The sequence below is a fragment of the Accipiter gentilis genome, chromosome 21 (genome assembly GCF_929443795.1).
Source record: "Accipiter gentilis chromosome 21, bAccGen1.1, whole genome shotgun sequence".
NCBI lineage: Eukaryota > Metazoa > Chordata > Aves > Accipitriformes > Accipitridae > Astur > Astur gentilis.
This window is the reverse complement of record NC_064900.1, coordinates 1,284,359-1,347,336: the sequence shown is the minus strand read 5'-3', so window position 1 is coordinate 1,347,336 and position 62,978 is coordinate 1,284,359. Positions and strand designations below refer to the sequence as shown.

The following is a 62,978-nucleotide window of genomic DNA, read 5'->3' as shown; positions in this document are numbered from 1 at the left end:
TTTGCATTTGGTTTGGCAAAGGGGTGCAAGAAACAGGAATTATTTCTTCTCATTCCTCCTGCCTTAGCAGGAATATTACAAGGAAGATTTTTCATTTGCCTTTACCTCTTAAAACGAATCAACTTGCCCTAGAGGAAATGGCTGCCTAGGGACGTGTCGGAGGCCAGTGTTACCATGGTGGTAGCTAGTCTTAATTCTGGCTTAATTCTGGGCGGAAGGAGGGGCAGTTGCAGTTAAGCTCCTGAGCAGCAAATCTCTGCAAGGTGAGTGTCAGCCCTCTGCCAGGGACTGTCACCTCCTCCTGGAAGCACAAATGCTGCTGGGCAGGGGCTGAGCCTTCCGAAGGTAGATAAGCGATGCACTGCATAAAATTGCGTGGCCCTCCATTTTTAGCAGCTCATTTACTGTCTCGGGTGCTTTGTCAGTCTCTCCCTAGCAGGCAGGGTTGGAGCTGTTGTCTGGACCCCAACTGCTTTAGACCCTGATCTGGAGCAAGGACTTAAGCTGGAGGATTTAAGCTCCCAGGATCAAGGTATGTTGGACACAGTTTCCTGGAGCTGCTTATCTCCAGCAGTTGGGCTGCATAAAAATTAAATGTTTACTGGACTAGAGGGCAATGACTGAAAGTTGCTTTGCGAAGAGAAAAAGGTTGAACAACCTGCTTCTGGATAGGAGCTGGGACTGTGAGCAGCTTGTTAGCCCTGGGACAGCAGCAATACCTGGCTTACCCCACAAACGGCCCTGCGGGAGCTTTAGGTAACTCTGGAGTTAAATGGGAGCTGCCTGATACTGGAGCTAACTGGAGGCAGCCCTCCTGTGGCGTTGGGTTTCTGCTGGGGAGAAGTGTTGCCTGCAGGCCTGTCAGGCTTACAAATGAATCTTGGGTTGATCCCATCCTGTCCTCGATTGCTGTGCTTGGGTGCTTTGAATGGCTGTCCTGTGTGCCGCTGCCCGAGTATTTATGTATGGGCCAGCGATCGCCTTGATAATCTGGAAATGTAGAGAGGCTACTGAAACACCGTGTTTGGGGCGGAGGATGCTTCTTTTCCCATGTAAAACAGAGATATTTTGAACTGGGTTTAAAGTAGGACTATTTCAGTGAGTTAGCTTTTTCTTCCAAAAAGCCGTAAATTTCCTGAGCGAGATAAGGCTGCCTGAAAATTCACCTAGAGCAAAGCGCTCTTGTTATTTAACAAGAGCGAGCCCTATCCGACCTGAGATCAAATTGCTGTGGGAATGAGCAAATTCATACAACCTGGGAGGTGGGGTGGAGGAAGAGTATGTGCTCTCAGACCAACAATTGCTGGGAATGTCCGAGATAAAAGTTCACCGTGTTTTGAAATAATATTTCAACTGGTTTACAATCTGGCTTGAAATTCTTGGAAAAATGATATGGCATGCAGGCGATGAGGCAAGCCAGGAATCACAGAATTTAAAACATGGTTGCTCTTGTACAGAAAACAGGGAGGGCGAGTGTGGCAAACAAGTTATGCAGCCTTTGGACCGCCTGGAGGGCTTGGTTTCCTCTCTCGTAAAAGCTCCCAAAAAAGCACAGCTCTTCTAAATCCTCATTTTATATCCAGACGCTGTGCCTGCAGATGGCACCACAGCAAGGCCCCTCTGGACAGATGGAAAAGCTAGCTCAGTGGCCAGCCTGTCCAAGAACTGCAACCCTGTCCTAAAACCTTCCTTTTTTTTTTTTGTCATTTTCAAAAATTGACATATACAACTGTGGATGGCATTGGGATAAAGATGGGAGATCTGCTGTTGCAGCTGCTTTTCTCTCTGGAGAAGAGTTTTTCCCTTAAGTAGGGCAGCTCTAGGTTTGCTCTTGAAGCATTTCTAAGGAAAACTGATAGAAATGCGTGGTGAGGGAAGGCAGGCGCTCAGACGGACATAAAGAGGCTCTTGTTCAGCAAAAGCGATCGTGCCACTCTGCCGGGACAAACCGGCTCTAAGAGCAGCTGCAATAAACCAGAATCCGCCCTGCTTTATGAACGCTTTGCAAGGGGAAGGTATAGAAAGACACGGATCCTGGCCAAAGGTTTGATTCTGCCTTTCTCGACCAGCCAGGCACCAGGGCTCGCTGCGCTGGGCCATCGCGAGAGGGACGCACCCGAGATAGATGCGGATTCACTCCTTTGCAGGGCTGTGCCGAGGCGAAGCTCTCCGGCCGACCCAAGGGACAACTTCTCTGATGGGCAGCCAACCGTTTCTAGGGGTGGTAAGCTGCACCTTTTTTCTTTTTTTAAGATGAAGGAAATGTAAGTGATGCTGCAGTATGGTAATTAGCAGTGGTGTTTGTTACAGGAAAATTCCCTTTTATGGCAACTCTGAATGTTTAGAGAAATTATTTAATACTTCATCGGCATTTGCACACACCTGCCACCTATGCATTACTCCACCAAGAAATGGCTAGTTGTCCTCAGACCACCTTCTTCTCAAGATGCCAGCACGAAACTTCAGCATCGAGGAGGATGCCATATAGTAAAACCCTCTTGAGCAGATGTGGAAACTAATTAAGCTCGCTTGAAAAATCACACCAAAATGTAACAAACAAAATGGTGGCTGTATAAGCATTGGACATATAAAACATAACTCTGTCCGCTTCTGAAGTAAATGAGTCTTTGAGCAAAGCAGTTGCCAAGATCTGTGCAAGGAAGAGGAGATACAGGTCTCTGATAGGAAAGACTACGACCCAAGGCATGGATTGGATGGTTGTGCAAGACGAGCATCTTAAACGATAACGTTCCAAAGTCCTTTGTCATAGATGCCATTCACAAAAAGCAGGTTCACGACTGACTTAAACTCAGGGTACGCAAATACCCCCGTGGGCTCCGGCAGTAGTCACAGAAAGCGGGTGTTTCATCAAAACCAAGCTGCCTGCCTTTGGGCAGTTGTACTATATACACACTGCAAAACCAAATAATTTGTTACTTCTCTGAGCTGAATGTAATTTCTTACTACAGGACAGCTAACTTACCTCTGTATTTTATCTTACTATAGAAGCGTCATCTTCTTGTGGGAGTTATTCTCAATTAAATGGTCATAGAAGGAACAGTAGTACTGGGGTATACTTTACTGTGTAAGATTTGAAAAGGCAGCTGTCAAAAAGCTGAAGCTGTAGTCAAACGAAAATAGAAGAAAAACTCATAACTACTAGCCAATTAAACTTAAGAGCCTAAAAAGGGGTAGAGTTTTAGGCAACTCTGTGACAAATAGAAAAAGTAGTATGAAAACCTTTTTCAAATGCATCTTGGAGAAAAGAAAGCTGCCAAAAAGCCATACGATGGTGTGGGAGCCATTAGGGAAGCTAAGGCCGTGGCAGAAAAGTAAAATGGATGTTTTGCCATCAGAGGAGCTTTGGGGTATTCCCAGACAAGAGCTTTTCCTCAGCAGCGATGACACAAAGCCACTTGCGAAACATTTTTCTCCAGCCTGGAATCTCGGTTAGGAGGAGTCTTTGCTCCAGCTACTCCAACTTGTGATGCAAAGCAGGACACAGCACACCGATGTCACACGGGGCTAAAAGCTCTTTAAAGACGGCATCAGCTTCAGCGCCTGGCTGAGAGCTCACACGGAGCTGCTTGTGAGCCCTGCTCCCTAAGTCTTTCCAGCCCTCCTGTTGTCCTGGGGATGGTTAGTCATAGAATTTCTTGCTCTTAGACGTATCTAGGCATAGCGTAAAAATTGGCTATGTATGTATGACAATAGACCTATCTTTTGACCCTATTAAAAAACATATTTTAGTGTCTCTTGGCATTTTTGACTGAGCTATTTTCTCCTTTTGAAAGTCTGTATCATTTCTATGTATCAAAAAAAGGTACCAGTTTTGTCTGTCAATTCTCTATTCCTCCATAACTCTGTGCAGATTTTTTTCCATTCCTTTGCGATTTCTACCCTCCTCCCCTCTCTGCTGGTTTCTCATTGGTTTTCATCTGTGGCCTGTCAGACTAATCACTGACGTCATTTGTTCACCCATCCACCCAGTCTTTTTTAAATGTCTCCCCCAATGCGTTTAAAAACTGACATCAGCAACCCATGGCTTTCAGCAGCCAACGCTTTTTCATCACCACAGAGGTTGAAGTGCTTTGCAAAACACCGTTTGCAGGAACGCAGCCACAGTGCTGTCTTTTTTTTTTTTTTTTTTTTTAACAGCATCACTTATTCCATCTCCCCAAGCAGCCTCAGGCTTTGTGCAGTGGCTTGTTCTGTGCACCTTCCTGTATTAGTGTGCTCTAGGTCATCTGTGCCTGGAAATGTAGAAGTGTTTATTCTGAGAAGATCCTGTCAAGGATCCTCCTTAATTGCTAATGGCCTCCAAAGTGCTTCATCATTCCCCTCTGACCACATTCTGCTCTTTCCAAATAGAGAACAGACATATCTGGTGAGTACTTCTCTTTTTTTGCACCCCCCCCCCCCTTTTTTTTTTTTTCTTCTCCACAATTTATTTCAGCTAAGAAAAAAGGTTTGTATTACTGCCAGGATTGATTTTTCTTTAAATATAACCAGAACAACTTGTTAGTGTCCTTAGACATCCAGCTATTGTTATTTATATGAGTAGCTGAAGACCTTTTTTATACAGCTGAATTATTTTGTTGTCCCTCTATTCCTTTTCCCCACCCACAGTTGCTGTGGTTGTTACAAGGTTTATTTTCATTAATTAAGGTCAGGCTTTATTATTATTTTTATTAGTTATTCTTATTTCTAAGTACTATAGTCACATGGCCACTTATTCAAGGAAGTAGTTTACTGAAAGCTATCTTCTCATGCGTACTGAATCACAGCTTTTTGAATAACTGGAAAAACTCTTCTTTCCAAAGATCTCCCACTTAATCAGACTTTTTTAATACTTCCCCTAAACGATTTCACTGTAAGAAAAGGCTACGTAACACCATGCAGTTCTCTGTTATGGCATTTTTGTCCTGGGTGTTGTCTTGATTTGTTTCTCAGTTGATCCCTTGTCTTTAGGCAACCACCACTCCTAACCCAGTCTTCATCTGTCATAAGGACATCTAAAATCATTGCCTTACTTGGGCATGCCACCATCTGTAAGTTGATGAGAAACTCTCCACAGCACAGCATATTCTTTGGTATCCCCAGCCAAAGTCTCCCATGACAACGTAATTTTGTTTTTCACATAAGGCAGAGAGGTACTTGCAGAATAAATCACCATGTTTTGTTTGGGGATTCAGGAGCATACAAAAGACCCTTCAATGCCTTGATCAAATTGTGTGTTAGAGCATGTTGTCTGGCTGTTAGCTCTAGAGTGAACATGATTTTTACCACACTTGCGCCCCCAATTCACAATTGCTCTTGCCTATTCCACCTTTACCCAACGGGTTAGACTGGTGAGCTAGCAGTTCTACGATGCAGCTGTGAACATGAAAAATATCAATTAACCATATTTCTTCCTACCCTGAGAGCTGTTATTTCCTCTTGCACCTTGCCCACATGCAGTCTGCTATCGAAGCTGAAAATGCTCCTTCTTCCCGTCTGTTGTGATGCTGGTTCAGTTTGATCAGGATGCCTGTTGGTGGCTGCTGGAGCTCCTTTTCCATAGCGTTACCTTGGTACCTTCCCAGCTCTTACAGCTGTTCTCCAAGCTACGAAATCTATACCCCCCCCTCTGCCAGAAGACCTAGAGCATCCTCTCCTTGTTCCCATCCCAAGAGAAAGTAGCCCAAGCATTTCGAAAATTCACAGCTAAAACACCTCTCGCAATCTCATACCTCCGCTGGAAGATTTTCAGTGGTGACTGGGCTTCCCTAAAGCTGGCTGTAGCCCATCCAGGTCTCCATGCTGTCTCACTATTGCTCCCAGCATTAATCACCAAGGGTAGGAGCTTGCCAGATGTTTTCAGGAGCCTGTCCATGCACCATCCACGTGCACCTCCAAGGAGACAGCACTCCCCTGTTCTGCATTAATTCTGACCTCTCCTCTTGAAAGGAGGTTTCTCACTAGTAACCAGAGTATTATTTGACATACTTGATCAGCAGGTATGGACACTCTGGGACACAGGTACCTGAGATAGCAACAACCATAACCATACAAAGAGTATAGCCTTTTCGAGAACAAGCAAAGCTTTTGTAGCAGAGGTACAAGGCTTAGGAAAGCCAATCTCCCAGCTCACATTTACAAACAAGACCGACTTTTTCTGCAGCTTTGATCTCTCCTACCTCTCGGCTAAGAAACCAGATAAACAGAATAATAGACAGGTTACCAGAGAATCAGAAGTTGCTCCAGTGAAGGCTGTCAGCATCACATTTAGGTCCATCTAAGGCATCCCGAGACAGGGAAAAGCTAACATACACAAAGCCAAGTCGTGTGGGACAGGTGACAAAGCGCCTTCAGCAGAAAGGTGCTGGGTGGAATACACAGGACCTTAACTGAACGGACGGACAAGTCGGACTCTTTCAGTTTTGAGATATGACGTAAAACAGATGGGATCCAGAAATGAGTGAAGGGAGGGAGCAGGCTTGCTTAACACAGGGAAGAGGAACTGGGCTACTTAGTGCTTAGGTTGACTGAACCCTCTCTAGAGCCAGCAAGAACATCCCACATCCGCGTGCAAGGAGGGCGATGCTCCCCATCCTCTCTGCGGGAAAAATCTGGTAGACTTCATCAACAAACTCAGTGAGCCTGGTTTCAGAGCTACCTTGCCAGGCAGGGTCTCTGAGGATGAGAGCTCCCCTTTCAGACAAGTCCTAGGGAATTTCACTAGGGAAGGGGCTGGGGAGGCCACTCTCTGCATGCTACAGCGTCAGAAATGCGTTCAGCGGGGAGCCAGGGCTCACTTCTGCAAAATGCCTGGCACCGTCTGTTGAAGTCCCTTGCCAAGAGGCTGATCTCAGCCCAGGGAGCGTGGAGCACAGCAGCCACGGCAGAGAACTGCATCTCTCACCCCGCTCAAAGGCTGATCGTGTCCCTCAGCGCCCCATGGAAGCGGGATGCTCACAAGTGGGTCCGTCCCAGCCCAGGGAGAGCTCTTGCCGCAAGGGAAGGGTTTTGTGCCATTCCCACTGCTGATATGAAAGTTGTGCCTGTCCTCACCTAGACACAACAGTCCAAACATTGGAGAGGGAGAAGCCAGAGCAATCGCTCGCACGTTTCCAGACTGCCCGAGTAAGTCTCTGCCAACACGGATTTCTGTAAGGTGAGGAAGCTGAACCAGCCTGCCTAAATATTCAATGGGAGGACCTCACTGCCAACCCAGAGAGACATGATCCTAAAAGGATGGTCTTGGACAAATGTTCATGGAGGTCACCAGACAGCGGCCACAGTCCTGAGATGGATGCGGACAGAGGGACTGCCCGGATGCATCCTGCCATGGAACCCCATTCAGTCGGACGCATCTGTGCTCCGACTGTACTTGGGCAATAAACATTCACATTAATGCACGGACACTGAGACAGGACCTTGTCCCCTGCATGCCAAAGTCTCCTCTAGTGCACTAAGGACCGTACTAGTCTCAGCTGCAACAGGCTCATGGACGAGCACGGTCAGCTGGAAAGAGTAACTAACCTGCTCCTCCAAAGATCATTTCATCAGTTCTTCATCTTGGTCGAGAGTAGGAAAAAGCCCACTCCGGCCATGGCCAAGCTGCCCCTGCAACCAAGTCTTTCAGAAAATTTAGGCCAAACTAAGATTTTTGAATGGGCTGGGGTCTAAGGGTAAAGGGGGTACGATTATTCCCCGTGAGATGCATACAGACCAGCAAGTGTTCAGAAGGATCAAGCAGCCAAGACCTGGGTCTTCACTAGACACTTTCTTCTGACACTGCTTCCTGAGCAGGCACTGCCGAGAGGTGTCCTGGAAAAGGGATGAGGTTAGGGACACGAGAAGCGACACAGCGCTGAGCAGTTCCTAGGTACCACAGTTCCCAGCAAGGCTCATGGCGGAGACAAGCAGGCTAGATATTCCTCAAAGGAGCCCACAGAGAAGAGTTAAACAGATGGGAGGTCCATATCTCCTCATATCCAGCATCAAAGATGTAGGGTCACCACTGATGGACAGGTAGATGCGGGGGAGATGGTCCGGCTAACACTGGAGCTGGGGCTGTGCTTCCCATGCTGAGAAATTGCCGAGGCCAAGGATCAGCGTTGCCTGTCCTGCCAGTGAGATCTCAGGGGCTGTCAAACTGGTAGGAGAACGGAGCCTATTGCTGGTGACACGACTCACCAGAGAAGAGCATCTTGCACACGCGGGCAGGGGAGATCTCAGTTTCACTGCAAACGAGGTCCCGAGAAGCAGCGCGGGACTGGGGTCCCCACGTGTCCTGGCACACCAATGTCTGGCAGCACCAGCTGCTCCTGTGGGCAACGACTGCTCGAGGCAGAGATGTCGGTCCTTGCGTGCTTCATGCTTGAAATCTCTCGGGCTACGTGCTCTACAGTCCTGTGGGTTTCTTAAGCAGTACTGAGAAGCCGAGGTACACATGTCATGGGTTATGCACAGGGGGAGCCAGACTTAGCCGGCCGCTCACAGAGATCTCCGCAGCAGAGAAAGAGCAGAAAACTCTGCAAAGAGACATACGGGAAAGGGGATTTGCATGAACCAGAAGAGCCCGTGGGCAGGACAGAAAGCGATCCCTGATCTGCCGCGCGTAAGGCATCTATCACTTGAAAGAAAAAGCCCAGGGCCTCGCCTCCCCGCCGGCTCTAACCGGCCAGCTTAGCCCACGCTGAAACACCAACAACGTGCCTTACCGTGTCTCGCAGGGGCAGGCAGAGGACCTCGCCCTGCCCAAACGCCGGGTGACGCATCGATGCTCGCAGCCCAAGCCCACAGCGGCGTTAGATACGGAGATAAACCGTTGCATCACTCGGCCCCCATTTTATCTGCCTTACCTAATCACTGGGGAAGCTCGTGCAATGGCCACCCAGGCAAATGCTACAAGAGACGGGGGGGGACGGGGAACCCCCCCACCGTGGTTAGGTTGAGGTTGGACACGGGGCTGAGTGCAGGCAAGAAAATGCTCTGGGATGCCTTGGCGTGGCAGAGGAGACCAGGCGTGGGGAGAGGAAGGTCCACAAGTCACGTTCGGCTTCGTTTCCAACCCCTTGGCCTCGGCACTGAGGATGCTCCGGGTTAAGAACAAGGCACCGGTGCTACGCGCGGCCCGTCGAGGGCCAGCGGCTCCCAGAACAGCGACCTTGCCGCCGTCCCGTCCCTGGCACACCCAAGGGACGGCAGCATCCCATGGGAGACCCCCACTGACGTGAGCTCGGGGGTCCGACGGAGGACAGTCCCCCCGACTTCAATCCGCGCGGCAGCACAGGGAGAGCCCGTACCCATCGACGCCGTAGAAAAGGAAACCGTCCCGTTTAATGAGCCCTCGCCCCCGTAACACAGACGCGAGCGCACCGACAACGTGCGGCAAAGCAAAGTGCACGGTGAGCGGGACTTGGCCCCCGCCCCAGACGAGGCAGAGGGGTTTTTTTTTGGGGGGGACACACGACTTGGGGTGCCCGGCGCAGGGACCGGCCGGAGCAACCCGGCCAGCAGCAAGGATAGAGAACGGCCCGGGCTCGGTCCAGTTGGCACCAGCGTGAGGTCCAGTTTGCAGGGAGGTACGGCTCTCGTTCGGCTCCGCGTGGTGCGGGGAGGGCAGGGGGCAGGTCAAGCGTACCTGGACGGAGGGAGAGGAGAGGGGTCTGGGGGGGGGAGAGGGGGCCTGGGGTCAGGTCCCGGGGAACTCCGCCGTGGCGGGTTTGGAGCCTCCCTGCCCAAACCGCGGTTTAACCAAAGCAGGGGAAGGGAATAGAGAAGGGGCTGGAGGCTGAGCGGCCCAGGCGCGGGCGCTCAGGTCTATCTAGCTATTCCCATTTGCGAGATATCCGGTGGCGGGAGGGTGCGGGATCTGCCAAGCACCCCAAAAACGGGAGTGAGCCTGGGTGACAGACTTTTACCAGCGGCTCCACGTCCCTGACAGTCTCTCCCAGGCGTGCCAGGAAGGGGGTCCGAGGGAGCAGGGCCTCCCCTCATTATCTGATGGAAGCGTCGCTGGGTGGGTCGCGGTCGGACTCCTCGCTCTCCTCGTTCGGGGCCGACTCGCTGTTGGAGGCCGGGGTGAAGGCAGGAGACTTTCTGCGGAGAAGAGCGAAGGGCAGCGGTCACAGCACTGCCCAGGGGGAGGGAAAGGACCCAGTTCGGCGTGGGCAGGGGGCACGGAGCGAGGGGGAGAGAAGCTGAAGTGGGTACGCTCCCCTGGGGCATCCACGGGAATCCTTGGGTGCCGGGGAGGGCGTCCCCGAGGACACCAGCCGAGAGGTCCAGAGCACGAAGCAAGGGCTGGGGGAGATGCTGGAGGACCCTGCCAAGACATGCGAGGCTAGGGGTCAGTGAAAGCCCACCACGGAGGTCCCCAGCCTGCAGCCACCCCGGCTCCACACGCCCGTGGGGACCCAGGCGATGCCCCAGCGCAAGGGCAGCTCCTCTCTCCATCGGGGGTGTCCGGCTTCACCAGTCAAAACCGACTCCTGCAGAGGTGGGACCACGACCCGCGTGCAGGCTGGCCACCAGGCATCCAACAGCCCCTGGGAACTGCCCTGTCTCCGTGCCGCACCGGGGCAGGGCAGGAATACCACCCCGTGCTCCAGCTCCCGCTCACCACCACCCTCGGCTGCGGTCCTTGCGGAGAAGCACGGGTATCCCGGCTCTCCCGCTGAAGCTCACCTGTCCCCAGACTGGGTGATGAGTCGCCGGCAAGTCTCCATCTGCACGTCCAAGCCTCGCTTCATGCTGCACATCTCCATGTACTCGTGCAGGTGCCGGTTCATGTCGTTCTTGGCCGTGGCCAGCTCCAGCTGCGCGAGGGAAACGGTGCGGAGATGAGCCCGGGGCACGGCGCGGAGCAGGGCAAGGGGGGCACAGCCAGACCTGCGGCTGCTGCCCCCCCCCCCCTCCCCCCCCGTTACCAACGACCTGCTCCAGCACGGTGTGTCCCTCCCCCAGGGACCCGCTCCCCCATTTCGCCCCCTTCTGTGCCATGTCCTCCCCACTCCTCCTCCTCCTACCTCTATTTGGTCGATGGTTTCCTGGTACTCCTTCTCACGGCTCTTGAACAGCGACTCTGTGTCCTTGATCACCTTCTCCAGGCTGTCGTCCTGCTGTTGGGGAGAGCAGGAGGCACGTTTAGAGGCAGGGAGGCATCCAGCATGAGGAACCGAAGGCAAGAGAGAGAGACATCAGAGAAAGAACTGGCAGCACCGCGAAAAGAGGAAGAAACGTAAGCGGTGTGGTATAAATAAGGCACGAGTCAGTCCTGCCAACACGGGGTAGAGACACCCAGGACTCGCCACGCTGGGCAGTGAGCACATCGGCCCAGAACAAGCCCAGCAACGCACAAAAGCTTTGGAGAGCACAGACCGCCCCCCAGCACGACACGTCCCCAGGGGACTGCCGAGGGCTGAAAATACGGGACGGCGAGGGCTTCGGCCAGACATCGAGGCTGCTGCTTGGGCAGTGCTGCTGCACGGCAGGCAGGTAGGCTGGAGAGCCCCAGCAAGGGACCACCAGAGACCAGACCAGACCAGAGAAGGTCTTCTCCCAGCCAGAGAAGGTCTTCTCTTCTGGGAGGGCTGTGGCTTTCCCCACGCATGTGGACCATGCCCTCAGCATATCTTTCAGGCTACAGGTCCCCGGTCTGTGTAACAGGGAGACCTTCACAAGGATGCGGTAATGTATTCACGTGGAGAAGATGGGAAGGATCTGTACAGGCTTGCAAGGGATGGAGGGGCTGAAGTCTGGTCTTTGAGGGAGCGTCTTCCCAGGCTCAGACAGGACCAAGTGTCCCAACCCAGGGCTGGACCCCCGAAGACCACCGTTACCTCCCCCTGCGCCTCTGCGGCTGCAATGGCGTATCCGGAGAAGTCCTCCCAGAGGAGCAGCGTTTCTTCCGTCTCCTCCCACGTGAGGCTGTCGCAGTCATCCTCAAAGTCATATTCCCTCCTGGGGGTAAGGGAACAGCACGTCAGCACCCAGCAGGAAAACTCCAAGAGGCAGGGCAGGCAGGGGCCACGTCGGTGCCGAAAGCCTCGTCCCCGCTCACAAGCAGGGCTGCAGCTCTCGGGGGTCTGGCCAGGGTGAGCTCAAGCATGCCCAGACCCAAGAGGCGATGGGGAAAGGGCTGGCTTTATGGTCAGGAGCCCCGGCAAATCCAGGCAAGGACCCCCAAAAGGTGGGAAGAGGGGCAAGAGGAGTGGAGCCGGACCAGCTCCCACCCACGGCACGGGTGGGCTCAGGTCTCCCAGGGGGGTCCGACCACCACGCCGCAGAGCACGGGGCGTACGTACCCCGTGGCAGCGCCTCCCTTCTCGCCCACCCCTGCCCTCCCCATCCCGGGCACCGGCGGGGAGCCCGGCGCCGAAGCTTCGCTCGACTCCGTCAGCAGAGAGTGCGGAGCAGCCGCACTCACAGCTGGTTCAGCATCCTTTGCATTTCCTCATTGATACTCATGGCCGTGGTCTCGTCCTCCTCTTCCTCTTCAGGTTTTCGGGAGGCATCGCTCTCCGACAGGGAGGTGTCTTCGTCGCTCACCTGCTTGCGCTCCCGCTTCCGCCCCACCGAGGCTGGGACCTTAACGGGAGACAAGTGCAGAGACTACAGAAACGAGGCCGGGTCCGAGGTGGGGAGCAGGTAGTTGGGAGGAAGATGGAGGGGAAAGGAACGGCGGAGGGACAGAAAGGCAGGGAGAGAGAGAGAGAGAGAAAGACAGAAAGAAAGGAAGGAAGAAAAGCGAGAGAGAAAGAGAGAGACGGGCTCATTATGATCAGGTTAAAGATGGTGCAATGGATAAAACATGGCTTTAGCATTTTCTGAAATTAAAACTAAGCAACTAAAGATGGAATCTATGAATCTGATGAGAAAAAACAACGTGGCTTTACTGCAGAAAAACTCAAATTGCCCACCACCCCAGTCCAGAGACAGGAAAACACAGCGACAGAAACAGGAAAAAAGAGACAGAGTCTGAAAAAGGTGAAATATGTCAATATTTACAGTCCGACCTTACTTATAGAAAGTTTAAAATTTGTACACTTTCCCAACCGAATGGAACTAACCAGTTGCTTCTGTAGGGACAAAGAGAGCGAGACAGAAAGGCAGCAACATCCAGAAGGAGAAAAAGAGACAGAGACAGAGAAGAGAGACAGAGAGAAGATGACGGAGAGGGGAAGGGGAAGGAGAGAGATGGAGTTAGAGACAGACACTCGAGCAACTCGTCTCCCTCCTGCAGCTGCTCCCCTACCACTGCGGGGTCCCCGGGCCCAACGCAACAGGTCAGCCAGAGGTTGAGGGGACTCTCGATGGCCAAAGCAACATCTGGAGCTTTCCACCTCCTCTCCGTGCCCTTCCGCCTGGTCCTCCCGAGAGAGACGGAGAACGAGGGACCGCAAGGAGCGAGGGTGAGGGTGACCAAGCGTCTCCCCTAGCAGGGGGCTGGCGTTGTCTCTTCTACCTCCTTCGGGAACTCTCCTCCCCAGAGCCGACGGCTGAGCCTGGAGCAGCAGCAGGCGCTTCTCACCTGAAACATCTTGATCATGTCCTCGCAGTTCCGCTGCTGCGCCACGTCGCACAGCTTGGCAGTGATGTCGATGCGCCGGCAGATGTCCATGTCCACCTTCATGGCCTTCTCCTGGATCTTGGTGTCCAGCTCCGTGATGTTCTGAACCCACGGCGCCGCAGGAGGGGGGAGAGGACAAAGGAGGAAGATTGGGCAAGGCAAACGGCAATCAAAACCCCCACGTTCCCCCCCCCCCCCCCACGCTGCAGGACCCCGTCCGCATCCCCGCTCTGCTCACCGCACCCTGGACCAACCCTGCAACACCCCCTTTGTGCTGGACATGCCCCACCAAGAGATCCACTCTTCTAACACAGCCCCACCGCTCGGGTAGGACGCTGCTGCTGGGTCGGAGAGGGGTGAGGGACTCACGTTGCTCATCAGTCCCTTGAAGACGACGAGCTCTGCCTTGAGCTGCTCCACCTTCATGGCCAGCTCCTCCTGGCAAGCTTCAGCCTCCTGGGCTTCCTGCGCCGGGGAAGACGGAGACGCGCAAATCGGCGTCAGCGCGGGGCAGCCGGGATGCGGGGGAATGGGGTGGGGGGACCCGGACAGCGATGCTCACCTCCTGCAGCTCAGTCACCCGATCCTGAAGCTGGACACGCACCGTGTACTCCTCTTCCCATCTAGGGAGACAAACGCGTCGGTCAGATCCCGCCGGCATCGGTCAGATCCCGCCGGCATCGTCGGCTGCCAAAGAGAGCGGAGGGAGCGGCAGCTGCTCACCCCAAAGCCACCCGAGAGGGGGTGATGACGGCACCGGGGCGGGAAGGAAAACGTGCCCAGGAACGCATCCCCGCTTGTTTCCAGACCGACGGCAGCTGCCAAATGCCCGTCGGCCCCCCACCCCGGCCACAAACCCTGCCCCGCCGCGTCCTCCGCTGTCTCCGCCACGGGCTGGCCCGCTCCGTGACGGGGGGAGCTGGGGACACCAACCGCGGGCTCCGCGCAGCCCACCGGCCTCTCCGTCCACCCCCCCGAGCTCTCGGCCTTGGGTCACGTTAGGTTCGGCTCCGACGCTCAATAACGTGCTTGCAGATATCGCAGGGTTGCTGCCACCTGCATCGCGTTCGTGACCGCGTTGGCGCGCCTGCAGCGTTGCGGTTCAGGCTGTACCGATGCGGAGGGCTGCCCTGCGCCAGGCCACCCTGCCCGGGCAGGGGCACAAATCTCCTCGGCTGTACTGCTGCGTAACAGGTTGGATTAAAGAACGTTGTTTCATCCTACAGTGAAGCAGGATGAATGGTCGTAATTCAACGCCAAGTTGGCCGGCGGGTACTGTATTAGGCTCTGCAGCTTTGCAAAAGGCTGAGCTGCAAGGTGCCCGGCCTTCCTATACAAAGACACATCGCCTAGCAATTATTATATGCTATTTTGCTGCATGAGATCATCATTTTGGGCCACGCTGCGGTGTTGGCCCAGTCCACGGTCTGTTGGGAGGCCACCAGGCTGTACTGCTCTTTGCTAAATGACTATCCCATAGAGCGGACGGGTTGGCACGCGCCGCGGTGCGGCACGGGGCAGGGCTGCTGCATTCTTACTCGGCTTCTGGCTCTTCTGGGAGAGCCACATTTCTCTGAGAAAGCGTGATTTCTCTGGGAAAGCAACCAGAGCTGGGCCCTGCCTGGTGCTGTGGTCTCCGGTTTCTATTTAGTGCTTGCAAGCACCGACACGAGCACTGCGACCCTGCACGAGGACGGGAAAAATCTCTCCTCTCGCTTACTCGCACCAAGTCTGAAAAATAAATGCAAGGGTCTAGGAGACCAGAAAGGGTATGAAAATCCCTCACGCTTGTTATCTCGGGGCGTCGGGACAATCTGACGATGTGGGAGAGTCCTGCCTTGTGAATTTCTAAGCTCTTAAGGCTGGCAACGCTGCTCCTCACTCAAACAAGGACAAAGCCTGCAGTCCTCGCGTTGGTGTTGGCTCCACACCGCAGCTACAGAAGGGGAGTCACGGGGGGTTCCCATCCCTTTGGGGGAAGAGGGAGACAGAGAGAGAGGGAAGGGGAAAGTTAAAAGGTCGAATTGCCCTTATATGGGAACCGTTCAAACAAGGCCTCCCTCCCCAGGGAGAAAAAAACGCTTTCCACCATAAGAAAAAATTTTCAGCATCTTTCTCGGCGTGGCGCTTCCTCTCTTTTTTGGTCCCCGCCTCCTTCCGGGTCTCTATATAGCCCGGACTTACTGGGGAAAGTAAAGCACAGCTGCAAATCCCTGAAAGAATTCATTTCACACCAGCGCTAGGGAAGACGAGCGCCAATCAGAGATAAACGCCGCTTTAAAGGCAGGCGGCAACGGGGATTCGCCCCGCCGGCGGCGAATCTGCACGCCCACCCGTTACGAACCTCTCTCCCGCTCACCTCCTGCCTGGCTCCTTCTTATTCTCCTGCAATGCACCACTCCTAATAATAACCTGCCTGCAGCGCTGCACACGCAGCCCAGCGCGCCCGGCGGCCGCTGCCAGCTCGAAGCAAGGCTGACCCACGGCAACCCCACGGCCACCGGCGCACGCCAAGGGGAGACGGGCATTTTTTTTTTTTTTTTTCCCCGACGCCGCGGCCAAGGCGGCGACCTGCCCAAAGGGCTGAAATACAGAAGGGTCCCAGCAGCAGCAGACGGACCCGGCCACCTCCTTGCCGGCTACGTGCCAGTCGTCCCAAAGCTGGGGAACGTGACAAGATGCAGCGCTGTCCCTACGGCCCTCCCCAGGTGCGTCCCCTCGAGAAGTTCACTTAGCAAAATAAACACACACCCATCTTTAAAAATCCCGTTCACTGCAAAAGGTGCTGGGGTGCCTTACCCGACGGTGCACGGTTAACGCACGCCGGTGCTGCGGGGCACCCTGCGGGCTGCTCGGGGCTTGAGGCTGCACGTTTCCCTCTCTTGCCACGTTCGAACTACGTTTGAGCTTCACTTCATCAACACGTTCATAACGCAGGGAATGCTCTGCAGCCTGGCGCGCCTCCTTGGGGGGCGGTTACAACGACAACAGACCTTCTTGCGGCCTTTCAATATATAAAGGGGGCTTATAAGAAAGACGGAGAGAGACTTTATACCAGTGCCTGTAGTGACAGGATGAGGGGTGACTGTTTTAAACTGGAAGAGGGTAGGTTTAGACGGGACACAGAGAAGAATTTTTTTACGACGAGGGCGGTGAGATACTGGAGCAGGTTGCCCAGAGAAGTTGTGGGTGCCCCATCCCTGGCAGTGTTCAAGGTCAGGTTGGATGGGGCTTGGAGCAACCTGGTCTGGTGGAACCCTACGGCAGAGGGGTCGGACTAGATGATCCTTAAAGGTCCCTTCCAACCCAAACCATCCTGTGACTCTAACACACTGTGCCATCACACTACTCACCCCACACCTCCAGCGTGTCCTCGCAGCATCCAAGATAAAAGCCGCTTGGGAATACAGGCGTAGCAGAGAGCACAAACCTGAGGAGACCCGCAGATCCCCAGCTCTTGCCGGGTCTGTAGGATACTCGCAGGCACGCTCTGCCCCTCTCCTGCCCGTCCCAAGCGCGGCTCCTGTGAGCCTCTCTCCCGCTGCTGCGTCTCTTCTCATCCCTCCCTAATTGCCCCCGCACCCTTCCTAGATCCCAGACTTGAATTTCAGGCCCTGCACATCCAGAGAGAAGCTCCTCCTGCTGCTGCACCGCTCCGAGTGCCGCGGGGTGCACGGCGGCAACGCTGCCCCGAAGAAAGCGGCAAGCTCAAGCACCCGCGCCGTGGGTCAGAGAACCGGGAATTCCCGCGTTCAGACCGTCTCTTCCCTCTGTCCCCAGGCAGGTGGCAAAGGGACGACGCCGGCCGCGCTGTCCCCGTGGCAGATGAGAGCCCGCCACGGCAGGGAGGTCTCTGCTCCCGGGGGATGTCAGCCCTCACTGTGGGGAAGGGTGTGGAAACGGGATCCTCCTGTCCCATTCCCCTGTTTGGGACCTTGCTGCACCCGTCAGAAAATTCCCTGGTGCTGGAAAGGGAAAGCGTCTGCTTTCCCCCAGCTCCTGGTAACACAGTCCAAAAATAGATCCCACCAACAACATTGGCCCGCAGCGGCTCGTGGTGCCCCCCTGCCTGCCCCCGGCATCCCCTCTCCCTCCGTCACTGCCCCCCCCCCCCCCCCGCCCCAGAGCCCGCTTGCCGGAGCGGGACAACCCCGGAAAGCTCTCCTTTCTCCCAAAGTTTCAACAGCACCGACAAACTCAACTCGGTCCCCTCTGGCTGACCCATTTTGAATGGGTGAGGCTCGAGCCCTCCGGGCCAAAAAGGTGGTTCCATCTCCCCGCTGTCTGACCTGAAAACGCAAGGCGAGCTGCCCACCCCTGGAGAAGGAGCCCGGCCCCTGGCTTGATAATAAAAGGCCTCAGGTGGGAAAGAAGGGATGCCACCTCTTCCTTTCCCTGTTGGCCAAAGCCTTATAAAGCCAAAAACGTAAGGCGTCATCTCGGATCCCCAGCCTCGATCTTGGCAGCAGAGCCCGCGGCTGTGAAGCGCGGGTCGGCGGCACGGCTCCCGTGGGCAGAGCACACCGTTTCGCTCCTCTGGGTACGTAACCAGTTACTTTCCAATTGCTTCTAAAGCATCCGAAAGTGACTTTTCTCCCAGCAAACAAACGCGTCAGTTGCCAGCGATGGTCTCGGCCGGCCCCGCGCCCTGACCCAGCGACGCCAGCCGCCTGCCTGACCTCATCCTACGTGCGGATCTGGGAGCAGCCTCGGAAACCGGCCCGAAACAAAAGCGCCGCCGGCGCGACGCGAGAGCGGCGGCCGCCCCGCACGGGAAAGAAGAACCGGCCAAGAGATTAGCTTCGCATTCTGCTTCGCCCTTCTCCGAGGCGCATGCCAGGCCGCAGCTATTTTGGGTCGGGAGGAAAGCCCCGGAGGAGCGGGGTGCTCCCGCACGGCTCGCTGCCGCTGAGGCGCCGGCTGGGAGAGCCCTGGGGAGGGAAAGGGCCCGGGGGGGGGGGGGGGGGGCCAGCCGCCCTGCCGAGGGGCTTCTCTCTCCGCACCTTCCTACGTATCCCGAGCGGCCTCCTCCTCCTCCCGGCAGCCTGTTCCAACCCAAACACCTTCACCTTCCTCACCTACCTTCTGGCTGCTCCTCCTTCCCTGAGCGTTTCCAGATCCCCTCCCCTTTAAACCGCCAGCTCCCGGAGTCCCGTTATTTTCTCCCCCAGCTTCGCAGAAGCGTTCCTAGCCCCTCGCGCCGGGTTGACGAGACGGAAAAAGGCGCCGCGAGCATCCCGAGGGTGTCCAAACACCGCGAGGCAAGCGAGGAGACCCGGGCGTCGGCGAACGCTTGCGGGGCGGGGGGGTGTCTGCGTTTTTGCCTTCCGACCTCACCTCACGCCGCCCCGGAGCCCGAGCTCCCGGGGAAGTCAGGCCGGGGCTGCCTCTCCCCGCTTGTCCCCTCACCGGGTGAAGCCCTGCGTGATGGATGCGGACCCCCGGGGTGGGGTGGGGGTCCCGCCGTCCCCTTCTCACCTGCGCTTGTACTCGTCGCGCTCCCTCTTCACCTTGGCCAAGACGTTGTAGAGGGCCCGGATCTCCGGGGTGATGGTGTCGATCTGGACGCCCACCCCGTCCGGGTGGACCCAGGAGACCCCCGGTCCTTGCACCAGGGTGGTCTCGGGCCCCGGCCCCAAGCGTCGGGCTTGCGAGAAGGACCAGATGGTGCCGGGCATGAAGCGGGAGGCGGCCGGGAAGGGGGGAGGCGGCTGGCCGGGGGTAGCCGGGCGGCAAGCGGGAGAACCCAGCGCCCGGGCCGGGCTCAGCCCCAAGCCCAGCCCCAGCCCCAAGCCCAGGCTCCGGATGGGCCCGACGAAACCGGTCTGCACCGCCTGGTCGCGGCGGGGGGGTCCGCGGCCCCGGTTCCCCCCGTCCTCCAGCGCCTGCTGCAGCTGCTTCTCCAGCTGCCGGTTCCGCCGCTCCAGTTCGTGGACCTTGGCCAGGAAGCAGCGGAACCGCAGGTTGAGCGTCTTCAGGACGCTGATGTTGGAGCCCAGGTCGTTGCGGAGGGCCATGGCGGCGGGGGGAGCGGGGAAGGGGCCGGCGGGGGGCGAAGCGGCCAGCTCCCCCCCGAGGGGCTCGGCGGGCCGAGGGGCCGCCGGCGGCGATGCGAGCTCCGGGCCCGGGAGCCCCTGCTGCTCCTGCGGCAGGAGGAAGAGGTTGGGGCCGAACAGCGGGTTCATGGCGGCCGGGACGGGGAACGGAGCGGAGCTGGGGGTGGGCGGGGGGGGGGGGGTGGGGGGGGTCGGCAGCCGGCCCCGGCGGCGGGGGGTGCGGCTTCCGCTGCGGCGGGGATGCGGCGGGGCCGGAGAGCCGCCCCCCCCCGGCCTTAACCCGGCCCCGCCGACCGGAGCGAGCAGAGGAGGGGACAAGGCAGGAACGGGAGGGGACAGGGCGGAATCCTGCCTTTGCTCCTCCGGCCCCGGGGAGGGGGCGGTTCGGCTTTTGCCGCCTCCCGTTCCGGTGGGTTTACGGACACCACCCCCCCCCCCCCCCACCGGGGGACCCCCTCCCCAGCCCCGCAAGCCGAAGGTTCCCGTTCCCCTCATCAGCCCAGCGCCGACCCCGCGGGTGCCTGTGCCGCCTTTTCGTGGTTTTTTTTAACGATTCTTCTTTTTATTTTTTTTTGCAGAGCCTTTAGGATCTTTCTTCTTTTGGTTTTCTTTTTGCAGAGCCTTTAGGATTCTTCTTCTTTTGTTTTTTTTGTTTGTTTGTTTGGGTTTTTTTGTTTGTTTTTGTTTGTTTGTTTGTTTTCAGAGCCTCTAGCGCTTGCCCCCTGCCCCTTTACAAACGGCATCGCTTTCCCTCTGCGCCCCCGAAGCCCCCCTCGTTATCCTCACCGAGCCCCCCCCCCAAAGGCAGCCCTGTCCCCCTCCATCAGCTCCGGCCCACCAGAGCTGCCGCCGGACAGCGGCGAGCCAGAGGGCAGAGGAGGGTGCGTGGGGGCCGCCAGCCTCTCAAAGATCACGCGTGGCTCGCGACTGGCTTTCGCCGTCCTCGTTCACAAAGCGGCCTCAGCTCTTCTTTCCTGCCCCCTATTTTAAGCCTTCCGTACGTCTTTTCCCACCGTCTTTCCCCAATCCCCGACCTCAACCCCGGGTCAACGTTGCAAAAAGCACTGGCGCGGTCCCTCGCCCCGTTACCCGGCGGGAGGAGGCTGCGCACAAATCCCCCCGTACCTCAACGCTCACGGATGCGGACACCCGTGTTACCTTGCCGCCTGCGCCCTCGTGGCCCGTTCCCCCAGGACCTTCCGGCGCTCGGCTGAGCGCGGCGTTTGCGCAAACCGGCCTCCGAGATCTCAGCTGAGCCGTCGGCAAAGGGCGAGCGAGCGAGCGAGCGATGGGTCTGAATTAAAGGAGATGCCCAGCGCTGCGCTACACCGAACTCCGTGGCAGGAGCTGGGCAGGCTCCGGTGGGGCGACGTGCTGCAGCCCTTCCCTTGGGATCTGAGGTACGGCTGGGTCCACGCTTCCAGAAACTTCCCGGACCCACCGAGGATGGCCAGCTTTGCTAGTCTTGGCCGGGAATCTGCCTATTGCATTTTCCCCGCTGCTCCCCCTCCAGGCCTACAGGGCTCCCCCGTCCCTCCACTACTCTTCTGCCTTCCTTGCCGGGGAGCAGACCGAACCAAATTTGTTGCCCTCTCCTGCCTCGCCGTGTCCAGCATCAGTTTTGTCCTGTGACCTGCCCGTCTCTCCTGTCCTGCCCTCGATGCTGGGCTCCCCGCAGCGGCCCCCGTTTGCGTTTATAACACCTCCTCTCCCACCAGTAACCCGCCTGCATCCTCCCTGGCACACCCGTGACCGCTGGAAGTCCGAACTGGATTTCAGTCCCTCCCAAACTGGCTAAGGGTGGGAAGCGAAGGCAGCTTTCCTTCTCCTTCCGTCACCTCCTTTTTAACGGTTTTCCTCTTCTTAAGCAGCTGTTCCCTTGCTCTGCCTCTGACCCAAAAGGCTGCGCCGTGTCGAGCAGCGCTTCTGTCAAGAGAGAGGAGGGCAGGAGATCCCCGTCTTCCAAAAACCCTCGCTGCAACAGCAGCCTGCAGGGAGCCACGCACCCAGCAGCAATACCACCAAATAAACAGCCAGGGAAAAGGGAAGGACAGACGGGCAAGAGGGATCCCGGTCAAAAAGCTTGTTTTGAAGCTCAGAGACCTCCCACCATGTGCCCTGGAAACCTTCGCTGACTCCCTCCTGCCTGCTCCCACCTTCCTTCACCCACCCTCCCCGCCGCTGCCGCAGCCGGCACGCACGGCAAACCGTGTTTTTTTCTGCCTGCATCCTCCCCCCTTGCTCCCCCCCCCCCCCCCCCCCCCAATTTTAGCCCCCGTACCCGCCAGCCTGTTCGCAATCCCCTCCTGTCGCAGGCGAGCAGGACCCGGCAGCGGGGGGATCTGCTGCTGCGTGCAACCGGGGGGAGCACGGGCAAGAGCAACCCCACAAACCCTGGAGCAAGTGCTCTCCCAAGCTCTGCTTCGCCTGCTTCTGTCCTGCCGGGGAAACCCGGCGAGCAGAGCTGATTAATGACACGCCAGCGGAGGAAGGCATCACCATCCATCAGGAGAAGCTCCTTCGCCGGGAGGCCAGCACGGCGCCGGAGCAGGTGGCGGGATCTCCGTCCTCGGCGGTCCTCAGGGCTCAGTACGCAAAGCCGCAGCGATGCGACCCTGTGCCGGGCAGTCCTGCTTGCAGCTACGGACCTCCAGAGCCTCTTCCCGTCTCCTGGAGAGGACGGGGCAGCCTGGAGCCTCCTTTTTTTCCTAGCTTCCCTTCCTCGGGATACTTGCTGGGATAAAGGATTCCTCCTGCGATGGAAGATGCCTGGGGCAAAGGGCCAACCTCTTCTAGTTACTCCTGAGGAAGCCCAGAGCCTAGAGACAATCCTGCTACCCGGGGGACCACAACACTCCTCCACCTCACCCCAGCACAACAACTCCTCCTCCTCTTCCTCATCTTCCCTTCTTGGTTCACCAAAACCCCTCGCACTTCTCCAGACCCTCCCACAGCTCCTGCCCAGAGTTTATGAGCTCGGGCTCAGCAGCGGCACTGCCGGACCCCACCTGCTGACATCCAGAGCTGCAGCTCTTACGATTGTACCCGTAGCCAACGTCAAAACAGACGCTTATTCGCAAACTTGCTGATAGTTATCTTGCTTCCACAGATTTTAAGGCCGAGAAAGAAGCACTGCGTTTTTCTGACCCCGTGCAAAACACACGGTGCAAATTTCTGTAGCTCAAGTCAGATACTCGTGCGGGACTGCGTCTCTAGCTGCTGACAGCACGGGAAAAAGTGACTGAGCCTCTACCATTATCCTTCGTAGGCAACTCAAGGTAGATTCCCCAGGTGGCTAACCACCTATTAAAATGGCAGGCCTTGCCTCTCATTTGAATTTGCCTGGCTTTAACATCCATTGCCAGTTTGAGATGCTCCCCCTCTCCCCAGTCACGGAACCTCTGACTAGCCAACGTGCTCTCCTTGCAGAGGTGCTTCACAGGTGAAACCTGTTTGAATTAGCTCCACAGCTTTCCTCGAGGGTCTTTTTTTAAAGCATAAATCACAGTAGTAACCCCACCTCCCTGCTCTCCTTCGCTCCGAGTATCCCAGCGCTACCTTCTCCCTTGTACCGCACTGCTGGAACATTTCAGCGTAAACTCTCTCCCGGTCTTCCAACTTCCAGGATGCTTCACTAAAACCGGCCCCTAAAATTGCTTCTATCCCCAACCAGAGGCAGGTGCTGCAATGAACATGCGACTTTTGGGCACCTTGCTGCCTAGCAAAGCCGGCAGCCCAGAGTTAGCTGCCTAGATTTGGGTGCAAATGGGGAGAAACTGGCACAGAAGCTGGGCAATCACCCCACTAATACACACAGAGAAACGTCCCTGCCTAACAGCAAAGGAGGGAATGGGATTTTCTCTTAAAAAAACCCAAACGCCAGTCCAGGAGGGAGTTTTGTAAGCCAGGTCTTGCATGTGAAGCCTGTTTTAGGTAGTACAGCCAAAAGCCAGGGACCTAACTGACCTTACTCTTCTCAGCAATTCCCCGTTGACTACATCAGGCAGGCACGACTCGCAGGCATCCTCTTCGGGGGCTCTCCGCGTCCCAGCAGGGACGGACAGCTCGGGGGAGCAAAACCTACTGACGTGAGCTTGGGCATTTGTGGGTTCAGCCCCTACAAAAGCGTATATATCTATGGGGTTACGTGCAACGGGGCGTGCGCTCGAGGATCTGAATTTTATACCCAAGTGCCTGAAATGTGCAGTGCAGGATTTCAGTCCCTTCCTCTAGATAGAGCCGGACGCGAGACGCGGAACAGACATTACAGCGTATGACATCACTGGAATTAGCGACCGACCCGCATTGCTGCTGCGGAGTCTCTTCTCGTTCCATTACGCACTCTTGTCCCCAGAAGCCTCCGGTTTCTTTCCTCCGCCGTGCCGAGGGTGCAGCAGCGCAGTGCCCGACGTCTCCCTCCCGCTTTGCAGAGGTGAGCTGGCAGCGCTCCAGAGCCCGGCAGGCAGGAACGGCCAGCTGGCCGTCCTAATTGTACCCTGATAAAGCTCCTCTGGTAGACTCGTTCCTCTCCGTTTTGGGCAGAAGGGTGTGCAGAATCCCCACCGAATTCAAGATCTTACAACGCGCCTGGTATTTCTCCCACCGCGCTGGCTGTCGTTAACGCAGGACCTCACCTCTTCCGTGCACCACGTTTGTTTTGCACGGTTCTGGCCTTGTTTGGCCTAAATAACTTTACAGCACGTGGCAGCTCTATCACAGAACTGCTTACCCTTTTTTTTTTTTCCTCCAAGACATTAAATGCCACCCCAGTCGCATTTGCGCCCAGCACGGTGGAACGGATTTCATGACACGTTACACTGACTTCTCTCAACCAGCTTTTAATTTACGACTGCATTTTTACTCCTCAGATCTGCTTTCGACCCTTGCTTTGCCTCAGTTCTTGCTTTGCTCTGCCTCAGCTCTCGCAAGCCACGTTATCGGCAGCTTTCAGATATTCAAATACGTTAAAGGAAGGTGCTGAAAGATGATCCAGTAGTCACGTTTTCCAAAAATCTCAGCTTTCAGCTAACAAAAAGAGTCCCAGAGTAAGAAGGCAGCTGCAAGTGCTGGTGTGACCAGCAGCCTCGTACCAGAACGCCGAGGGAAGCCACCAACCTTCGTCCCCAGCTGCTGCGTCCCCAGCACTGCCTCCGAAGCTCGATGGCAGCAGCGTTTCAACGTCACGCTCAACACTCTCTCCCTGAGCAGTGGTAACCGCAATGGCCGAAATAAAGAGCAGAAGGGGAGCGAACCACCGAAGAGAGCTGAAGGTTTCCTTTGTCTCTCCCCAGCTGTAGCGCAAGGTTTGCAGGCAAGCAAAGCGAGTGGAACGATGCTCGGTAAGAGAGAGGAGTTTTATTGACGTGGTTAAAGCAGCATCTATTCCCACCTTTCGGAGGGGACTGACGTAATTTGGAGATCCGCTAGAAACCAGACGGTTAAGTTGGGATCCCAACCAAGAACTTTCTATCCCTGCTGCCGGGGTTATCAAGATAAACGGGTTATCAAGCCGAGACTATGCGCTAGCATAGGAACCTCAATAGGCAGCAGCAGCAAAGCGGGACAGGTTAGCATCGCTCCTGAACGGGCAGGCTCACGGCTTGCCGGAGGTAAAAGCCCTTTTAGGTACAAGTCACCCGACAGCTGGAAGATTGCCATACGGCTGCAGTTTTGAGTTGTACGCTTAAAATGCTGTCTTTTGTCACTCCTGGGGAAATCTGCTAGAACTGGAAAAGAAAGAAGGCTGGAAGATATATATATATATATATATATATATGTATATAAAATACAGCTGGGTTTTCAAGCTGTGTAAGCTTCTGGCATCCACCGTACCCTGCAGAAAGGAGTTTCACAGCTACCTACACCTTTGGTGCATTTGGTGGGTCCTACGGTTTTGGGGTTTTGTGTTTCCTGGAAAAGAACAAGCAGTTGTTCCTCATTCATCTTCTCCAAGCCACTAACAATTTTACACATTGTTATATCGCTTCTTTCCCCATGGTCACTTTTTCCAAGCTTAAAGAGGCCTAGATGCCAGCTCTTCCTCTCACAGAAACCATCCCATAGCTCAGGATGTATTTGTCCTCCCCGAACATTTCCCAGTTTTACAATCCCTCCTCAGGTGGAGGGCATTAGAAACCCAGTATTGAAGTGCACACACAGGGAAGTAATTTTATACAGGGAGGCAATCATTTTCTCCATTTTGCTATCTAATAATTCCTTTCCTAATAGCACCTAGCATTTATTTAATTTTTCTGAAAGACCCTGGAAAACTTCCCTTGGGTCCAGGCAATCCAGAGCCCCCACCACACAAGCCTGGAGTGAGACGGTCGCGTTCAGAGGCTCCTCCCTGCCCTAATTCACTGGGAAGCGTGGGGAAAAAGTAATTTTCAACTACAAGGATACTTGGTTAATGGCTATTGAACGCAAAAAGACAAAGTCAACCCCCCCAAAACCAGAGTCATAATAAGTTAAACACACAGATACATAAGCCCTAAAAAGCAGAAGATAACACGGGCTGTAACAAAGACCGGGACTCCTGAGACACTGACAGATTGAACCATTACAGAAACCACTCAAGTGCAACCCTGAAGAGCTTCAGCCAGAAACTTCACGACTGATAAGAAAGCAAAATTACCGTGGGCTTCATGGGAAGGAGGAAATTGATTATGGGATGTTTGAGGGGAATTGTGGGACTGCGTAAAGTTCATCATGCAATGTTTCAGGGAAGATTATGGGAGCAAAACTTACTATGGGATGTTTAGGGGAAGGATGGAAGGAGGGGAAAGAGAAGCACGAAGCTAGATCAGGGAGAAGCGAGCATAGGAAATGGAGAGGAGGAATAGAAGGGGCCAGTCACACAGAGACCGGCTGGTGGTCCGTGTGCCTGTCTGGCTAAGCCCTGCACCCCATTACCACCACCTGTCCTGGCCCCGTATGAAACCAATCCTAGCCGTTTCCTCTCCAGGCACACGCATTTGTGATCTGCTAGCAAACGGTGAGCTGAACTAGCCCCGAAATAGGGTAAGAGGTCCACAAGGCAGATACTGGACAGGCCACAAGTCTGAGGACCAGCTACCAGCGATCCACAAAAGTGTGTGTGCACGATCCACTAGCATGCTCTAGGCTGGATGGGCCGGGGAGCAAGAACAGGATTAGGCCTTTTTTGCCATTCACGTTTTGCGAGTGCTGTTTGTGTTTTCCCGGGCACCCGCCACAGCACTTTTCTTCAGTTTCTGCTAATCAAGTCTGCGGCTGGTTGCATCTAGAGTATGTGTGCATGTGTCTGAGGGAGTTGCTGGAGTTCGCACTCGGCCTCACCACTTGCTGAACCTGGTAATATGGGAAAGCAGCAGCCTCACACGTAGCAGACCAGGACAGAAAGGATTCCCCGGATCCTACAGCCCACTGCGCTCAGCTGTCCTTAACACCAAACACCGGAATAGCGCATCAAGTTCTCCCATGAACCCAAAGCTTGGTGAGGAAAACAAATCAAGGCAAAGCCTCACGTCAGCTAAGCCAGCAAGACGATTACAGAAACAAGAGTTATGGCTCAGGTCTGTTACACCCCGAACTCCACGCACACTGTGGTGGAACAGAAGCTGGAGAGCACACTTAGTAGAAAGCTTATTAATGAACGGTCTCTAGAAAAATATTTATTCACTGGAGAGCAGAACCAAAGAAGAGACTATCGACTCACTCTGACAAGGGAAAAGGACCTGGGCTGACGTTTAAACAGAAACAGCCCACACCACTGCTTGTTACGTCTAGAGGAGAAGCAACCGCATCTAGGTGAACAAAAAGGCAAAACGAAAGAACGTGATTGTGCAGCTCCAGGACCAGCCGCAATCCCGGCTGCAGCCCGGGAGGCCAAGAACCAAGAGACTGCTGGGGACCAGCACAGGGGTGAAACGGGGACGATCGCAACAGTGACCTGGATTAGCACACAGTGACAACAGGGAACTAGGGACCAGCACGGGACCGCTGGCCTATGAGCTCCAGCCCTGCCCTGACGAACCACTCCGCTGACAGGCACCACACAATACACCCTTCATCCAGGCAGCTAGGATTTCAGCTCCCGCTGCTTCTTCACAAACATCCATGTTGCAGAGCGTAAGAACAGACACCAGAAATGCCAGAGCATCAGACGGGAACGGACGGGGTTTCTGTTGCAGAGGAGTAAGGGGACATGGCAGAATTCTGTATTCTGTGTTCAAGGGAAGAGGACAAGACCCGAGCGAGAGTATAAAACTTTTAATGGGTCTGTGCGTCAGTCCTTGATGCAGAAAAAAAAGGAGCAAATGGGGCTATAGCTGTACCAGGCGCTCAGTGCTGCAGAAATTATCCGCACAGAGCGGGAAAGACAAGGTGGTAGACAGATAGCTGCAGCAGCCTCCCACCTTTACTCTCCAAGGGGACCAACACCCAGAAAAGCAGTTCCTCTCACTGTCCATTCAGTTTCACTCTATGCTTCTTCCTGGTAGGGGCTTGAGGACGCATCATTTTGGGAGAAGGACGGCCAGCCTTCAATGGTTTCCTCTGTGCCTGCAGTGAACGTCTCTTCTTCAAAGCAGGCTGTGGCGGCTTCTGCTCTTTGTCAACTTTTGATCCCTCAAGTTTCCTCTTTTTTGTCTGAGGCTCCCTGACGGTATCAGGGACAGCAGACGGAGTTGCTGCTTTCACAGCAGGTTCTTCATCTGAAACGAGAGAGAAAGGTGCTGTAAGAAGAACTTGCATGGCTTCTGCAGGGGAAGCAGCCTGTGAGAAGAGGCCCAGGTAGCTCGGCTGAGCGCCAGCACTAGGTTACCTTTTTGTGCCTGGGGGATGGCATTAGAGAATTTCTTGAACTTGGCAACGAAGAACCCATCCATATTGTGCGTGTGGGGATAGAAACGCCGCGTAGACTTGAGGGAGGGGTGGAAGCGACGGTCCTTGAACCTGGAGGAGGAAGTGGGGTGAGAAGCGACGGAACGCCTTTGCTCAAACCTGGCCACTAAAGGAACAGTCACCCATGCAGGTGTGACCTGGCACGCACCTGGTGAAGCCTTCCTTGCCAAAGTCCAGGCCTGTGGCCACCAAACGAACGTTGCGTTTCTTCAGGGCATAATCCACAACCCACTCATTCTCCTCTACCTGCCAGAGACTAAGCATTAGGATCCAAAGCTCACCAGTCCCCTGAGGAGCAGATGATCGCAGCAGAGCGTGGAGGGGACTTACCATGATGGAGCAAGTGCAGTAGACAATGTAGCCCCCCGTCTCTGAGGCAGCATTGACCGAATCTATAGCACTAAGAATCAGCTCCTTCTGCAGGTGAGCACAGCGCAGGATGTCTTTCTCATCCTGAAAGAGAAAGATAGGTTAGGATGCCAGAGGCACAGGGAAGCACCCCAGACCTCTGTTGTGGATGGGGGGATGACAGGAGAGCAAAGCACATATGATATAGAAGGTTCTGGAGTCTTCTGCAGAGCTAACCTTAAAAAACCTAGCCCTGGTACAACATGCAGAATAAAAAAAGAGAAAGAAAAAAAGCGTGTCTCTATTGCAGGCATCTCTCAAGAACAAAGCTGCCCTGAGGTTCCTCCTCTCGTGACATATACTTGAGTCCCCATCTTGTATCCCCACTGGTCACTTACCTTGTTGGTTTTGACAGCAGGATCCTTGGAAATGACGCCTGTTCCACTACAAGGAGCATCAAGCAAGACACGGTCAAACCCTCCAAGCACCTACAAGCAGATGTACATTTGGAATTATGCTCACAGGTGAGAACTCAGAACAAAACCAACACTAGAAGGGGAACCAGAAGACCAGGAAGGCAGGAAAGATCTCTCACTCCTCCCTGTCCACCTTCCTGTCTCCATATCAAATAACAAATACACTCCCCAGCAGCTCTGCTCATCCTCCTGTGACAAATGGCTTTGGAGAACACAGCTTTACTAAAGGGATAGCACAGCAACTCTAGGTAAGCACGGTAAGGACACCCTAAAGCAAGCTGGAACATACCTTGGGGAACTGGCGTCCATCGCAGTTACTCACTACAGCATTGGTGACTCCCAGCCGATGCAAGTTCCCTACCACGCTACGTAACCGCTCAGCGTTGCTGTCGTTGGCCAAGATCATACCTGTGTTCTTCATAAGCTGAGCTGCCGGAGAGCAAAACACATCAGCAAGGAGCTGAAAATCTCCTGCGCTTTTGCCCGTAGGGACAGCCACCCCGCTCCTTTCCCCGAGTTCAGTCCCCCTCTGTTCCCCTTTTCTGTATAGACCAGTGGAAACCCATCACTTCACAGAACGTCCGTCCCTCCCAAGGCTTCAGGACGGTACCTATGTAGCTGGTCTTTCCTCCCGGGGCACAGCACATATCCAGGATGCGTTCGTTCTCCTGTGGAGCCAGAGCCATGACAGGGAGGAGACTGGAGGCTCCTTGCAGCATGTAGTGCCCAGCCAGGTACTCAGGGGTGGCACCTGGGCAGGAAAGGCAGAACAAAAGAAGATGACACGTGAAAGAAAGGGAGACAAGAGTGGGTCAGCTCAGCCCTACGACAGGAAAGGTGATCTCACCAATGGGCACAGAGGAGTCATAAATAACAAGTCCCGTTTTCGACCACTTCCCCAAGGGGTCGAGATTTACGCCACGGTTGATTAGAGCCTGCAAGACAAGGAGATGGGACTGAGATGCGGCCCGTGAGACAGGCGGCGCAGGAGATAACCATGGGTTCCTGCTCACCTGCGCCAGGTCCCGTCGCCGCGTCTTGAGTGTGTTGGTGCGAATGGTCACAGGGCGGGGAACCTCATTGGCTTCCAGAAAGTTTATCAGCTGGATGAAAGAAGGGACAGAGAATAGAGATAAAAATTAAGACCAGGGAGGCAGCCAAATCCTCGTCAGTCAGCAAAGACACGGGCAGAGCAGGATCCTACCTCAGGGAGCGCGAAGATGTCCATGAGCTTCATGAGCAAGAAGTCACTGTAGGAATAGTAGGCAGCCATGTCCCGGCGCAACAACGCGAGGTACTCCTGTCGCGTGCGTCCTTCCTCCCGCTTTACCACAAAGTCCTGCAGCACCTCCATGTTGCCCTTGATGCGTTGGTGAATGATGTGCAGGTCAGGTGGCTCCGCAGGTAGAAAGACCATTAAGGAATCATCAAGAGCCAAGACACTCGCACACAGGCTCTTTACAAGCACAATCAGTCATGCAGGACTCCTGCATCACAACAGCACCCGCAGCAGAAAGGCCTTGTTGGAATATGCTTTCATCAGGGCTCAGCAGAGGGGGGATTCAAAAGGTGGAACCGGACAAAAAAGTTTACAAGGCAGGAACTAGAAGGTACTTAAAAGAACCTGGTTAGTTACTTTAGATAAACAGAAAAAACTAAGAAAAAGAAGACAACAAAAAAAGTCTTTTAATACTGAAAGCATCGCTTATAGCAGAAAGGAGACTACAAGTTCTCCAAGGGCAACTAAGGGGTACAGAGGGGAACAAGAAGAGGCAAAATTAAATTGTACTGGGGGGCAGGAAATTAAAAACCACCAAAGCCCAATAGCAAACACTTTGGATGCTGGAGTGGCTGTTATCAGAGGCTCTAGGAACGGGTTAGACAAACACCTGCCAGGAAAATCAGGGTAGAGAGGAACGAACTACACGATAAGATATCCATGCGCATTTAGGACCAGAAAGGAAATTGGGGCAGGCTCCAAGCTCCATACAGGGCGTAACAGATTTCCTAACTGTGCTGTGCAGAAGTGCAGCATTCTATGCTATCTATTAGGGCAGCTCATCTAAAAATACCTTGTCACGCACAAAACACTCTCGCTAAGCAAAACTCATGATAAAGTCCAAATTAAGCTCTTTGGTTGTATCCAGGCCCCGTGCTGCTGCATGCATATGGCTTACGGATGTCGCAGATAAAAAGGATATCCTCTCTCTCAATCTGTTCATCAGTTGGCAGTTTAAATTGTTCGTCTATATCCAGGTTGAGCTGCAGATCTGTGCTCTCTTCCTCCTTCTGTCCCATTTTCTGCCTGCTTGCCTCCTCTACTGCAGCCTCCTCTTCCTCTTCCTCCTCCTCCTCCTCCTCTTCACTGTCATCTTCACTGAGGCCTCCCCTAAGAACAAAGAACAGGACGGATGTTTTACGCAAGAACAGTATCACACAGGCACTTCACAATTACTGTTTCTTAGATGGCAGAGAGGACAGAATGATGAACACAGGCTCCTCATCTGACCAGCAAAGATTCTGCGGACTGGCGATGTTCTCGAATCCTCACCTGTCAGACTTCTGCTTCCGGGCAGCTTTTTCAATAGGCAGCAACTAAACAGAGACAAAAGATTAATGAAACAATATCCCCAGGTTCCCCCTTACTTCCCGCCATCAGTGAAATTTATCTGCTCCGTTTAAAAAGGACAACAAACAAAAGCACCAAATGTTACACTGCGATCAATTGCTCAACTTGAAATTGTTCTTGTGAAGGAAAGAAGGGGAAAGCTCTCTGCCACCTCACCATCCACCCCCCCAATAAAGTCACCCTTTTCCCCCAGGCCTGATGGGTCCTTTCAGCCAGCAAGGTCAAGTATTCCTTGCGCAATTAAGGGCAAAAAGCTCCTACCTCTTCTTCCTCTGATGATGAGGCACCATAATCATCTACCATCTCGTCGCTGCTACCATCCTCCTCCTCCATCTCCCAGCTGCCCTCTTCCACCTCACCATCGCTGGATAACTCCACGTTGTTTCCTTTAGAGGGGATTTTCTTGGCTTTGGCCAGAGCCAGCAATTTTGAATTGTCATCACTGAAGCCAGACCGGCCACGGGGGGGTTGTCCTGCTGCCTTGAGAGCATGTTTCTCCTTCTGGGAGGATACCTGCTCTTTATCTACAGGCAGAAGAAATGGTTAAAAGTTAGGTGTTATTCTCAAAAGCAGCTACCCTATTTTTTTTCGTTGTTATACAAGAGAGGCCTTCAATCCTAGTCCTGAGCTGCCTGTCCAAGAGAAGGGACTGCTGGCTCCCATCAGTTTTCTTAATCACAAACAAGGGCATATTCTCACCTCTGCTCTGAGGAAACTTTAGAGATCTAACTAGAATTACCAAAGGAAAACGCAGCTACAAAACGCTTACGGCATTTGCTCTGACGTATTACGGCACCCTCATTCCCAAATCTTTGTCTATCCTTCCTACTGCGACAGCTTCCCAGGCTAAGCGGGACGTAGAAATCCTCAGCGACCCCACCTCGCTGGCGTAAATCAGAGGCGGCTTTAACACGTGGAAAAGAAACCTTTTACGGGTCTGTTCTTCTGACAGCACCGCACCGACCAGAAATCAGGAAAAATCCGTTTGAAATAACGACATTCCGCTTGGCCCATACCGGAGATGGGGGGGGGGGGGGGGGGGGCAGCAGAACAGGGGGGCTGCCGGCCCCCGCCTGGCACTCACCTGCCGGCTCCGGCCCTCCTCCTCCTCCTCCTCCTCCTCCTCCTCCTGCTCTTCCTCCTCCTCCTCCTCCTCCGAGCAGCCTCCTCCCCGCTCCCAGCCGCCTCTTCGCAGCCCTGGATGGGGAGGAGATGCGGCGGTCAGCCCCAGCCCGGCGCGGTCAACAACCCCCGCCCCCCCCGCCCCGTCCCCGCCACCCTCACCTCTTCCTCCCGTGACTGGAAAGCTTCTTCCTACCGGTCTCCGGTTCTGAGGAAAGACAGGCGGTGGGTCAGGCGGCAGCCCCGCACCGGCGGCAGCGGCGGAGCCTCCGGGCCGGCTCAGACCGGACTTACCTGGCGGCAGAAAGCGGGCCAGCTCCACCTCGGCGCCCCGCTGCTTACGGGCCTTGCGCCCGGGGCCGCGCTTCTCCTTCCTGGCGGGGTCCAGCTTCCGCCCCATGGCGCCGGGCTGCCGGGACGGCGGCCGCACGTGCGGAGCACCCCCAGGCACCGGCGCATGCGCTGGGCCTCGGTCCCGCCTCCCTCCCCCCCGCCCATTGGCTAACGCCACCCGCTGCTGCTGGCTGAGTGGCTCGGGAGGTGACGTCAAAGGGCACGGGGCGGGGCGTCAGGAGAGGCGGGGAAGGCGCCCGGTCCCCGCTCCGGCGGGCGGAGGCTCGGCCGGGAACGGGACGGGGAGGGCGGAATTCCAGGAGACAGGGAAGCCCCGAACGCGGGAATAGCAGAGGGAGGGGGTAAGGGAGCCCTCGGCTGCTTCTGTTCAAGAGAGGCAACGGAATAAAATACAAGGAAACTTTATTTTTCAGTTTTACCAAGGTTTTGCTCTGTTTTTTTGACTTTTTTTTTTTTTTTGTATGGTTGCTTTTTGTCTTCAAGCTGCTTATTAGTGGACAAGTCCGGTCAGTTTTTGTATTAAAAAGGATCTTGATGGAGGTAGCTTTGTCTCTGTCCTGGCTTCTGCTTGGTCTTGCCTGCGCACTCGTCTCGGTAAACAAACTCAAAATAAAATTAAAAAGGAAAACTGGAATTCCAGGCGGAGGCAGCGAGCAACGCAGCCAGGTTCTCCGTGTAACAGACATGGCGCTGTGGCCTCCAGTCACTATGTACAGAGTCCATCATACATCCCCCTCTCTCCTAAGCACACTCCTTGCTCCAACGGGCTGGCTGCAGGGGAAGGAGTTTCTCCTCCTCCTCCCCGGAGACCTGCGGCAGCAGCTTCCATGGAGGGAAACAGCACCCAGTCAGGAATGTCAGGCAGAGGGGTAGAGTGTGAAGGGGTGGGGCGGGGGGGGGGTCACTTCAGCTTGGCCGGAAGGTCAACAGCACTGGGCCAGGGACTCACTGCTGCTGGGCCACCTGTAGGGCGAGAGAAGGCGAGCTGAGACCCGAGGGCTCGTCCGCGGACCCCGGCTTTCCCCACGGAGCGAGCTAGCTCCGCTTATACCGACCAGAGGGGGTACGTACTTGTTGGGGAGGTGGCGGCGGAGGGGGCTCGCTGCTGCGGTTGGCCAGCCGGCTGAGGATGTTGCGCTCGGACATCTGGAGGCGTACTGCCACGGGTGGGATACGGGCGATGGTGGCCGGCAAACGAGTCACATCGGCCTTCATGTCACTCAAAAGCTCCTCCAGCTGCTTTAGAACTGGAAGAGAAAGGGACATCTGTTCAGAGGGGAAAGGGACACCCCACAGGGAAAAAGACCAGAAGGAGACAGCGATGCAAAAACACCTCTCCCAATTACCTTTGTGCAGCACAGCGTTGGCCGGTTTATTCCCAGCCATTGACTCCTTGGATAGGTGCTGGTGGCTCTCAGCCAGGCATTCCACCTCTGCGAAACGCGTGTTCAGAGCCATAGATGGATGAGATGGGTCCTCGGACATGTTCAGATAGGCGGCTCGCCGCAGCTGCTCCTCAATCACCAGCGCTTGCTCCAGGAGCTGCAATATGGGACAGTAATGAGAAAAAGTTTCTTCTCGGCAACTGCCTGCAAAGCAGCCCGTTTGCACCCCCAGTCTCTCCTGATCCAGTTCTCCACTACCTCAGGCTGTGAGATTCTGCAGCTGAACTTCCTTTCACCAGCTTGTTTAGGCTTTACTCAATATAAAGAGCCCAAAACAATTAAGGACTCCATTAAGCTAGGCCAGGTACACAAGAAAAGCAGACTACATTTAGTTTAACAGAAGACTACCATAAATCCTCTAGGATTCTCATTCCTTCTCAGATTCTTTGTTTGCCATTTTACTCTTTCTTTATGGAGCAAAGTGGATGGAGCTTTCTCTTTGAATCCAAGTGAGAAATATCCCACGCTACTTGCAGGGAGTCCAAAAACCATTAAGCATTTCAGGGGCATTTGGAGAAATCAATCTGAATCATGTTACTGCAGAACTGATCAGCCAGACTACACTGAATTAATGTTTTGCCCCGCAGCTGAGAACTACATGGCCTGTATTTGGGTTGGTCTTAAATCACTCCCAGAACTAAGCTACAGTCACTCCCAAACAGGTTGAGGCAGAGGCTGAAGGCAACCCTTTCACCAATCCATACAGTGCTTCCAAGTTCTGCTTAGGCACTCTGAGTGGGTTGTAGCACACCAGGCAGAAGCTGTGATGCAAACAGCCACTTGAGCCTCAAGCATCCCACATACCAGTTGCTGAATAAACATTTGGAGAGAGAGTGCTGAACCCAGCTCCCCAATACCATTTCTAGAGTAAAGGGAGCTCCTATCATGGAGCTACTGCATGATCCTGAGAGATACTGCTGATCTTTCTCCCCCTAAAATGAAAGGCACTGCAGAAGCCTTCACTTTCTTAGCAGAAACTCAGAACAGCAAGCTCTTGTTCTTAGAGGTGCAGCTGGCTGAAAGGCACTTACCACACTGAAGAGAAATCCTTACCTTAAATCTCCTTGCCAAGAACTTATTCTTTATTTCCAGGAAGTTACCCCTGTTCATCTCACCCTTGAAGGGTTCATTGAGGATGGCGTAACGTGGATCATTCTGAATATCCTGCCAACGGGCATAGCCATGACTGAGATGGGATGAGCTCAGGCAAACAAAGGCAGTGAGAACAAGGGAATACACAGCCCAGGCAGATACAGTTCTCAAGAGGGGGTGGGGAGAGGGGGTGCAGAGAGGGGAGGAACGGGAGCCAAGGAAAAGGAATGAGAACTATGTCCTGCTAAGTCTTAACTATGCTGGCAGGAAAATCCTCCTCCCACCATCACTTTCACTCTTGTGAAGGAAGGTAAAGCATTCTCTCACTTAATGTACTCCAGTCAGACCCCCAAATGGTCACCTTCACCGTGATAGTTCATGTACAAGGGGACAGAACTGGTCTGTCGGGGCAAGGATACTTGATAATCCCAGCAAGGAGCCAGTAGTCATGACGCCGATGCCAGATCTCATAGGTCTTCTTTGTGACAGTTGCAGCCCGCTCTTCATTCTGCCATAGGGAGTGTAGTTCTGGGAAGGCAAGAGACACCAGAACAGTTGAAAGTTATTTCACAAACACAAGCAGGGACATATAAACAAGTTCAAGCATATGAAGACTTCTCGTACCAGTGAAGCCACCATCTGCTATGTTGAACATGAAGCGCTGCTTTACTGCCTTCTTGTGCCTTTCATCTACTGACTCTTTCAGCATCTCTCCATTCTGCAGCATCACCACATCCCTCTTATCATCATCCTTTTTCTCATCTGTACACACAGGAAATTATTAGGAAGAACATGGCAGATACCACAGCAAGCTGGACCCACAAGGGATCCTTGCAGGAGAGGAGTTAAGGAAGAGAATGGAATTACTGTGACTCACCTTTCTCATCCAGAGTGATGATAGGAGGTTCAGGGGGATTCTCAATAGGTGCTCTGTCTTCCACTTTCTCCACATCAGCTGCAGGAGAGAAGGGGAACATGAGATGTAGGGGAACATGGCAAGTCCAAGGTTTTGTTCTTCAGCCTGTGAAACCTAATACTGTTCCTTAACTCCCTGTTAAAAGTTCCTGGAATAGCCCCACTGACTGTCTACATTTACACCTGTTTCTTTACACTGAAGTGCTGAAGCAAAGAAGATGCAGCTTTAGGAAAATAATATTTGAGGTGGAGGGGGAGTTATTGCTGTTCAAGGTATTAAACAACCTCCCTAGAGATACCTTTGCTTTCTACTTCCATTGGCTCATCCGGTCTCTCCTTCATCTCCGGTTCCTCTACTTTTTTTTCATCTGCTTCTGTGGGGTTCACCGGGGATTTTGCTTCCTGTGGTGGTGTCTCCACAGGCTGGGCACACTGCTGAGGACAGAAATCAATGAGAAGCGAGGTAAAGCAGTGCATGGCAACAGAAGACAGTCACAGCAGTCTGGAAAGCAAAGACACACAAGACTGTCAGGCCAATTCTGAGGACCTGAGAACTATCCTTAACTATCATTCCAAGAGCTCACCTCTGTCTGTCTCAGCAGCTGAGTAACACAGAAGAAGGGGCAGAAGTAGAGACGTTTCCAAGTGCACGAGGCAAACAAGCAACCCAACACTCACCTCCATAGGGACCTCTGTTTCAGTAGCAGCAGCACTGAGCTCTTTCTCTGGTTCAGATGACTCTCCTTGCTCCTTAGCACTGGCTCCTTCTTCTACTTTTACTCCTTCTTCTGTGTGTTCCACACCCCAGAGCAGCACAGCAGACAAAAGAAGAGAAGTCATCAGTAGGGTCTTTCCGTCACTGTTACCAAGCACACACCTCCTTTGTTCCCAGAGACTAGGCCCATCAAAATGGGACCAACACCACTCAAGATGACCCGCCCTTTCCAGCCCACTACAAATGCTGGGCTTCTCTTCTCCCCGATGTCAGCTCATCCATGGAAAGCTAGTGTCCTCTCTTGCCTTTAAGGGCTTGCACATGTCTTTGGCAGCCCTCCTAACATGAGAGGTAAGTTGATCTGCGTCCACCCCCAGACCCCACCACCACAGCTCCGGTGAGGGGAACAGCTAGGATAAGGTCAGGACGCAGGACTGTACAAGAGGGGAGCTCTCACCGGGTGGAGGGACAGGGGCAGGCGTATTTGGCTGCGTATCGCCTGGTGTCGAAGGAGTTGGAGTTTTGGGAGAGGGCGAGCTTGGCTGCGAAAGTTTCTTGTTCTCCTCTATCTCTGCCAGTTCTGGCATACTCCAACGGCCATTCACATGCTCAAACTCCTGTACCTGCACAACGAGAGAAAGACATCATCAAGGGAGGAGTCACACAAAGCTTGTCCTCAAACCACAAGAGACAGACCGCTCAGCACACAACAAAAATAGGTGTGAAAGGAGCTCAGGACACCAGTGACTACAGGTTCTATGAAAAGCAAAGGCTACATTGCTGTGCTAGGCGCCTTACCTTTTTGCGTATAAGTGACATAACCCCAATGCGAGTAAGGACATGCTGTCGAGAAAGACCTTCCCGTGGGACCCCATCCGCAAAGGTCTCTGCACCATCAGCGCCAGGTTCACATAAATGGCGCATAAATAGTGAGACGTAGGCCCTGAAGCAGTTAAGAGACAAGCAGTTAGACTATAAACCAGGTTAGCTGCAGACATGCATTGTCAGACCCTTTCCAACACATAAGGGAAACCACTGCAAGACTCCTAACCCAAAGTAACACAAGTTCTGGGGTTGGGTTTCAGGCTCCTTTAAGGGAAAGTTCCTGACAAGAATTACTACATGGATAAAGGACACACAGCTGACTCAGAGTCTTGAGCCAGAAACAACCGTAAGCCCAAAAAGGACTCAGGGAGAGTATTCATTACATGCTTGCATGGCCATGCTACTCCTCTAAAAGCATTTGCTTTTGGTGACCGATGAGTCCAAGGAAGAGAACTAGGCACAAGCCCCTAGTCTCTTCCAGCTTATACTTCATTCCCCACATAAAATCAGCTAATACATTAAAGGAAACCTGTCTCTAAGGAAAGGCCCAAAAGGCCCAATTCTCATTCTTGCCCAAAGGGTCTAGATGTTGCCAGTCTTCCATCCCTGCCTAATGCAGACTCACTTGAACTCTTTCTCTGACTTGCCACGGAGGTCCCGAACAAGCCACTGAGTGGTGAAGGCATCCTGAGGTGGCATTCCATAGCGCATGATAGCATTGAGGAAGGCTTTCCGCTGGCGGGCATTGAAACCCAAGACCTAGAATGGAGAAGGCAGACAGATACAGCAAGAGCCATACAGAAGCAGCTAGGATGCTACTGCCTACCCTGGTACTACTTACCTCAATGTTCCCTCCCACACGGGCAAGTAAAGGAGGCAGAGGCTTATCCTTATCATTTCTCAGGCCTTTGCGGCTAGGCCGACGAGCTGCTGAAGAGAGAAATGCAGCTAAGGAGGAGAGACAATGCACAGCATATTGTTGTGTGAATATTTCCCTTGCAGAACAGCACCACAAAGTGTATAAATCACCCAAATCAAGCCCCAGCTGTTTCCACACTCTGAGAAAGTGACCCAGGAACTCTGGCTTCACCAGAACTTACCTTCAGACCTCTCATCAAAGTCCTCATCTCCTTCTTCAGAAGCAACTGAATAGTCTGACTGATTATCTGACTGGTCATCCTGCCAGTCTGAAAGAAAAACAGCACGTGAGCCTGAGACGCTACTCCATTACTTCCCAGCAACATATACTTACACCCATTTCTCCCTCAGGTTCCTGTGGATTTGTACCTCTATCCTCCTGTGAGCCATCATTGTAGTTAACTTGCTTGCGAATACGTTTGCCCTTGCCCAGATTCCTGGCCAGATCTTCCTGTTGCTGTTCATAATGGTGACGCAGCAGCTTCTCCCAGTAATCAGGATCCACTGACTCCTCCTGCTTAATGATCTCCCGTTCAACCTCCTCTTCCTCCTGCCACAGAGAAGTAACAAATTTAGATCCCTATGCTCCAGATCCCAACCTGTCTGAGCAGATGTACGTGTCTGCTTGCCCTTGAAAGCATCAGACCTCAGTCTGCTTAAATGATCTTCCATCATCCAGCAGAAGATACTAGCTGACATCCACCTCATACTCACCCCCATCTCCTCTTCACGAACCACATACTGGGCCACCTTGAAGGAGCTGAGATACTCATTCATGCCCTGAAGTTCTGTATCTTCTGTTTCATCCTGGTTCCGATCCAAGAGACGCTCAATTGCTTTATCATCATAGTGGATGACACTGCTGTCCTCACCTTCTTTGTTATCCCCTGAGGCAAGAGCACAGACACAGTTGCTGTGTGGCTCTGAAGGGACTAGGAAAGGGACCGCCGCCCTAGCCCTCTCTGTAGAGCTATAATCAGCACTGTGCCTACAGTCACTCGCTAATTAAGGAGCCAGACCTCCCCACCTCCTTCAGTTCTACTCCCAGGCACTCACCCCCCTCAGTAGCCTCATCCTTGAAGAGCTCTTCAGTGCCAAATTTGAGAATGTCATCAAGTTCCTGTTTGGACATGGAGCCTGTCTTGGAGCCCAACCCTGGTCTCACTACCAGATGAGTTAGCATCATTTTCTTCTTGGCCACCTGAGTGATACGCTCCTCCACTGAGGCCCTTGTCACAAAGCGGTATATCATCACTTTCTTGTTCTGTCCAATTCTGTGTGCACGACTGAAGGCCTAGAAAAGAGATGCGCTCAGAACAGTCTAGAGCTACACAAGTAGTAGTCTGATACACCCCACCTACCTCCACAAGTTTCCCAGTTGCCTTCATGGTGGCTCTTAACATTAGTGAAGGCTGGGCCCTGGAAGAACCCTCCACTATTTCACTTCCCATCCTCACTGCTCTAATTTTGCATCATTTCTAAAGGGGAACTCTCACATTCCTTCACTCCTCCTGATGAGTTCACTTCCCCTCTTCCTCAGGGTTACTCCACAGTGAGTGGTCTCATTCAGACTCACCTGGATATCATTGTGGGGGTTCCAGTCTGAATCATAGATAATCACAGTATCTGCTGTAGCCAAGTTAATACCAAGACCCCCAGCTCGAGTTGAAAGCAGAAAGCAGAACTGCTGAGCACCAGGAGCTTAGATAAAAAGAGAGAACAAAAGTAATCAAGGGAGAGTGCATTACTCAAACAAAGATTTCTATCTGACCCACATCACCTGAGGGGGAATCGCTACTAATTTAAGATTCCAGGAGAGCAATGGAAGACTTGGGCCACAACAACCCCATATTGACCGCTAAGCGCATACAAGGCAACAGTTTTCATTTTGCAAAGAAAGTAGGAGGATCCATACCATTGAAGCGATCAATAGCTTCCTGACGCATGTTCCCTGTGATTCCTCCATCAATCCGCTCGTATTTGTACCCTTCGTGTTCCAGAAAGTCTTCCAGAAGGTCCAACATTTTAGTCATCTGCGTAACAGGAAAAACACCACCACAAGAGTGAGGGACAAGGTGATACCAGATCAACAGGCTCCTTTATGAGAAAAAGAGTTCCCAGCCTTAAGGTTTTCCCGCATATACCTGAGAGAATATGAGCACCCTGTGACCTCCTTCCTTCAGGTTCTTTAACATCTTCTGGAGCAGCAACAGCTTTCCAGAGGCTCGAATAAGAGCACTCCCATCATACATGCCATTTGGCATTTTTGGAGCTTCCTGAGAAGAAAAAGAGAAAAGAATGAGTAAGGGGTGGAGGAAGAAAAAAGCTTGAAGGGAGGTAACTTGGTCTTGGTCCCTAGCTGTGTCCATCAGATGCTGACTCACATCTGGTCATTTAGCTTGGCACAACCACAATGTGTACCACATGGAACACCAGTGCTACCCAGTGCCTCCTTCTCTTGCAATTTGACTCCTAGATGCCCTCCTCTTCCTTACTGACTTAAGTCTCGACTCTTACTGTCTTCACCATCTTGCATGAGTCACAAGGTAGCTCCTACCTGTCATACAAAGATACTGGAAAAGGAAAGGCCTTCCAGAATGTTGGGTCTACAATAATGACAGGATGAAAAAACACAGAAGCAGAAAGAGAGGACAGGGAACCCCTCCATGCTTCGCTAGGGAGCTAACTGGATCCCCAGAAACAGCCAGCAGGGAATTTGCTTATACAGAATAAGTGACTGGACATACCATAGCAGCCACAGGAAAGAGGTAGGGGTGGTTACAGCACTTCTTCAGATCCATAACAACATTGAGCAAGGAGACTTGGTTACCACCACCCCGTGCATTCAGTGCCTCAAAGTTTCTTGTCAAAATGTATTTGTAATATTTCCTGAAAAGAAAACAAAACAAAAACCAAGTCAGACACCCCTCGTAGAATGACAAACATACCCTCTTGCTAAACTCTTCACAGCTCCTGGCATTACCTGCCAGCTACCTAGGCTCTGCCAGTGGCATTCACTATCTCTTTATCCCTTACATCAGAGCACAGGATTAGTCCTCCCTCTGCTATAGCAGCAGCAGGAAATCTTCCTCCTATCCACTGTGTAGAAAGCCCTATAGTGAGGATGAGGCTGTTTCTGCATCCTCTTTGGAACAGCAGCAGAACAGAGCAACAGTAGTTTAAGCAGCAGGTGCTCTCTTCATCCTCACACTCACTTCTGCATGGGGCTCAACTCCACTCTGACAATGAGTTCAGTCTTAGATGGCATATTCTTGAATACATCAGCTTTGAGACGCCTCAGCATGTGTGGGCCCAGCATGTCATGCAGTTTCTTGATCTGATCTTCCTTGGCAATATCTGCAAACTCTTCTAGGAAGCCCTCCAAGTTACTGCAGAGAAACAGACACTCAGCAAAAGCGACAAAGGAAAAAGAGCAAAAAAATGAGGAAGGGGATAGGAGTGACAAGACAGGCAGGCTAACTTGCACTGCAAGACATACTGGAATCTCTCTGGTGTCAGGAAGTTCAGCAGGTGGAACAGTTCTTCCAGGTTGTTCTGCAGGGGAGTTCCTGTAAGTAGCAGCTTGTGCTGGAGTGAGTAACCATTCAGCACACGGAAGAACTGGGAAGTAGAGAGCAGGGAAGAAATAGTGGGGAAAAAACCCAAAACAACAGATCACATGAACATGTCTAAGGCTTATTAAGTCACAGGCCTACAAAAAAAATAATTTCTCCTAGAAAAAAAAAGTTGACACCAAGCTAGGGCTCAATTTAGATCACATCAGCTGTTTAGACAAGAGCTCCAAGTAGTTCACATTCCAGTCAGGGTCACTAGACTGATCTCATTTGGATCATTGTTCTGCATACCTAAAACATGACTGTAGCAAATCCTACAAGCCATCAGGTGCTGGTAGGTTTCCTTTGCTCTTTTAAGTTACAAGCTCTTTCAGACCACCAATAATTTCCAGACTGCTATACTACGTACTTTTTCTTGCTAAATTAGCGTTCCACATTCTTACAACTACTCTGCCTTGAGAATTCTAGAAATAGCTAAGTCACTCTTCCTATTCATATCAATCCTGGCAATGTTCCAGAGCTCTGAACAAGCAGAGGAGAAAGAGCTAAGGGTTTGCCAATCTGTCTTTAAAGTAATTTGTGCTGGTTTTCACAACAATGAAGTAATTCCAGACAGAGGTACTGAGCAGTTAAAGTACTGAACCGAAAAGCACAAGTGTACCACGTTCAGCAGCACAAATTGACAATAAGGCAGTAATTTATTTATTAGCTTGGCCATTTCTTTGCTTATTTTACACTTAGCACAATACAAGGTCAAGTTTAATATAAGTAGCTTGTACTAGGTGGCAAACAAACAAACAAAAAGAGAGAAACCCACCACCACCTATGTTTTGGTTATCACAGCAGAAGGATCCTTCTAGTGGCCTCCACAGGGATTTATCTTTCTACATAGTTACAGTCAAAAAACATTCTTATTTTGGAATCAGTGATTACATCTGCAAAACTTTGGTAGATAACCATGATCTGTCAAGAAGCATCTGACCTGTCTTGCAGTGAAACATCTGAAGCTGTCCTTAGGGGACAGGAAGCTGCTCAAGAAAAAGGTAGATTTAATGGTCTTGGTGGATAACCAATTGTAACTATTAGTCATAGAGCAACCTTGAGCCTTTACATCCTTTTTCAATTAATGAATATTAATAGTAAGCATTCATTACTGCTTCCAATAATTTCAATGCTAAGCATAGAACGGCATCCAGTCTTAGTGCCTACAATAAAAGAGATCTGGAAACTGGACTGCAAGCACAGCTGTGATGTCTCGGAAAGATGCCTCATGCCAAGATCCAAAAAGCTAAAGCCATTTAAACAAAAAAAAGAAAAAAAAAGAGGAAAAAAAAGAAATCAAGAAGCAATTTTGTTTTACACAATCTCCAAGAACCTCTAAAACCAGATTTCCAATAACAATTCTTTTTAGCCTAGTCAGCACTAGAACCCAGCTAAAGACAGAAAAATCGATATCAGAATTAAGGCACAAGGGATTAGGGAGGGGCTGGATTAAGAAAGTATAGTCAAGCCTACTGAACTCAATAAAAGCTTAGTTAAGGTACAGCCTCAAATAAAAGCAGCTATATGGCTTTCAGCATCTACTCAGACATTTTTGAACACCTCTGCCCACCTCTCCAATTCCTATAACATCTAATTAGTTCTGCTACAAAGCTAGATGAATGCAGAGAGCAAGCCTACTCTGGAAGCAGGACAATTGTGCTCATGCAGCTTGTTTTATGCTCGGTATAGTAAACCTTTCCAGAACAGAGGCGGTACAGATATATGATCTGCTTTCAGAGAAGCCAGTCTGTATTTGAAAGCAACAACAACATCCAGGTTTTTCTGTTTTCCAGTCTACACCAACTGCCTATTCACCCAGAGAGAAAGCTGTTTTAACCAGTGAAGTTGTTGCCAATGATAATCAATCTCCAAATGAAGGCTGCTGATTTTTTTTTGTTAAAGAATGCATCAAATTTACTAATGAACAAATGACTAAGAGTTAGCGAACTTATGTGCTTAGGAACAGCTACCTAAACTCCTAAACACTCTCTGCCCATGCCCCCCTGCAACATATGCCATGCCTATAAACCACCTATGCTTCTCTGTACCTTAGACTGATTGTTCTTCAGTCTGTGAGCTTCATCCACAATGAGACAGGCCCAGTCAATAGAGCCTAGTATGGCCATATCAATTGTGATCAGTTCATAGGAGGTGAGAAGCACGTGGAACTTCACAGCAGCCTCCTTCTGCAAAGGAAAAGGATGAACATGGTAATGGGATAAGGGAATGCCCCAGGACAAAAGTAGATGCAGTGTTTCTCCAGCAAGTTATTCTGATGAGCCCTGGTCAAACAGCACATCAGGAACTTTTCACACCCACAGTTTCCTGTCACAAGATTCAAAATGCTACCCAAACCATTCTAGCCTTTTAATCCCCCATTTCTCTCAACACATATAAGTCTCCTCAACCCCCTCAGTACTTGCTACTTCTGGACAGTTGCCAAATGTTGTAACAGAGAAGTTTAACAAATAAGCATCAAATAGAGGCATGTTAGGGAAATGAGATTTGGAGAACAGTGGCTCATCAAAAAAAGCCAAGACTTAGAAAAAGGTAAGTAGTTTATCATGGAACTTTAAATTACCGTTGGTACTTAATGCAGTTCAATTTCAAGGGAAGCAGAGAAGTCCTAGCTATCTCTGCCACTGGAAAAGCGTTAGCTCCCATCTTGCTTTTACCAGGAAGACTAAAGTTCTACAAAAACTAGCCCCCTAGATCAGGCTCTTCACTCCTGTCAGGGCAAAGAATGCCATTTCTCAGATGTCTAGGTATGGCCTCACTGTCAGCCAGTTCCTCAGAGATTACAAAGTTCACGCTTCTTTGTATGTTTGTCTTATTCATACAGTGGCAATTCTGACATTGACTTAGATCTGTAGAAGTGATGCGCAACTTCACAGATTAAGTAGAAGAGATAGAGGGACTTGCCTATGGTCAGTATTACCTTAGTCAACTCTTTTCAGTACTAAATTAGTTCAGACTAGTAGGAGTGTTTAAGCCTAAATGCCCACTAGTCATCAATTTGCAGTTATTTCCCCTTGGAAACTACACACATAATCAGTTCCCAGAGTATCTGAATCTCAGCTGCCAAAAGCCAGTCTGGTGCATCTCTTCTTTCAGTTCAGGCTTGCATTACAGCAGAGTTCTGTACCTTCATTCTTGATGCTTTTTTGCCTCCACGTATGGCATTATCCTCAAATGTGAACTCATTCTCACGGATAATGGCTCGGCTGTCTTTGTCCCCAACGTAGGTCACTACATACATATCTGGGGCCCACATCTCAAATTCTCGTTCCCAGTTGATGATTGTGGACAGCGGGGCACTCACCAAGAAGGGACCCTTTGAGTGGCCCTACAAATAGAGTCAGTAAGGGCATTAGATGAACGCAGCCACTAACACAGGCAGCATCTCCCTGAGTAGTGATCTCCCAGCTCTCACCTCTTTGTATAAGGAATATAGGAACACAGCTGTCTGCACAGTCTTTCCCAGACCCATTTCATCAGCCAAGATCGTATCTGTGCCCTGAGCCCAGGAGAAGCGCAGCCAGTTCAGTCCTTCCAGTTGGTAGGGATGCAAAGTCCCCCCTGTTACATCGAGGTACTCTGGTTGCCGGTCATATTTCACTGTTGGCTACAGTGGGGAAAAAGAAGGAAGAGTTGAGATCCTTTACCTTAGCTAGGCAACTACCAAGACTCCCTTTCCCAGCCACCCCTATATTCCCTAGCACAGATGAGACTTCACAGATGACAACCAGACTAGCACCAGACTAAATTCCCAAATGGCCAAAGGTATCAACCAAAAAGCCCTTTTTTTGTGAAATCTTTTTGCCAAGAGCCAGCCAGCATCTCACCCAATGGACAAGATGGGCCTTTGTCTGAAGGCTCTATAACCTCTTTGTTCTTTGGGCCAGGAAGGAACTCTAAACCGTATGGCTCTTCACTCTTCAGCTTCCTATTTACCTGCCTCCCTCCCCAAAGTAAGCAGCTGTATCAGGTGGTTCCTGAGCAATGAACAGTAACTTACATCTACTGTGGGAGTCTCGGGAGGCCTTTCCAGTTTCCGCATCTTCACTTTCTTTAACTTCTTACCAGGCCTGCCCTCTTCACCTCTCATCAGCTCCCTATGCAGACAGAGTCCCAAGAACGTGCAAGTTTAATGGCTTTTGTAACAGATCAACGGAAAACTACTGCAAAGAACAGGAGGGTGATCACCCAACTCAAATAGGCTCAAGAGAACAGGGCTGGAACTTTCATGAACTGGTGGAGAGGGACAAGGTCCCTGCCCAAAGGAATAAGGAGTCAGCAACAAGAAGATGCTTCTTTGCCATTATCTCCATATATTAATCCAGCTAGTGCTAGGGGCTGACATACTCCAGTGTTTTCTCTTGAGGGAAGGGAAAGGAACGCCACCTCTAGATACTTTTACCTGTGATTCCAGTAGGCTTGCTTGTAGAGATCATAATCTTGGATATCCACATCTTCACTTTCCCAGGATGCCTGGTCATAAGGTAGGTCTCTCCATTTAATCAAATAGTGGACATTCCCCTTCTTGTCCACACTGCAGAAGAAACCAGTGAGTCTTAAGCACAGTGAAATGACAGTATTCACCCAATCCTCTCAAACGGGAGAGAGGAAAAGGATTCCTTAATGAAGCAACAGAAACATAAGAACAGCGTCTGTCATACCAAAGGAGCTTCCGCTGTTTTCCCCAGTCATATTGCAGTCTACCTTATCCATTCTCCCTTAGTCCTGCTTAAGGTCTTTGCTGAAAATCCTCTTTGCTACTTCCCCTACCTATGGTTAAGGATCCTGTGGATCATCATCCACTCGGGCTTGATCCCATATCGATAGAAGCGCTCCTCCATCTCAGCATATTTGGGGTCCTTGTTTTTTCTCTTTCGGCTTTTCTCCTCTTCCCCTCCAAAGTCCCCTGAGGGTGGCTCATCCATATCATTTTTGCGTTGGTAGTTACGAAACATGACCTGGCAGTGCAGCTCCAGCTGGAGCCAGGACAGAAGCAGTTAGTAGGTGTTTTCCCCTCAACCAACACATCTCCCCACAACTATCCACCCTTATGATGTGGTTAGTCCTCCACTCACCTGCAACTCTGACACCCATGAGCAGTGCCAATAGGACATGCCCTGCCACTTGACAAAGAACTGCCTTTCAGGCCGACCCTCCAGAGGCTTAGGGGGAGGAGCATTAGGGTCTGCATCAGGTGGACGTGGTGGTGGGGGGCCAACCGGGGGCTGACCCCATTTCCAGATCAGGATCTTCTGCACCTTTCCTTTCAAAGCTGGGCACTGAAAAGTTAAACAAAGCTTGTTACATCAGAGTGTACATACTCTTAACACACAAGCACCAAGTAGCAGAAACATACATAGTCACAGTTCTCTTCCTTCATTACAGCTTGGACTTGGAAGCTTTCATCCTCTTATCTCCAGCATTTCTTTGAGCTTTCTCCAGTTTGTCTTTTCTTCCTAGGACTGACAAACCCCAAACCGAATTCTGTATCTCCATTTAGTTGTCTCCCCAGGGCCACACCAATTCAGAAATTCTACCGGAAATACAGAAATTGCTAGGTTTTATGAGCCCAGTAGTCTATCCAACCACAACTCCATGGAAAGTTTGTAGAGAAAATATTTTGCTGTAGAACTAATCAGCCCAGCACAGGGATATGTCCTGAAGTAGCTTCTTTTGTTCATCAACTTAAAAGTCCTTATCACCTAATGAAAGCACCTAACACCATTTATAATACTTCATTTCAAGAACTTCCTGGAAAAGTGTGACATTTCTCCCAACCATCTACTACAAAAGGGCTTGGCATTACAGAGCTTGCAGTGCAAAAAAACTGTTTGGCTCAGCATCAAAGTATTTTTTTTTAAGCACTGGATTTGCTTCCACTCATTCTCCTGCTTCTACGTACATACAGGATCCAAGAAAATTAAGCCTTTGACATCCTGAACCCAAAACTGCGCAACTACTCAGCACATGGGCAAACCTCATGAGACTCAATGCTGTAACCCTGTGCTTTCTGCTGTCTGGAGAAAGCAGGCAATTGACAAGGTGCAATCCAGCCACAAAAAGTCAGCCCTCGATGTTTCATGACAGAAGTGTGAAGAGATAGACTCTTCCAAGGACTAAGCATTTCTGGGAAAATATGATGATCCAAAGGGATTAGATCGATCATCTCTTGTAGCAATAGCAGAATGGGGTACTAGCAGAAACTCACAGTGCAGCGAGGACACAGCCACTCTCCATTAGGAATCTCTGGCAACGGGGGATTCAGACAGTGGATGTGATAGGATGAAGGACAGGCATCACAGCACAGCAGCTCTCCTCCATCCTTGCAGACTCTACAGAACTCCATATGATGGTCATCCTCTTCCTCAGCATCCCCCACAACATCTTCCAGGATTTCCTCACCTTCAGAGTTATCCTCTTTAGCTTCCCACTGAATGCCCTCTTTTTCCTACAGGAGAGGGAAATCAGAAAACTGAAGTCACACAGTTGTGATTATTTTATGACTGCAGAAGAACGGCCCCAAGTCACTTGACATCCCCCTCCATGATCTCTTGCACAGTGTGGAGGAATCCAGTACTTACACAGTGTGGGCAGCTCCATTTGCCCTCTGGGGCTTTCTCCATGTCTGGGTCCAGGCAAACCATGTGGTAGGCACGAGGGCAGGTATCACACAGTATAATTTCTCCTCCCTGCTGGCACACCTCACAGTAGTCCTGGTGATCAGTCTCATAGCCATCCACAGCCACTGTGGAGTCCTCCTCACCTGCAGAGGGTGGCGAGGAGTTACAGCAGTACAAGCCACAGGTACAGGCTTCCTACAGCAAGGGAGGGTACTCTCCCCATAGCCTATGTAGTAATATAGAGATCCAGAATCCCAAACTCTTGCTCCATCTATGTAAGTAAATAGGGCAGGGAGCAAGAGCTGGAGCAGGAGTAAAACAAGCCCCTTTGTGCCTCCTTCCACCCATGAAATTAAAGGTATAGCTGAGACCAAGAAAACTCAGCACTCTGTCTGTTCCCCTACCAAGGTGAGAAAGAACTGAAAACCTTTTCTGTATGAAAAATAACATCAGGTTCTTCCTTCACAAACAATTTTCCTCCCTCAAGCATGCTGTTAAATACCCAAATTCTACACAGACATTCCTCTAATCTTTCTACCCACTTAGCTGCGCTTCCAACTCCAACTGACAGCAAGCATCAATACCTTTCTTTTTCTTTTTCCCAGCTTTGAGTTTTTTGCGACTGCGGCTACTACGGCTTGTAGACCCATCTGAAACAGAGTAGCTGTTGATGCTGGCATCATCAAAGTCTGACTCCACATCCAGATCATCATCTTCACTCTGAGGTAGATAAGAAAAAAAAAGCTATGCTACTGAGGCACGCATGCTGAGGGCTGCAATCAGACATGCATCCTAGCATTTCTAGCACATCATCACCTCCTCCTCAGAAGGTCAAAGAAGGAGCATCACTTACTGATGATCTTTTGCGCTTGGAACCAAATCCTCCCAGTTTGATTTTCAAAGGTGCCACCTTCTTTGTTTTAGGTTTCTTGATATCAGGAATACGAGGACTGGCCTTTGGCTTCCGCCGGGCATTGGGTCCTGAAAACAGAGGAGCTTGCAGGTCAGAAGGACTACTGCTTTGGCACCATTCACCATCTACCATTCTGTCAGATTCTCCATCTCACCTTTGCCCTCCTTTGTCTTGGCTTTCCTGAGCGGCACATCTACAGGGGGCTGCGGCAGGACAGCATCCACATTTGTCACCATACTCTCCACTACTGCAACAGCTGCAGCTGCAGCAGCTGCCACAGATGCACCTGAACTTCCCTTGAAGGGGTTGTTTGTGCTAAACTCCCTCCATTTGGCTCCCAGTACCATCATCATCTTCGACACTGCTATTTTAGGGTTCTTGGCTGCAATAAGTGGCCTGTGTACAGTTAAGGAAGGAAGAGTTACTGAACCACCCTGAAATCTAGATCAGTATTCCTCCCTGCCGCCACCCCCATCAGCACCTCTATCTCAAACTACATTCCTTTCTAATCTCCGATTGCCACAGCCAATGAATCTCTCCACTCCCGTACTTCACTCTGTGTGGTGAATGCAAATGATCAGGGGCTTGGGAAGTGAAATGGAATTTAGCATACTAGGGAAGAAAGAGGACTGGGAGTGAGGACTTGCATCATCTCAATCACTGCAAACAAAAAAGATAAGGATTGATTATTTTACTGTTGCTTCAGTTTCTGCTCTAGACAGGATGCTGCTGTCTCTAATGTGCCTTCAATTTCCAAAACCAAGGAACCTAGTCCTTGTCCCATCTCTTCTTTTGTTCCAGAGTCCTTCCAAGTACAGGCTTGCCATTCACCTGACAAACTGGCTGAAAGCTTTGTAGTTGGTGAGAGTGCGGTAATCCTCCTCTGTGAAGATATGATCAATATCCTCCATGCCCCAGTCTTCCAGGAGCTGGGCAGATGACTTCGGCTCCTATGCAAAGATAATCACAGCAACTCTGAGAAAAAGCTCTAGTTCTGCTCTTTTCTAGAGCAGAACTTCCACACATCTACAAATGACCCAATGGCTCAGGACCGGGGGATTCCTTCCTCCCTCCCCCCTCCCTGCCATGGGACACAGCCTCAGTAGAACATCAGTGGAAGTGGGAAAGTCTTTGGATTCAATACACATTCTAGGTGTGTTTAAAGCAGAAGAGGGGAAGGAATGCAAGGTGGGAAAATGGTCAAGTCAAGCAGGTCTAGTGGAGGAAGAAGAGACTGAACATCCCCAACTCCATGTGCCATCACAGATGGAGAGCACAATGATCCCCAAGATCAGATACAAAGGAATGAGGAGCAAACAGTCAGTCAAGCAGGGTAGCTTCTCACCTTTGAGTCATCATCTTCTTCCTCCTCTTCCTCCTCCTCCTTCCGCTTGGCTTTGTTTTTCTTTTCCTTCTTGGGCCCTAATTTCTTCTTTTTCTTCTTCCCAGGAGTGTAGTCACTGCCCTCACTGTCAGAGCGCAGAACCTCCTCTTCTTCCTCCACAAACTCATTCCCCTCACCAGAGCTGTCCCCCAGCTGGGGAAGGAGGGAGAGAGAAGATCAGGCAGCTGTGAGAAAACACCCTGGATAAGCACTAAACACCACACTCTCCCCAAGCTCTAGAGGGTTCATACAAAGGATTGCTGCCATCAGCCAACAGCAAGCACCCTCACCCCATATATCTGAATTTTAGAGCGTGGCCTTAGGCATCCTTTTCCTTACCTCCTTCTTCTGACGCTTGCTGAGCTTGGGCACTTTCGGTTCCTTTAGTTTCTTGGGCTTCTTCTTCTTCTTGATTTTGGGTGTCTCAGCCTCTGACAGAAGCTCTTCTTCTGGCTCTTCTTCAGGCTCTGGAGGGGAAGAGGCGACAGGTCTCATTCGAACTCCATCTGTGCACTACAACATAGCCCACTTCTCACAGAGATCACTCAACTTGTAAACACTTCTATGTTTGTAACTATGTAGCAAAAAGTAGCCAACTGCTTGCTTTGTTACCCTTCACAACAGATACTAGGAAATCCTATCATACCTTACCACAGCACATGGTTTTCCCCCTCCCCACAATATCACCTATTTCCACAACATTCCTTCTCCAAGCAGAGCTGCACTCAGATCTTGGGGACCAGAAGTCTGCCATAACCCAAGAATAGGAGGAAAGAGGGCAGAATAGAAGGCCATCTCTAAAGGAGACAAAACAGCGAATACATCTGCGAACCCGACTAGGATACTGTTTCAGTCTGTGGGTCTTCAGGAAAGAAATGCGCAACTACCTAGCCTCTTCAGCAGTACAGAGCATCCTACAACCACACGCAAAATGCGGGCCAGTAAGCCGCTAACTTGTCCTCCTCCTCCATAGGAAACTTGTTCCTCAGCAACTCTATTCCAATCCGCATTTGACACAACCTTCCCCCAAGCCCTTCCCTCTGCGCCAACAGCTAGGAAGCTCGCTGCCCAGCCAGAGGAACACGTGCCAGCTCCCCACCACCTCCCCACCACCGCAGGCTCCCATCTGTGCGGCTCGCTCCCCCGCCCACCCCCCAGGGGCAGGGGCAGCCAGACAGCCCTTCCCTTTGTGGCAGGCTGCGGGAACAGCCCGGCCACCCGCCCTCCCCCTGCCGCCCCGCCCACCGCACACAGCCAGAGTCACTCCTTCTCCCTCCAAGGGAAAATGGCCTCCTGACCACAGGAGCTGGGCAGGATGGAGGAAGCCACAGGTCAGAGGAGCTACGGCAGCCAGGGGCGAGACGGACGAGGTCCGGCGCTCAGAACCCTGGGTGCCGCGCCTGGCCCCTGCCATATTCCCAACTGATGGATCCCTCTTCGCTCCCATGGTCCTGCAACACCAGGTCCTTCAGGGATCCCACCTCTTCTTCTCCCCCAAGTTCTGATTTAGAGCCTCTGGCGTCCCATCCTTCCCAACATATTACCTAAAGCTCTCCAGTTGGCAGGGATTTTAACAGTTTTTCTTCACCGAGGATCTCCCTACGAGGCTTACTTTCCTGCCTAAGATTTCAGAGGTGCCAGAAAACCCTAGAGTCAAAGCTTAAGAAAAATGCCAAAACCAAAAAGCCCACAACACCATTTTTCCTTTCCAGTTGCAACAGTTCTCTTATGCGACACTACAACACTACAGCGTGAGTTAGTAGGAAAACTCAAACTTGTCTTGCGATCTGGCGCATCAGGATATACGCTATTCCTTTTCACAAGGAAGCAGAGAATCCAGATGTAGGTCCACACAACAAGTCATCAAGAACAGCAGCAGCAACGAAAAGAAAAACCCAAACCAGAAGAGTACCCAGGGCTCTAAGTCAATTCTCATGTTGGTGATGACGATGAAAACACGAGGGAAAAGGCAAGGTACAAAGACTACAAGAAAAGCAAAGGTGAGCAAGCAGCACAGAGAGAGAACCACAAGAAAACTCAATAATTGGGTGTGGTGATGAAGGAAAGTGGGTCACGCAACAGCCCAGGGCAGTTTGCTCTGGACGTCAGCCGGTCTGAACTCCCAGATGAAAGAAAGCCAGGCACCCTGCCCTTTCCCATGCTACTCCCCTTCCCTCTCCCCACTCACAAAATATGAAACTCGCAGGCATTTTGGTACCCTGTCAGAATCAGACACTCTGCCTCCACCCCTTGCACCTCCTCAAAGCACTGGCCCCGACAACCTGCAACGGCTTGGAACAGCTCCACCTGACACAAAGCCACGAGCCTCACACTTTAAAGTAACCCTAGGACTCAGCTATCAAAATCAAAAACATGCATGACTCGTAGTAAAAAAAAAACACAAAAAAACCAAACCAAAAAACCCAAAACCAAAAAAACCCAGACATTCCCCATCACGTTATGTATTTCACATGTTCAGCTTGAGACCAGCATTACCCCTATTCCACACGCATGCCCTGCAGGCTCTCCATACCTGGATGCTGGGGGATAGCGTTGTTCAACAGGATCTCCATCTCATCATCATCGCTGCCCCCTGAGCACGGCGACGGAGATCCAATGCCCGATGCCATGTCCTCCGACGCAGGGGAGGCCTGGGCTTATACAGGGTGTCTTCTTCTTGCCAGTCAAGCCAGTACTTCATCGAAAAGAAGAAGAGAAAGTTATAGCAGACCTGAACTCCGTTTTCCCAAGCAATAGTGCTACCAAGAGGATCCGCGAGAAAGCTTAGACAGCAACTTTACTGGATTTGGAGCCTACAGATAATAGACACACTGGCAGCAAGTATCAGCTTAAGAGTTGCGATGAAGCAGGCTTTGAAGACACTAGATATTAAACTGAGTCAGCAACTCCTCTCTGGCAAGGAAGCCAAAACAGCTGTCCTACAGGAAAATTCTCTGGTCCCCTGCAGCCGGGCGCCCTCGGTTATATCTACCTCGGTCCGGGAGAAGGCGTCGAGGCAGGGAAGACAGCTGGGCTTCCAAAGGACACCTTGGGCCAGCCGGCAGGCTGTCAACGAGCCGCGGCGGGCAGCAGGCGGTCCCGCCCGGTGCCCGGTACGGCGGACAGCGGCGCAACCGGCAGTCCCCAACTCGCCCGCCCAAACTTGGCGGGCCGGCCCCGGGGCTGACACGGCCGCAGAGGCAGAAAGCCAGCGTCGCCCTCCCTCCTCCTGGGCCGCCGGCCCCACACAAAAGGCAGGGCAGGCTCTCGGCGGCGCCGGCAGCCCCGCTCCGCTGCCCGCCGCACCCGCGCCCCCGCCCGGAGCGGGGCTGCGCGGCGCAGGGCGGGGGCGGCGGGAGGGGGCGGGGGGGGGGGGGGGGGGGGGGCAGCGTCTCGTCGGGGCACGGTCTCCCGGGCGGGGGCGCGGGGCGGGGCGGGGGAAGTCCGGCTGGCATGAGGCGAGGGGCCGTTTCTCCTCAGGGACAGGCGGCGGGGCGGGGGCCGAGCGGCAGGGGCCGCGGGGACCGGCGAGGGCGGCCGCTCCCCGGCGCGGTGTCGGGTGGAGGAGGGGGAGGGAGAAACGTCCTGCGGCCGCCCGGGCAGGGAGACGGCGCGGCACCGGGGGGGGGGGGTGGTGGTGGTGGTGGGGTGGTGGAGGGGAACCTGCGACCGACAGAGGCGCCCGGCGGCAGGGACGCTCCAAGAGGCGACGGAAGGCCCACGCCCGCCCTCGTCCCCTGCCCGGCTCCTCACCCGGCTCCAGACCCCGGCTCCTCTCTCGCCGTCGCTGCTGCTGAAGGGAAAATGGCTCCGGCCCCGGCACCGCCTCTTAAAGGGGAAAAAACCCGGCCAGGCCCCGCCCCGCTCCCGCCTCCATCCCATAATATGCCCCCGGACCCCGGCAACAGGCCCCGCCTCCGTCTCCCCGGCAACGGCCCCCCCACCCCACACACACCCGAGACATCCCATAATACTCGCCCTCCCCTCAGAACTTCCCACTCACTGCCCGGCCCGGCATCCCATAATAATAACCCCTCCCGCCGGGAACATCCCATAATATACACCACACGCTCCCCCCCCCCCCCCCGAGAAACATCCCATAATACGCCCCGCGCTCGCACCCCTTCGCTCCGGCATCCCATAATACCCGGGACCCCGCGCCGGGGCAGGGCGCCCCCCGCGGCGCGGCCCCGCGCCCGCACGCGCGCCGCCCGGCCCTGCCATCCCATAATAGGCACGTCCCTCACTGCGGGCGGGGGAGAGGACACCCCCCCCCCGTAGTAACCCCCCCCCCGAACATCCCATAATAGTCACACCCCGGGCGCACATCCCATAATGGTCGTCCCCCCCCCCGCCCAGGCAGGCATCCCATAATAGTCGCCGGGAGCCACCGTCCAGCCAGGCATCCCATAATACTCGCCGCCCGCCCCGCAGCCCGCGGGGCTCTGCCAAGCCGCCGCCGCCGTTGCCCCCCCCCCCCCAAGCCCACCCTGGCGCCCGCCCCGCCCGCCCCACCTGCCCACCGTTCCCGTCCCCACCGTTCCCTCCCCGCCACCGTCAAGGTCCCGGGGCACCGGGCCAGCCACGCAGCCCTGAGCGCTCTGGCATCGCTCGGCCCCCCTGCGCTGCCCGCCTGCCTGGCTACCGCAGGCCCCAAGCGGCCCACAGCGGGCACCACCCTCCCCCGGCAGAAGGCACCGGGGGCCCCGACGGCCACCGATTTTGGGGCTGAGCTCCCCTTCCCTGCCCCGCACCCCGAGAGGGGCGTGCGGCCTCTGAGGCGCGTTTTCGCCTTCGCCCGTGCCCTGTCCCGCACGCTTTGCCCCGCAGGGCTGCCGGGCCCCTCCGAGGCCGTCCGTCCCCAGCCTGCGGCACCCGGCAGCCGCCCCCGCCAGCGTGTCTCTGTGTGGGGAGCCCGCGGTGACTTCCCGTTGCCTCTCCGCCGCGCGGGCAGGCCTGCAACGCCAAGCCTCCTCCTCCTCTCCCGACCGCTGGTACCTACAGAACTGTCTGCACCTCGGGGATGCGCGGCGTCTCCGTGTTCGCCGTTCCTCCCTCCCACCCCGCACCTCACACCGCGACGCCGCTCCCTGCTGCGGCTCTCCACCGGGAAACTCACCGCCGCCGCTCCCCGCTGCAGCTCTCCACCGGGAAACTCACCGCCGCTCCATACGGACGTGAGCAGTCCATTGGTGTAAATAGACCCCAATTACGCACGTGCAACTGTATCATTAATTTCCCATTAAACAAAACCACATCCCGTAATGCCGCCTATCCCCCATTTAGCATTGTCATAACACTATTAATCTCAACAAAGAGGCACAGTCCTGTCCGTCTCTCCTGGTTGCGGGGTGAAAACGTCAACCATGTGGACGTGGGCGTCAACGACTGTGCTCGTTCCTCCTCAAACGAACGCCTCCGCTGTCCTGCGCCTGGTGGCCCACGTGCACGTTTCATCCCGCCGCAGCCAAACACCCCGGAACACGAGTGGAGGATTTTACCGTTAGGGACTGCAACAGGCCGTTACAGATCCTGTAACACGATCTGTGCTTTGTCTGCCAAACCACACCAAAACTATGTCCGCGCATACGCCGGGCACGCGGGTATTCCATAACACCATCCCATCACCTCTGCCGCCTGCCGGAGCGTATCGGACTATCGGCGAAATCGCCCCTACCTGCACGTGCAGCCCCCGACCGCCCACCTCCTTGCGCCAGCGCCTCTCTGCCGAGACACCGCCAAGCTCTGCCATCTCATCCGCGTGCCCATCACCGCCACGTGCTCCAGCGTGGTCCTGCCACGCCAATTACGCATGGATCCCCTCCACAGCACAAGCCGTCCCTCCTGCGCGCGTCCTTCCCGCCTTGCCAGCAAAGACCGTACGTCCCGAAACGCCGTTGCGTTATTCACCTTCCCGCACATTACAGAACCCCCCCTAACCCTCCCACCATACCCCCTACGCACGTGGGTGCTGTCCCTGCCTGTATACCTTCGCCTGAATGATGATGACGCTATCATCTACCTCAGCTCCACAGAGGAAAAGCGGTAGGAAAGAGCCGCGCTACTATTCCACAGATGCTATCTGTCCTCCGCACGGATCAAGTATAACGGAATATCCAGCGCTACGGAAAACGTACGGTGGGTAACGCCACCACCAAACTCACGCGGACCCCCGCAGGACTTTTCATTCCCTCTTTTGTGCGCTGAGAGCCGTAATCCTCTCTAAGAGGAGCCAGGCAGACAGCCGCGCCAAATTCCCGTGCTGAGCAGCCCAGCCCCAACCGGTTGCTGCCGGACTCCGCATGGACCTCTTTTTTTCCGGTGTTTTGGTGGCATGGTGAGAGGTATGATGTGGGCGAAGACCCCGCAAAGGGAGTTAGTAACTGGGGCTCTCTACAGGTGCTCCCTGACGCTCTTGCCGGCAGGGTTATGATCTGGAGAGGGCTGTTCGCTACCGGTTGGGCAGCGTCAACCCCAGAGCCTCGGTCACTAGAGCGCCAAGCTTCCTAACGAGCCGCCGCTTCCCTGAAATCTTTCTCTGTATGACACCTGAACATGTTTTTATCATGACTCCCTTTTCTTTGTAACTTGAAGTTTCTCAGTCGGCAGAAGCCTTAATTTTCACGCTAAAAACCATCCGTGCAGGATATAAGCGATTATGATTAAGGTGGTTTTAGTGTTCGTGAGGACCACGTAGATTAAATGGATTTTAAAAAATGAGGCTTCTGAATGTTTTCCTTCGAGGATAACACCGCGAGATAGATTTCCAGCTGTTTGGCTGCTTTAAACCTGGAAGTTGCCCTGCCTTACTGTGGTTTGATTACTTACCTGGTTTAACTGACTCTTCTGAGTTGATAGCACTTGGCTTGGAAACGATTACAGCAAGATGTGCGCAATACAACCTTCCCTACCTGCTGATGGGGGCCAATGCCCCGAACAACCCCACAGCGCACCTCCGTTGGGGAAAATGCCTGCAACGTCCCCCTCGCTTCGGTGCTGCGCCCGTGTTCGGGAAATCCAAACTAACTGGGGGACCCTCCACGCACGCCTGCCCAGCTCTGCTGCCGAGGTCAATGGGGTGAAGTGGGCTCTGCATCCCCCCACAGCACCATGCTGGCGCAGCCTCTCAATTATTTCTGTAGTTTCGTGCATGGTCCGAGTCACTCAGGGTTCAGGTCCCAGCCTGGGGATCCAGGAGAGAGTCCTGCTCCACCTTCCTCCACCTTGTGGGCAGCCTTCCCTGCCCAGGCTTTTATCAGGCCCACAGCCCTTTCTCGGTTTCACTTTCAAAAGACATAAATTTCTCCAAGGTAACAAGAAGAGCAAAGTATGACATTGTTTCACCCTGGTACTTACTCCTTTGCTGTTTTCACTCTGGCATGGACGGAGGCCAGAAACCTCCGTCCAGGGTATTTCAGCACTGCCCAGTGTGGGAGGCAAGGGGGTGGGATGGGGAAGGGGCTCCAGAGCATTTTGGAAAGAAGGGAGACTTTCCAGGCTAGGGCGAACCGTTCGTGTGCAGGACACAGATAACAGACTATAAGCATGACTTGCTGGTGCTGCAGACAATGTGATCTTGAAGGTCAGTTTATGGTTTCTCAGGTTATTTTTTGTTAGCTCCTTTCGTGTCCAATAACAAAGCAGAGGTGTTAATGGGTTTAGATGCTGGACCTTGCGATGCTGCCACTGTGCTGCTTCATTTGGGTTCTGGAATACAGATGTACTTCTGTTTTACTCTTCTTCATTTTTGCTCTTCCTCTGACTGAGGGTTGCTCTAGCCTGACTATAATATCCGTTTTGCCAGGTTATGGTCAACTAGTAATGTGAAAAATGTCTTTAAGTATCTGTGTAAAACCGGTAACATCTGATGTACCCACAAATGTGATGCTGTTCCTCAAAGTGTGCAGGTACATTTCATTTCCTCCCTTAACCTCACTGTGACCATCTGCAGCTAATGTCAATGGACTTAACCCTTGTGTTTCCTATTCAGCAGCGCCATGGGCTCTCCTGATCATATTGATGCTTGCTGTGACTCTGAGCTGAGGTCTTATGGCTTCTGCCAAGTAGCCTTGAAGATGTCAGGATTTCTGAGAAGTCTTGCCTTTTGTTTTTCTTTGGTAAGGCAGAGAATTTTGCCCTAGACCATTTTGAGAGGGAAGGGGTATCAAACTCCCAGATAAGCAACTTTTACTGTGAAATTAGTAAGAAACTGGTCCAAACTTTCACTCAATACTCGGTTATTGTCCCACAGTCTGTATCTCTTCACCGCCCACCCCCCCCGCCCCCATTTTAAACTATCTTGTGAGAATCCTGTGTCCCCAAAGCAATTGTCCTGTATTCTGCAAGTCTTCCCCAACACTACAAAGCTCTTTCCTCTGGCTGAGATACTCTTCTCCACTTCCAGATTTCTGCAAAGTTTCCATGGCAAGCTAAGGAAATATAATGATCCATTTTCATTGTTGCTTTCTTCATCGTGCCCCCCCCCCCCCCTTTCTATTTTTGTTTGGTTTTTTTCACAGAGAAGCCTGAACTTACTTGTTTAGCACAATGGAAGTATCTTTGCTTTGGTGTCAGACATGGAAGAAAATGACACAAGCAACAGTCTCCTCATCTTGCGGAGAAGAGACAAGAGCCCCTCCTGTCACATCCGAGAAGCCGTTCCTGCAGCGAACAAATGCCACAGGAACAAGAGGCAGAGAGAGACTTGCACACAGAGAATTTGGGAGTATACAACCAGAACAAGATCAAGAACCACTGAACAGGCGACGCGTGCTTCTTTTTTGAGAACATTCTAGTGCCAATGGAGGATCCAGTCTCTCTCTAACAGCCACTTAGGTGAGGACTGCCCATATGCCAGCATGACTCTGCATCTACTTCCCGTCAGAAGAACAGCAGTTCAGACTTCGCTCGGCACTCGTCATGAGCCTCGTCTCCTGTTTGGCCAGAAGAAGGAGGGGGCAGGGTGAATGGCGCGGCCGTGCAGCCAGAGCCACACCGCGTCAGCCAGACGTGCAGGGTGCATGAGGCAGTGCTAGCAGCAGCGAACTGAGGCGGGGGGAGAGATAGAGAAGATTGGGGACTGCTCAGCCCCCTGTAAATCTGAACTGTTGATCTCTATCTCTGTATGCTTCGCTAGTTTGCTTGCTTTAAAAAACATCACAGACGTACTTGGTACTGACACCTATAGCTAAGGTTACTCGATATTTTCCATCACAAGTCTGTTTTCAGTTACTCAGAACATTGCCAGATATCAGACACTCAGATTTGAATTTTCCATGTTTATCTTCACCTTTTTTTCTGAAGATGGAGGCACTTAGTAAGATGTAAGAAACAAATGTTATTTTGCAATCGTAAAAATTTGCCTTTGCAACACTGCCAGTCTTTTAACTAGAATTTTGTATATAATGAATAATGAAAGCTGGAAGCGATACTCAAAAGTTAAGGATGCTTAGTAGTTATCAATTTTAGGTTCCCATTTCCCTAAAGTGCCTTGGATAGAGATGCCCTGCTCCCCTCGTCGTGAAACTAACAGTTGTATCGAGTCAGAGAAGAAGCAAGTGGTCTCAAGGGGACTGCAATAACGGCTTACTGGTTCGAGCTGCCTGGATTGCAGTTCTGCGATACCTGTTTTTGCATCCTGTATTAAAGCTGGTGCGTGCTGGCAAAAATCACTAACACTGAAACACATCTCCTCTTGAGCTCGGTTTGCAGAAATACTGAAAAAACAGGCTGGGACAGAATTCTCCTTCATCTCCTACCTCCAGCTGGATCTGGGAGAGGCGTTTCCAGCGTTGCACCCAGCAACGACTGTGCTACAGGGAACAGTGCGAACTAGTCCAGAGGTTGTGCATACCCCATTCGGCTGGGTGTGAACCCCACCCCTGCTGAGCAGAGCTGATGGACTGGGGTTTGCTGGAGAGGAGAAGGACATCTGAGACTCAAATCTCAATGGTGATACCTACTAAGTCCCCTTCAGCTCAAAACCAGCCAGACGTTTGTTTGCAAAGCTGCTAGAGCCGCAAGTGTCCGGAGGGGTTTTTTTCTCTTGTCCCGTAACAGGCAACAACCAGCCAGGTAACTTTGGGGCTGTGCCCTCAGCGCAGAAACCAACGATCACGTACCAGGTCCTGCTCGGAGGTGAACTACTCGGGGACGGGTCTCGCTTTGTGCCACGCACGTGCGCCTTTCCCGAACGTGAAGCTGCCAGCTCCCAGCTTTGCAACACTCGGACTCGCACCGCAAGTTTTTTCCCTTAAAAAAAGATAACATTTGTGACCAATGTCTAAGCGCCTTCCTGGCCGCAAGTCATTGGGATGCTCTGGAGCCCCACTCTGAAGGCCTGTGTGCTTCCCCCCCCCTCCCCCCTTCCTCAACTCTGTAGCGAACAGAATTTGCTTTGCGAGCGAGCAGAAGCCCGCAGGCTCCCTGAGGCGGGAGCGCCCAGCGGCAGCCTCACCATCCCGGCGACGCGGCCGAGGGTTTCTGTAAAACCCATGTGAAGTTGGCAGCCATGGCCCCCACCGCCTTCTTCCCTCCGCTCGTGCCTGGTGCGTCCCTGCACTTCCATCCTCCCGTCTCTCTGCCCTCTCCCTCCCCTGAGGGGGCGAAGGCCCCCAGCAACCCTCCTGGGCGGCCCCACCCTGCCGAGCCGGCCGCATCCCATAATAGTTCACAAAGGCGACTCCATCCCATAATAGCCACCCACGGGAAACGCTCCATAGCAACCACCCCCCATCCCCACACCGTGGAGCAGCCATCCCAGAATACCCTGGCCGGCTTTATTGGTTATGACTGCTGAGAGCCAGCGAAGGCGGGGAGGGGGGAGAACCGGGGCGAGGGGGCCCCGGGGCGGGTGGGACGGGGACACGGCCAGGAAGCTCCGCGGAGGGGGTGTGGGGGTGTGTGTCCGTCCGTCCGTCCGTCCGTCCCAGCGGGCACCGCCAGGAATCCTGACGGGGGCTGCAGCCTCCCGCCAACCCGCCCCGGGGCTGCACCGACATCCCATAATAACTCCCTTCCCCTCCCCTCCCTCGGTCCGCCGCATCCCATAATATTTCCCAGGCAGGCAGCCCCGCCGTAGGTACTGA

General features: G+C 52.9%; 3 protein-coding genes and 1 non-coding gene across 18 annotated transcripts; all 4 read right to left on the bottom strand.

The window, feature by feature from the left end:
- Positions 1–4,663: 4,663 nt before the first annotated feature.
- On the bottom strand, positions 4,664–19,755 carry IFFO1 (intermediate filament family orphan 1). Of its 6 annotated transcripts, none has more exons than XR_007509059.1 (10): positions 19,040–19,755; positions 14,124–14,184; positions 13,931–14,026; positions 13,523–13,663; positions 12,419–12,603; positions 11,832–11,952; positions 11,019–11,111; positions 10,678–10,808; positions 9,912–10,089; positions 4,664–8,519 (listed from the first exon to the last, which is right to left on the bottom strand). XR_007509059.1 is itself a non-coding variant. In XM_049824614.1 (9 exons), exons 1-9 carry the CDS (start codon positions 19,744–19,746, stop codon positions 9,987–9,989), a joined length of 1,638 nt encoding a protein of 545 aa, XP_049680571.1. In that variant the 5' UTR covers positions 19,747–19,755; the 3' UTR covers positions 9,301–9,986. The 6 variants fall into 6 exon arrangements, 4 of the variants coding, with proteins under 4 accessions (XP_049680571.1, XP_049680572.1, XP_049680573.1 ...); XR_007509058.1 differs by lacking the exon at positions 4,664–8,519 and adding an exon at positions 9,301–9,631; XM_049824614.1 differs by lacking the exon at positions 4,664–8,519 and having other exon boundaries at positions 9,301–10,089.
- An 8,095-nt stretch (positions 19,756–27,850) lies between these two features.
- NOP2 (NOP2 nucleolar protein) lies at positions 27,851–33,533 on the bottom strand. The gene is made up of 16 exons (XM_049824807.1): positions 33,370–33,533; positions 33,238–33,283; positions 33,038–33,150; positions 32,215–32,477; positions 31,876–31,919; positions 31,526–31,713; positions 30,529–30,728; positions 30,338–30,427; positions 30,172–30,259; positions 29,935–30,075; positions 29,614–29,753; positions 29,247–29,336; positions 28,831–28,953; positions 28,649–28,746; positions 28,421–28,551; positions 27,851–28,310 (listed from the first exon to the last, which is right to left on the bottom strand). The coding sequence occupies exons 1-16, from the start codon at positions 33,473–33,475 to the stop codon at positions 28,057–28,059; spliced, it is 2,115 nt and encodes a 704-aa protein (XP_049680764.1). The 5' UTR covers positions 33,476–33,533; the 3' UTR covers positions 27,851–28,056.
- Positions 33,534–33,814: 281 nt separating this feature from the next.
- Positions 33,815–55,805, bottom strand: CHD4 (chromodomain helicase DNA binding protein 4). 10 transcript variants are annotated; one of them, XM_049824918.1, is made up of 41 exons: positions 55,645–55,805; positions 54,724–54,939; positions 54,425–54,586; positions 52,231–52,358; positions 51,853–52,044; positions 51,339–51,457; positions 50,662–50,903; positions 50,448–50,575; positions 50,179–50,314; positions 49,556–49,737; positions 49,183–49,422; positions 48,050–48,253; positions 47,745–47,950; positions 47,377–47,508; positions 46,975–47,071; positions 46,390–46,581; positions 46,102–46,302; positions 45,005–45,142; positions 42,839–42,960; positions 42,555–42,728; positions 42,087–42,228; positions 41,484–41,615; positions 41,255–41,372; positions 40,916–41,040; positions 40,396–40,633; positions 40,054–40,226; positions 39,709–39,889; positions 39,522–39,632; positions 39,263–39,369; positions 39,047–39,180; positions 38,395–38,539; positions 38,054–38,219; positions 37,560–37,669; positions 37,181–37,316; positions 36,844–36,921; positions 36,591–36,728; positions 36,386–36,494; positions 35,928–36,060; positions 34,776–34,971; positions 34,501–34,676; positions 33,815–34,392 (listed from the first exon to the last, which is right to left on the bottom strand). In XM_049824918.1, the coding sequence occupies exons 3-41, from the start codon at positions 54,519–54,521 to the stop codon at positions 34,375–34,377; spliced, it is 5,796 nt and encodes a 1,931-aa protein (XP_049680875.1). In that variant the 5' UTR covers positions 54,522–54,586; positions 54,724–54,939; positions 55,645–55,805; the 3' UTR covers positions 33,815–34,374. The 10 variants fall into 10 exon arrangements, with proteins under 10 accessions (XP_049680875.1, XP_049680874.1, XP_049680876.1 ...); XM_049824917.1 differs by lacking the exon at positions 54,724–54,939; XM_049824919.1 differs by lacking the exon at positions 54,724–54,939 and having other exon boundaries at positions 37,181–37,313.
- On the bottom strand, positions 37,887–38,026 carry LOC126049130 (small Cajal body-specific RNA 11). Its single transcript, XR_007509112.1, has one exon. It is a non-coding gene; the product is annotated as a small Cajal body-specific RNA 11 (non-coding RNA).
- Positions 55,806–62,978: the final 7,173 nt, after the last annotated feature.

Coding starts and splice junctions, on each gene's coding strand:
- IFFO1 (XM_049824614.1), bottom strand. CDS start 19,746: ATGAACCCGCTGTTCGGCCCCAACCTCTTCCTCCTGCCGCAGGAGCAG. Junction 14,185..19,039: donor CGCGACGAGTACAAGCGCAG/GTGAGAAGGGGA, acceptor TTGTCTCCCTAG/ATGGGAAGAGGAGTACACGG. Junction 11,953..12,418: donor CAAAGGATGCTGAACCAGCT/GTGAGTGCGGCT, acceptor CCTTACCCCCAG/GAGGGAATATGACTTTGAGG.
- NOP2 (XM_049824807.1), bottom strand. CDS start 33,475: ATGGGGCGGAAGCTGGACCCCGCCAGGAAGGAGAAGCGCGGCCCCGGG. Junction 30,260..30,337: donor GGCGACGGGACCTGGCGCAG/GTGAGCAGGAAC, acceptor CTTGTCTTGCAG/GCTCTAATCAACCGTGGCGT. Junction 28,552..28,648: donor GGCAAGGAAGGCTTCACCAG/GTGCGTGCCAGG, acceptor TTCCTCCTCCAG/GTTCAAGGACCGTCGCTTCC.
- CHD4 (XM_049824918.1), bottom strand. CDS start 54,521: ATGGCATCGGGCATTGGATCTCCGTCGCCGTGCTCAGGGGGCAGCGAT. Junction 47,509..47,744: donor CACAGGATCCTTAACCATAG/GTAGGGGAAGTA, acceptor TTTCTTCTGCAG/TGTGGACAAGAAGGGGAATG. Junction 39,370..39,521: donor CTTTGATGAGAGGTCTGAAG/GTAAGTTCTGGT, acceptor TCTCCTCCTTAG/CTGCATTTCTCTCTTCAGCA.